We start from the raw sequence: 72,089 nt of genomic DNA on the forward strand, positions 1-72,089 counted from the left end.
GTAGGCAAAGATACATGCATGTTTGACAGCGTGTGGCTTTCAGAACAACCATACAGAAGCAACTCTTTATGTCCGAAAGAGTGCTGCAAAATTTTTAATTCTGATTCTTCATGTGGATGGCATGCTTGTCACTGGGCCAGATATGGACAAAATTGTAGATTTCAAAGCTGATTTGCAGAAATCATTTGCAATGACATACATGGGCCAGTTGCACTATTACTTGAGCATCCAGTTTGCATATGTTGAGCGGGGTATAATGATGAGTCAGTCCAAGTACATTGGACAGCTCTTAGACCGCTTCTAGTTTGAAGATTGCAAGCCAGTTTCTACACCATTGGAGCCTGGCTTTTGTTTCTCCTCCGAGGATGGGAGTGCACCCTTCGACGCCATCCTTTATCAGTAGGCTGTGGGCTACCTTATTTATTTATGTCATACCCGGCTTGATCTTCAGTATGACATCTTCCAGTTGAGCAGGTTCATGCACATGCCTAGTACACAGCATTGGCAAGTAGTGAAGCAGGTCTTTTGCTACTTGAAGGCCACATAAAATTTCGGACTATTCTATGGTGATGAATCTCCATTGGTCTTGAATGCTTTCGCGGACAGTGACTGGGCAGGTGGTTATGACATGAGAGTGTCTCACAGTGGCAACTGTTTCATGCTTGGATCTTCGTGCATTTCATGGTTCAGCAAGAAGCAGCCTACAGTTGCCACTTCCAGTTGTGATGTAGAATATAGAGCAGCCTTTACAGCTATAGTAGAGTGTGTCTGGCTTCGTAAGCTACTTGCAGATCTTAACATTAGCCAGCCAGCTTCTACTACCATCTACACTGACAGCCAAAGTGCCTTGGCTATTGCGAGAAACCCCTAATGTTTCATGCGTGCACAAAGCACATTGAGGTTCATTATCATTATGTTTGAGAGCGACAGTGAGTTGGAGACATACAATTGTCCTATGTTCCCACAGAGGACAACTTAGCATATCTATTCACGAAGGATCTACCACAGCCCAAGTTAGAGACTTTTTGACATGCCTTATACTTGGCACCATTTTTTATGTGATGTTGATCTCTTTGTATTGTCATAAGTTGCTATATCCATCATGGACGAATATGTGCAACCATGATATAGTTTCTAGGTATACCTCAGATGTATCTAGGATACTTCAGCCATACCATGGAGGGGGGTTTTAAAGCAATTAGCCCTGGTATGGCCTTGTAGGGTAGTCTTAGGACTCAGTCAACCCTTAGGTTGACTTCATTGGTCAACTATATGGTTATTCCTTGTCTTAAATTTTCTCTTCTTTTCTTGAGCTTATTCCTTCTCTTAAATTTTCTCTTCTCAGGGACGTCAAACCACCATCTTTAAGCTTCAACCTTCACTTTGAACAACACACTTGAGAACACCAAAAATCCTCCCATTCATGGCTCTGATATCATGTGGAGTGCATAGTTGTCTGAGAGCTATGAGCTTGTGTGTGAGTGAGTAGCCATTGATGTGTTGTGTGTGTGTGTGTGTGTGTGAGAGAGAGAGAGAGAGAGATGCCTCTCTACAAAACTGCTTTTGGAACCACACGAGAAAGTTGACGTTGTAAGAAAGGATCACATAATAATCAAAAGATCTCGGTCTATTCACTTTTGGTCACTTTACAATGTGTCTCTCAAATGGTGTCCAAAGTTCATTTTGAACTTACAGAGCATTACTCTGTGGGTACACAGTTGTTGTGAGTGCAAGGTGCATTGGCTCAATCTCTAGCTCAGATTGAGATGCAAGCATGAGAGCACTACTTTGGCAAAACAATCTGTGTAGCAATTTGTCACAAAAATCCTAATTCGGGGCCGTTTTGGGGTTCGTTTTTGAGTTGCAAACTTCGACTAGCACTTACTAGAATTGACCAATTTTTTGGCTATGCATGCAAGTTTCACCGTGTTGTGTGAAGTTCATGCAACCAATTGCGTATATGCCTTTGATGGAGAGGTATTGTGAATTACAGACCATTGTTGGTCTCTTGTTTATGCAATTGTGTGGTTGAAATAGGGTTTTGAGCCACAAAGGGAGGATAGGAGGGGAAAATTCCTCCACTTGGGTGCTCTTAAAGTTCTAATCTGATTGACATTTCTAAGTAGCAACTGAGCCCAGTCTTTGTCAGGGTTTTATGATCCAGGATGTTTCAAGTTTTTTGGCTGCTTGATCAATATTCACAACATCTAGCCCTCCCTTTGCTTTTGGAGTTGTACAGAAAGACCACAAATTACATTGGAAATCTTGTTTTCACCACCCCATAAAAAGGATCTACAAATCCTAATGAACTTGTCCAGTCCAGCTTGGGAAGGGGACCAGTAGGAAAGGTAGAAAATACTGATAGGGTTAATTGCAGTGATCGAGGACCGTTTTTCTCCCTTCAAGATTGGCTTGAAATCCTCTCCATTTATCCAAATTTTTCCTGAATCTTCGAAGGAACCACTCCCACCTCTGTTTCACTGTGATATCAAAGCGCAAGGGAATACATAGGAGCCTAAACATTGTGCCTTGGCTGATCTTGTGACATCCCTTATTATCAAGTAAAGGCCGGTTTGACCTTGTCAAAGTGGAGCCGCCAGTCTTAGTAAGGTTAATAACAGATCTAGAGGCCTTGCAAATAATATCTAGGCTATCCATGACTCCTTGGATGTCCTAGGCAATGTTCCTGGGTGTGAGATTGGTATCTTCTGCAAACTGTTGGTTAAGAAGATGTCTTGTGGGGAGCTCAATACCCTTAATTATACCTTCCTGTGCTTGTCTATGAAGAAAACAACCAAGAGCATCAACTGTAATAGCATAAAGCGATGGGGCTAAAGAACACCCTTGTCTAATGGATCTTTTTGGTTGGAAGGGTTGAGTCATTTCTCTATTAACACAAACCTTAGCTGAGGCATTAGTGAGCATACGACTGACCTGAGAAACAAAGATTGGTCATAGCCCCATGTCTTGTAATGATTGAATGAGAAAGTCCATCCAACCCTTTATAGGCTTTGTCAAAGTCCACGTTGAGGATGCAAATGTCTTGTCTAGTGTCCTTTGCATACTCACTGTTAACGGTCTTTTCCTCTCTCCCGAGTTGACTGGTTAGGTGCTTCAATCGAGTTCTTGGCACACAAACTCACAACGAAGATGCTTGCTCTTGCAATTTACGGGATTTTTTGTAGGGCTGAGGTTGTCACAGAAGCAAGCGAATCAGATGTCAAAGCTAGCAAGGGGCAACACACCGGTTAGGCAAACTGTATGATGACAGGCAACAACCACTCAAGTGGAAAGAGGCAAGAGTCTATAGAAGTCCAATATCGATTGTATTATAAAAGAGTATTCTATTACAACAGCTCGTAGCTGCTCAATCACACTTCCTACTTGGTAGCTCACCTGGACTCACCCTCTCCATGCCTCGACTAGCCGAGAGGCTCTATGAATCCCTACCACAATGGTCTAACTCTCACACCAATTGCTCACTACAACAACCAATTGCTCACTACAACAACCTCTGCGACTACTTTGGTATAATTGAATTACATATCTAAAAGAAATCCTGCCGACTTTCTAAGGCAAGTTCACCACCACCTAAAATTACTCTAGCCACTATGGTGGACCGCGTTCTACCATTGGATGGTTTTGCTGGATTTTGGCCTTGGTCCTCAATCTTTGGAGCTTGACTACTGCCTCAGTCTTTTCCGCTTCACAGTCACCACCCAAATCAGGTCCAGCGTCCGAGTTCTTCATTGTGGTCTCCTAACCCGAGTCGCTTGTTAACTAAATATTAACACTTGCCTCGACTACCCTTCGAGTTATATCCTCACTGCTCGTCTTCATCTTTTCATTCTAGCCGCTGCTCAAAGGACAAGCTGCCCCCAACCAGACGTTTCCGGCTAGACGAGTGTCTTCGTCGCTTGGAGCTTAGTATTCTCTCTGTGGCTCGGGTGAGGGTGTTCTTCTCATTCGGATGGGGAGGATGGCTCATCGTGGTGGAGGTGATCTATGACACATTAACTCTGCAGTAGATACCAAGATGGTTTGCCCCTCCGCTTGCTACTCGAGTGGCTCCCTTGGAGGTGACTGTCGGGGTGGACTCGGCCATGGGGAGATGCCAGGGATGCGCCACTCGTATTCTTCTTGGTACGTTGGAGCTTCTGTGGCCACGAGTAGATCCCTGTTGTGTCCACTAGAGAAACTGCTGGGGCATGCTGCCATGTATCAATCCAGATTCGATCTCAAAGGTTAGGGTGAATCCAGTCGCGATTTGCGAACATACTATTGTACTAACAATACACACTGCTGTCTGGATGGAGCCACTTTAGATAGGACGGTTGGCATTGCTGCTTAATGTGTATGAAGTATGTTTCAGCCTCGGTAATTGCATTGCCGAACAGTTGTTCCACTAGATGCAAAACTTGGGCAAAAAATGAAGGCAGCTGGGACATACTCAGGGGCAGATTGTTAATCAGGTGATGCACGATTTCTCCCCTTTGAGCCACAAAAACCTCCTCTTGCTTTGTCACCAAGGCCAAAGCTGTGTCATCAAAGGCACTGGTGGCCCATTCATAATGCGAGATCTCCTTTATCGGATCACAACTGTAGGAAACAAAGGCCGAGGATGAGTTATATCTACCATGGCTCGGATCTGCTCGAAGAGTACTCGGTTGTACTCTTCATAAGCGTCGACCTCTTCAAATTTGGGTTCCTCCCTATAAAATCAAAATCTGCTGGTGGTATTATTTCCTACTCAATGAACCGAGGAGGGGATGTTTGGGTACCAACATCCACAAAATTTGGAGTGTCTCTGACCTGTGGCTCGGGATCGAGCAGCAAAATAGTCTAAGCCTCCAATGGCAAGGTCGGCCCCTCCAAAGTGTGGGGTTCGCTGCAACTGCCACTAGGATAGTAGTGGCTGCGTTGCTATGCCTCCTGCCCTGCATTCTTGAGCTATTAATGTTGCTACACTTGCTGGCCAAGTGTGCCATTCCAGTAGTCCCGTGCCATCCCCCTCGTCGTCTGGCTCCTGTCTTCTTGGTGGGACTCCAGGGTGCTCCATGGCTTATCTAGTGTTTGTAATAGTGCCTAAATTTGTCGGAGGGTTGGCTACTTTCAGTTTAAGAGCGGAGTTCTATTCCTGAGACTGCTCTGCAGCTTGGCCTCTTATCTTTTATACAGTAGCAATTTGCTCCTCTTGCTGGACGAACAGCTTCTTTTGTAAGGCAATGGTATCTTGTGCCTCCTTGAGCGCACTCATTGCCCCATTGCATCGCTGAAGCATCTGGCTGTGGTAAGCTCGGAGCTATTTGTGAGCAGTCTGGAGCCGAGTGAACTTTTCATCTATTCTCTTCTCCCACTCCGACATGCATTCCACCAGCTCATGGTACCACCCCTTCAATTCCGCACTTGATAATTGTGCTCTTGACGTTCGAAGAACAAGGCTTGTGGGGGTACCCAGTTGTGAACCACATAGTGCACTGTCCGAGCAGCTTTTGTCACTGACTTGCATAATAGCTGTCAGTTTTGTGGAGATTGTGCGCCAGACATATCTTCTGAAAGAATAGAGGGTTGATACCCTCACCTGGTACATGGTTGTAAGACACGTTAAGACACTACACGTTACACACGCTTTAGACACGAGTGTTTAAAGTGTCTTAAAGGTAAGACACGTAAGATATGTTTTCTAATAATATTAAATAAATATTAAATTTAAAAATATAAGTATGTATAAGTACAACTTGGTAGCATGACTAGCTGCTAGTTTTAACATTTTAGAAGTACAATGTAGTTAAGAGTGAAGACTTCTCACTTGTCAATTAAGACTTAAAAGTTAAATGCCAAGACTCCGGACTCGGAACGTCTTGCAAGTTAAAAGTCAAGACTCGAGACTTAAAAATTAAAAGTTAAGACTCAAGACTCATGGGCTTGCAAGTCATGACTCATAACTTTAAGGTTTGAAGTGCAAACCAACAATTTGATATTCAAAATTCCAAATTACAACTTAAAAAGAGCCTAGAGGGCTACATAGATGATAGTCAATCATCATAGATCAATAAAGTTTAAACATATGTCATTAATAATTCGGCCAATGCCAACAATCTAGTAGTCACATGTGACATGAATGAAATTTGAATCCTCATACACATAACTGAATGGGAAACTTTTGAATCTCAAGAGTCAAGTCTCTCAAGACTCATCCTAGTCTGAATCTGCTAGGTCATTGCCACTGTTGGATCCAAAGTCACCATCAGTGATAGTGTTACCCTCACTATCATACTGTGGCTCCTCACGCACCTCATCCTCCTCCTCCTCCTCCTCCTCCTCCTCCTCCTCCTCATCCTCCCCCTTCTCCTCGTCCAAGGCAGACCGCATAGGTGTATCTAACGAGGTACTGGCCATAGCCATGGCTCTCCCATGGCTAAGTCGGATGGCACAACCATGACCTTGTGCTCCTCTTCCACCACTCCTGCCTCTGACTCTGCCTCTGCCTCTGCCCCTGCCCTCACCTGTGTCCCTCTGTGCTAGAATAGCAATGGCTGATCTACGACGTGAACGAGTGACTCGTCTATCTATGGTCTCTAGCTCTCTATGTAGCTGTGCATATATCTCCTCCTCATCAGCTTCAACTCTAGCATAAGTAGGCAACTTGGTTATGTCAATGCTTGTAGGATCCACCTGCAACAACATTTACAAGCGTATGTTCAATGTTCATTGTTATGATTTCAATTTCCTAGATATATTTAGAATCGAAATCATAGATGATGGAACATGTTACAATAGACTCAAGCTACCAATGTTACCTGCATTGGACCTGCCAAGTTTTTAAGCTTTCTTATAAGCCTCAAGTTTGCACGGCAGTATACTAAGCGCTCGAGTTGCCTTGTGCTTAACTTGTTCCTTATTTTCGTATGGATCAAAGAGTAGGAGCTCGAGTTCCTCTCGCATGCGCCTGCTGCACATTCCTTTTGGTTCCAAATCCTTATTGGCATTTACAAATCGAGATTGAAGGAGTGAGAATCAAGATCAATCATCATCTACATTTACAGTTTACCAAACTAGGAATAGCAAATGCCAAAGATATATGTCTCAGCCCTCACCTGAGATAAAATCCGGAGAGCCAACTTCCGCACTCGAGGAGTGGAGTAGCCATATGTCTCCCACCACTCAATTGGCTTCACACAAATCTCTTTCCTTCTAGACGTGGGTCTAGAGAAGGAAACACCCACACTATTCTGATACTGAGAAAGCTCCAAGTCCAGCTCCAATTGCTCATCCTCTGAAAAAACCCTCCCTGTGTAGGCATCTCTATCCGCCAGTAACTTTGGCGTATTGAATAAATCAGCTGACTTAAACAGTGGATGCAAAAGGGTAACAAGCCCATGGATGGGCCTACGCATGAACTGCCATCTCGTATCCACTAGAGACCTTATTTCTTCCAATCTACATATCAACATAATTTGTAAATTATAATAAACACTGATAATGGATTTATGATAAGTGATGATTCATTACTTATTAATATAATGGACATAGACCAACCTTACCTCTCAGGTTCGAGGGAGTTACATGTACTCAGCGAAACACGCAACTGCTCCATGAAATGATGGACCAAGCCAAGAGTACTTCCCTCCATATCAGTCACTCGCAAGACAGCAAATAAAGGATGGAGAGCTTTCACTATGGACTCCATGTCAGTCCAAAGTGAGTGATCCAAGCACATCCTCTGTACTGTCATGCTCTCTGACCTGGTAGAGTTAGGCCACTCTAACCACATCCGAGACACCACTGTCTATCGAAGAGCTGCATGCACTGCAAAAAGGCGCTCCAAAACAATGTGCATGTATGCAAAGCGTGTCTTTGATGGCCGGACAATTTCCAAGTTGCTATGCTCCCTGAATATGGCCAAGGCCTTGGGCTTCTTCTTAAAGAAGGCTGCAATGGTACTAGTAGTTTGCATCACACTAGCAATCCAAGGGAGCCGACCGATGTCGTCCATGAGAAGGTCTAGGCAATGTGAAGCACAAGGAGTCCATACAGTGGAAGGAAACTCTGCCTCCACAAGCTCTCCCATCGTCACACAATTACTTGCATTGTCTGTATAAACTTGGACCACATTCTCAGGCCTTATCTCGATGATAGCTGCTTGGATATGCTAAAAAATGACTTCACTTGTAGTGCTAGCACCTCCTCGACCTGTATCAACACATTTCAAAAAATAGGTACCAAGGCATGAGGATACCAATATATTAATGATGCCCCTCCTCCTAACATCACTCCATCCATCCGACAAAATGATGCAACCAAATTTCTTCCATCCCTCCTTGATAGGATCAAGAGCTTTGTTAATTCTGCCTATCTCCTCCTCCAACACAGATGTCCTCATCGCACCATATGTCACACCTGCCCATGTATCTGTAGCTCCCACAGCTGCCACTGCCTTGATCATCCTCTTCCACTGTGGTGTTTGTAGGACATTGAAAGCATAAGGCATAAGCAATGCTAGTATGGTGCTATCCAGCCCCAAGGAGGCCAAATTAATTAGGGCTTTCAGCCCATACTTTGCCCCCTTTAAATTTACTGTTATACTAGTAGGCTCTTATTTGAAACAAGCCCAGAAGGGGGCCAACTTTCTTAGGGCTTTCAGCCCATAATTGCCCCAATTTTTTGGGAAAAGAGAAAGCAAGATGCAGAGTGGAACCTTCAAGGCCTTCAAAAACAGCACTGTATAACGAGATAAAAGAAGCAAATGATGCACAACGTGAACCTGAAGGCAGGCTGAGCTCCAACGTTGATGCTCGTCACCCAAACCAGCAGCAGGATTGAATGTATGGTAAATCCGTACAGGGTATGGCAGGTCCGTACAGGGTACGACGAATTTGTACGGTAGGTCCATACAATGTACGGCGAATCTTCAGCAACCGTACGCGAGAGGCAAAAAAGCGTACGGGGTAGTATGGACGGGGCACCATGGTACAGACGGCATGTACGGAGTCCAGACGATGAGTCACGAAACGAAAATGCTATTTGCAAAGTCTAAGGTTCCAAAACGTTGAAATTTTAGGGCTTTTAAATTTTATAAAAAATTTAGAGCGTGTCTAAACGTGTCTTAAGGTAAGACACGTGTCTTAAGTGTCTTACCATAAGATACGAGTGTCTTAACAACCCTGACCTGGTAGCACTGTTCTTGGAGGAGGAGCTGAGGTACTCATTGAGCTGGCTGAGGAGACAGTCCAGGGAACCTGCAAGGTGGCTGCTGATTTTGCTCTTCCTCATCATCTTCAATAAGCTACATCTCCTTCCCTTTGTTGGTCTTGGACTGCTCTGTTCCCTTGAGGGGTGCCATCAAGGTGTCTGCCGTTGCTGTTCCCACAACTTGAGGCACAATTGTTGGCTCGAGTTTAGTGGCTCCATGATCTATTCATGCCACCATTGTCTCTATGCCTAAGGGTGCCACCCAAAAGTGAGGTATTTGAACCAGGTTGATCTCCAGTGGGATTTCCTTGCACTTTTGTGGTTGCCAATATGTCGGACCTCTGCGTAAAACCACTTATGAAGGTGAATTCTGCCCCCCATATGTGGTATAACAGCACAAGCATACCTTTCTTCAAATTCTTGGGCGTATCTGTCATGCCAAACTTTCCTCCTCCTTTGAATTACCTACTATGTCCATGCAGCTTGTAAGTGCAATTCGTCGAGCTTAGCAAGTTCTAACCTGCGCTGTATTGATTGAGGTTCACCCAATTCATGTCAAGCAACAATGTAAACTTAGAACCCGAAATTCAACCGAGACAACAACCTCCCATCCAAAGGCCATGTGGATAAGGTTGGTGGCAACCTTGTAAGCTATTCTATAAGCCCATAATGTTGCATGCAATTTAGTATCCTAATCAGTACGATTAGAATGGATTGTTTTTATGAGTATCACTTTCAAAGTCTTATTAGTAGACTCGGCTTATCCATTTTATCTAGGGTAGTAAGTAGTAGCAACTTGGTGAATGACCTTGAATTCTTATGTATGAATCTCAAAGACTTCATTCATGAAATGAGTGCCTTGATCACTTACAAACTCAATTGGACAACCATATTTGCAAATGATCCTGCAATAACAAAAGTATCCATCTTATCAATACACCTTGAATGATAGTTTTATTAATAAGATATAATAAAGCGTGATGGCCCATAGAAAAAATGAACTGATTGCCCAACAAATAATGACATATTTTTTGAATACTAAAAACCATTCCCAAAGCTTCTCGTTTAGTTTGCACTCGGGCTTGGCCATCAGTCTGCTAGCATAGTAAATAGGATAATCCATCCGACCATCTGATTGAGCTAGGCATCCACATGCACATGAAATATGACCTCCCACCTTGGTTGTCTCAGAATTGGTGTTTTAGAAGCCTTTTGCTTCAATTAATAGAAAACTTTGGACAATTTGGGAGTCCACAAACTTGACATCCTACTTAGTAAGCTCATATAATAGATCAACTATTTTAGCAAAATCCAAGACACAAGGATCCTCTAATCCCATATTTCCAATTAAATAGATTCTCTCTTTGCATGCACGCGCGTGCATGTGTGATTAAATAAGGCATTGGTTAAGATGCTCCCCATCCTGTTGGTTTTGTGTTTTCCCAATCCTTTGTGGGATGGTCGATTTCTAGTAGTAGATCTTGTTGTAAAAGGCAATTCATGGAAACACCTATTGGAATGGTGAGATTGGAACTAGACTAGACTATAATGAGTTCTTGTGACCATTTAGAGAAGGAAAGAAAAATAAAAAGAAAAATTTTAGAGATAGTAAGAGGTTGTAAATGGGGGTCGATGAGAAGTTTGAGTGTGTTAGTGTAAACGGCATAAGTGCTCGAGTATTATTTCAATTCCTCCTCTCTTCATAAGTGAAGATGATATGCTATGTAATAGATCTTTAGGCATTTCTTTCTCTATGCCACTTTCTTTATGCCAAGACATTATTCCTATCTTTCTTCTTTTTGTGTGGTGGTTTCCTCACCCACCTTCTTGATTACTTTTCATCTAGCCTTTTGTCTTGGAGTTTCTTTTCAATCCACTAATGTGATGGTAGTGTTATAATTTTCACACATCTATCAAAGACATTGGAGTCTCAATAATGCATGGTTTAAACTCCTAGTTTTGAGGATTATGGTTAAAACGATATAACATGCATTTTTAGAATAGTCCTCTAAGCACAATTGGGTGTGTAGATACTAGTGAAAGTTAGTAAAATTAAGAATGGGAAGTTGGCAAATCAATGGTGGTGTTAGTAATTGAAGGTGAACTCTAAAAGTCACAAGAAGATCTTCTAGACTTGGTCCTTATTACGCCTCTTTCCTTGTGTTTGTAATTGTTAATAAGCACTACATCATGTTTCGTGTGATTATAATTCACATCTTGCACACATCCCAATGACATTACTATTCACATCTTGCACACATCCCAATGACATTATTCAATTTTATATGCAGTTCAACTTGCAACAATTTTGGACAGTGGTCCAAAATATGTTCATGTATTCTTCTTGCATACAGACCTATGTTCTATTCTTGCATGTAGTTTCTCTTTTAATTGGTTCCCGATCTATGTCTAAACCTATTATGGTTTTGATTTTCCCTTAACACTTTGGTGATCCTATTGTTCAATCACCCATTGATTTTGTTTCAAGGGATGCTTTGGCATCGAGGCACATGGATAAATTCCTTTTGGTAAGTGGGTGTAACCCATGAAGCAAAAAGGTCAACCCACAAATGAATACGATGAAAAATGCAACCATGGAAGGAGATGGCCTACAAAGGAGAAAAGGAGGGGAGCTTGAACCCATAACGTGGAGCAAAACCCTAGAATACCCCTTAATATAGACACTTGAAGGAAAGAGAGTTCAACTTTCTCATTCACAATTCAAGCAACCAAAAAGCCTCTAAAGTCCTACGTAAAATCTCTAGCTCTCACCCCACATACGAATGGCAGCAAACCAACCCCCAAACTAAAAGCGATGAAGACCAAAGGGCCTATACCTAAGAAGATAGAGCCATAGAAATTAAAGGGCCCAAAACACAAAACTCTCAATGGCCAATGGATTCTCTTGACGCCATTTGACCAACCTCTTTGACAATTTCCACCAATTTCCATGGAATAAGGCATTTGATTAGATCATCACATGCAAAGGGGTAGACCATCACAATAAAGAGGAGGTAACCAAAGTGTTCCAACTACCTCAAACCAATGATGGGATCTACCAACCCTATTGTATTTGATTATGATGTGCCATTCAATGATAACATGTGGTTGCAAGGGAAAGGGTATGTAACTAGCAAAGTGAAGGACGTGGAAGTGAAGACATTTTTCTAGTTTCTATCACAACGAATTCAGCTCAAGAAATTGGATACACGTGTAATGTGAATGTTGGTTCAGAAGGTGCTAAAGGTGGCATTAGGTGCACAAGTAACTTCGAAAAATCTCATGACTTTGTAGATCAAAGAGCAAGTGGTGAAGATTTAAGCGTGGTAGTAGAGGTGTAGATGCATAGACACACACCTTTGTCTACTTGCAAGAATCACGAGAGTTAGGCACCACCCCCACCAACAAATGTTTTGGATGACCTATTACAAGAAATGCTAAAGAGGAAGTCACCCCACCACCTAAACAAAGGGAGAAAGAACTCTAATGCAAAGAGGCACTACTGACCAAAGATCAACCTAAGATGACAAGGTGGGAAGAAAAGGGGAAGGTACTCGAAAGACAAAGCCACATCAAAATGTAGGCCAATCGGAGTAGCGACCAAAGCCAAATCATCGCCAACAAATCTATACCCCATCAACAAATAGATGCCCTATAAAGTTTCCATGATCCCCTTCCAAGAGTTAATGTAATGATGTATACACACAAGTGGATCGCTCCTAATACTATGACATGTATGCTCTAAAGGTTCAATTGCAAATGAACATGATGTTCTATGTCATAGAAAAATTTCTACCACCGAGAGTCATTGAATATAGGGGGCAAAGACTTGAGGAAGAGAATGAGTCCCTCAAAGCTACATGTATATTTTGAGGAGGATCCAAATCTATGGCATATTGAGTCAATGAAGGCCATTGAGCAACGACTAGCAGCCATTGATGAGGACAATGAAGAAAAGCAAGAAAAGCAAGTTGAGTCTATGAAGTCCATCGAGCAATGACTAGTGGCCATTCATGAGGACAATGAAGAAAAGCAAGAAGTGATAGCACTGCACAAATTATGAACCAGTGTTAGCATCCTGAAAGCATAATGTGAGCAAAAGGTACTAGTGTGAAAGATGAAGCTCATTAAAGTCTAGACCCAGCTCACCAATGAATTCTCCAGAGTGCTAGAGGGAATTCGATGGCAAAGGGAAGAGTTGTAGAGTACTCACTTCTTTAACCTGGCATCACCACAAAGATTAGCCACTATCTCCATAGGAGGAGCACAAGGTTGGCATGTTGACTCCTTTGCCATCCCTTAGGATTGCCCTATGATTAGGGATCATATTCAATGATAGATTCCAAATCAAGTCCAACCCAAAGCAAATCAATCCTATTATTACTAGCATCATGCTCTAAACATGCACTTGAGGTGACAAGGATGGAGGATGCCTAAAGTTAGCCATATCTAGTTTCTTGAATTCATCAAATTCTTTTAGTGCATAGGGGGCACAACCACCAAATAAGCATGTAAGATTGAGTCCCAAGCCTAGAGAGTGAGTTGAATCTTTGACCCAACTCAAGGAGTACTTTAACTGACCACATGCCAACCCAACGTAGGCTAACATTGAAGGGGAAACTCATGGAGCTCGTCCTCATTTGGTCTCACGGCTCGGTTAATTCTAGTATCATATCTAGCCCAACAACTAGGCACGTAGAGAACCTTAGATGTTGGCTTGGGTGGCTCATGCAAATGTCCACAAAGTGATCCAAGAAGGATCATTCTCTATTACCAATGTGGTAGCTAATTTTCTATCAAATGGTAGCTCTATTGTTGAACCCTAAGGATTCAATTAAGTCTAAAAGTGAATGCCTTGATGAAGAGTTAATGCCTTGACCAAAGAGCAAAGGGGACAAACTAAGTTGTCGACAACTAAAGAGAGGTTGGGCAAAGCTAGCGTAGAGTGGGGAGCAACACTTACCCTCCTATCAACATTGTGTACTATATGCCCAGTCTACCATAGATGGTCCTACATGACAAGGCATAGATAGACCATGGCTATAGAATTGAGCCTTAGGAAGAGTTAGACAAAAATGACTGCAATCGTCCGAGATCTAAACTTGAGGAAGAGTTAGATGGTAATGGGCCTGATAAGAGTTAGATGACAAATAACATAGGATCCGCAAATGAGCAAGGTGTCAAAGGTCTGATACAATGTAGTGGAACCTACTTTGATGGGTAGGTGTGAACAATTGTAAATTTGGACCATGGTGGGCAGTACCCCCCATGAATGTCACTCAAATGTCAAAAGAGTAACATGTATCAATTACTAGATTTCTATAGTTTAGGTGGTTGTTGCTACCAAACTAATGTGGGTGTGAAGAGTGCATCCCCTAAGCTACTTGTATATGAATGCCACTTTTAGCTAAGAGGTAGAAGAAATTTTTTTCCAAATTGTGTGCATACATCTCCTCTCTCTCTCTCTCTCTCTCTCTCTCTCTCTCTCTCTCTCTCTCTCTCTCTCTCTCTCTCTCTCTCTCTCTCTCTCTCTCTCTCTCTACATCCTCTATACCACCATTCGCTTTCTAATTTTTGCATTTCTCCCTTGCTCCCATGCTATGTATTCACATTGCTTCACTTTGCACACCTTTGCTGAGGAGAAAACACCCCTTTGGTTATGTAGAAAAGGCAGTTACTCCATACACTCAAAACAAAGAGAAGGGTCAAGGGATTAATTGAATCACCAACACACAATATGATGAATTGGGCATAGCCTTATGATGATCCTAGAATTAAGTTGTTTGCATGTAGAAAAGCCAGTGGTGAGAGCACAATGTGCTAACTTGTAGTGAATTTCAAAAAAATGGATGCAAGGACATGACTCTAAAAGAATTACCAACAACAAAGAGAAGAGTGGATCACCAAAATTGAAGCTTAGATGAGAGGACTCTATATGATCATTGAGGAAGAAGAAGCATTACATGAAGGAAGTGAGCAAGCCAAATAGTTTGCCACAACCAACGCCAAACAAAGAGAGGAAGGAAGGAACAACCAAGAGAGTCAAAGTACCCCACCTCTAGCAAATTCAGAGGAGTTTTGAATAGAATAAGGAAGTGCATCCTCACCATCATTGCAATGGCAAAGATCAAATCACGTGGTATAAGACACAATGGACATGTTTGGAGCCAATTTGCACCAAGGCAAGATGACCAAAAGTACTAATGAAATTCCTAAAATGTATGCAACACACGTGTAGAGGATCCCCAATCTCATTGGCATATTCGTTTTGAATGGTAGCAAGTCAACATGGAGGAAGAGTACTACTTTCCCACTACATTCAAGGTCAAAGTCATTTTGTGGTATGACTAATACCCCCAGAGCACTTTGCCATGCATGACAAATTGAGAGCTACGGAGGTTCTTAGCAAGGAATACGTATTTCTAAAGCTCAATACACTTGACCAATAGAAAGGTGAATTGTTGTACAACTTTGTACCATGAATGAGGATGTTGACTAATCAACTCCACAATGTGCAAGACAAAATGTTATTGCACTTCTAGTTGATGAGTGCCTCACCCAAGGCATAGAGTTGCACAACATGGAGATCCTACCTAACAACATACGATAAATTTCTTAATAGGGCAATTTTGGTCAAAAAGAGGAACATGGAATACTAAAAGAGAAGTAAAACCTATCCTAGAGTTGGACACTAATGAAGAAGATGAAGATGAAGTGGTGATAACAAAAGACACTAACTTTAAAAAGGTGAGCTAAAATATCTTTTGAATCTCATAATAGGCATCCTTGAAGAGTGAAATTGCTACGAGTGTAAACTTCATGGCCACATAGTAGATGAGCATTAGTTGAGTAAGTATTGCAGTGTTTACAATCGCTCAAGACAAATGACCAAAGAGTGTTGGTTCAACAAGCACAAACAAATGAAGGACATCCACCAAGTGGAAAAGGAGACATAAAGACCCTATCAAGGGGACACACCAAAGAGTACCAACATGGTATTCTACTTCTATGTCAAGGAGGGCCCCCCGAAGAGTGAATTTTTATTGTGAAAGAAACGTCTCAAAATTAAAAATAATGCGAATAAGATGATCACACACAGACCAGTGAGCATGGCACCTTCAGCACTGAAGGTGGTCAAAAAGTCACATTGAGCAATCTAGAGGAGTGCGAAGAAGTTGATGGAGTGTGGGTTTCGCTGGAAAGAAGAAAAGAAAATGTCTTAAGAAAATAGCCACTTTCAAAGCGTGGTAATAGTTCCAATGACCTGTGGTCACACTCTCATGATTGATAAGGATATAGTAAGTAAAATGGTGATCTAGGATGATGAAGAAATTCCCATGAATGATGTCAAAATTCAAAATCACACTGTGAGAGGATTTCTCATTGATGAAGGCTCAAGTGTAAACATCATCTTTGAAGATAATGAATTTTCTACCTTTGCGATTCAAAATTTGCATGGAGGACCAGAGATTGGTGATGCACATAGGTATGCTCAAGAATGTCTGAATCAAGATCAATGTATTCTACTTCATGGTCACATTCTTTGTGGCTAGACAAAACCAAAGAAGGGTACCCAATGTACTCTTCATGAAGTACAAAGATGTATTGTCTTGGGAATACAGAAACTTGAAGGGGGTCCAACGAGCTTGATTCAACATGAGAAGACTAGACAATGGTAGAACTTTTGTTGACAACAACGCAGGTTACATTGAGAGACGCAGATATGTCGATGTATGATGCACAATGCTCTCATGCAAAAGATTCCACTTCCAGGACATAATAGGAGAAAGGTTCAATTTCTCAAACGGAACAATATACATCACATGGATCCATCAACATTGCAAAAGCAGAAGGAATGGAAGCCGATGAAGCTATAGTGATAAGTTTGAACAGTGTTTTGTGTTTTCATGGTCTTTTGGCATAATTTGTTTTGCTACTCTTCTAATGTTTGTTGAATTGATGCAGGAGGAATTTGAGGTCGATCAGCTCTCATCTCAATGGGAATTGTTTGTAGTGCGTGACGAGATCATTATTTATCTCATTACCTTGGCGAAGTGGCACACACCTCGTGGTCTTCCACATCAAATTTTCTTCTTAAGGGCCTATGGAGCTACTGAAATGCAAAGCATTGCTGCATGCTATCAAGTATTACAAAATCACTCGAAATTCCAACAAGGCCATTTTGGTCCACCTCCTGGCTGTTGTCAATGCATTTGGATCGAATATTCATGGCAGGTCATTGATGGCCACAACTATGTCATTGGAAGAACGAGAGGATGATCTTAGTGCTATTACAACCAGGTTTACATTTAAGAGTCCACTCAAGGATTCGAAGACACATATTCTTGATGTATGAGAACTAGCTAAGAAGAAAGATAGCTTATGAGCCCTCTTGTAATACATTTTGGAATACAAACATCTATTCCAAAGGATACATGTCTTTAATGGATATATGTGTTTCTTATTTTGTTTTAAGTCATCACTCTTGATGAATTTAACATATTTATTCCATCCAATTAATTGTGGTTGTATTTTTGAAAGTCATCGATGTTGTTGACATAGTTTAACATATTTATTCCATCCTTTAAATTGTGTAACAGTGCTACATTTCTAGCCAATTTTATATACTCTTCGCCAATTTTGGAAAATTTGATGATCATTTTTGTCAAATCTAGGTGGAATTTCCCCATGCCACATAAGGCAAAAGTGTCTGTGACGTTGTAAGGAGCTCAAAATGCCCAAAACCTGCCATAGCATGAATTTGGGCATTCTGGCCTCCTAAAATGCCAAAATTTGGGCATTCTTTCCATCATGAAATCACATATTTGACCTCTCAGAATGTAATAAAATTATATATAATCCCAAAATCTTTCATGTCAAAGACTATGGATTAATTTTGATTTCATTTCTTTTTTATCACTTTCTAAAGTACAATTGAAAGTACATTAAAGCCAATTTTATGCTGTTGGATAGTTTTGGGCACTCTAGTCATTAGATTTGTCAAATGCAGGAGGAATTTCACCATGCCGCAGAAGGAAAATTTCTTCGAGATGTCACAAGGATCCCAGAAATCCCAAAACCCTCAATGGCACAAATTTGGGCATTCTGGGAGGCCCAAAATGCCCAAATTCTCACCGTGGAGGGGTTTGGGCTTTATGGGCTCCTTGCAACATCCTAGACACTTTTGCCTTCTATGCTACAATGAAATTCCACTTGGATTTGATAGAAATGAAAGTGCCAAATAAATAATTACATTATTTACTTTTTAGACATTGAAAATGAAAAGCACCATATAACATAAATATGGAGAAGTTATTCAATGATGTGATAATGCACAAAATCAAAATATATTTTATTAAAAGAGTTCGGCCTTTGGGAAGCAGATACGATGTTGTGCCTTCAAGTACAGGGGGATAGTCTAAGTCCTAAGGCTAGGCTCCATGATATTCTATGGCCTAAGGCTGGGATCCATTTCTAGCCACTTCACCAGAGCCATGTCTTTGTTCATAATGGTGGCACACTTTTGCACATAAGTTTGTGTCCTCGAACAAAGTATTGGTAACTTGCTCTATAACCTCCTAGAGCACCCCAACAGGTCCTGTGCTAAAGTGCACTTTGTCCTTGTATCCTTGTGCTATCTCTTGTACAACGCATTGGAAAGGAGCATGCTAGATGAGGTTCTATTGTGGCAACATGGGAGGGCTCATTGTGCTGCTACTCATACGAGTTCGAGGAGGGATCACAGAAGTTGGGGGAGGTATCACGAGAGTTGGGGGAGGCTCACAGGAGTTTGCAGAGGGCTGGCAAGATTTGGGGGAGGGCTCATGGGAGTTGGGGTAGGGCTCATGCTCCTAGAAGTTGGGGGAGGGCTCACAGGAGTCACGGGGAGGGCTCACACTCTTGGGAGTTGGGGAAGGGCTCACATGAGTTGTGCATGGAGGCCATGGAAGTCGTAAAGCTAGAGGAAGAAGGTTGGAGGTGACGTCTTGTTGGCCTGGTAGTTCCTCCACTCGTGCCATCGAGTAATGAGAGTTAGGGTTTTAAAAAACGTTTTATGTAGGCCTATCGTCTTTTTAGACCCCTTTCAACTACATTTAGGTTCCACCCCCCCATTCCTATCCCCTTCCCTGCCCCCACATCCTCCCTCGCCCTAGCCCCTAGCCCTCCCAACCTCCCCCCATTGTCATCTCTCTCCCCTACCCCCACCCCCCTCCCCCTCCCCCTCCCCCTCCCCCTCCCCCAACCTCCCTACTCCCCACACTACCATGAACCAATAGTCTTTCTTGAACTCTTTAGTTCGACTCTACTCTTTGTCAACACATAACTCATCATCCTAAAGGTAATCCCTCTCTAATTTGATTCTATACCTCTAAGCGGGAGCTTATTAACTTCATCAAAGGCAAGCTAACTAAAAAGATGGACCCTCACCGCCTTGTATTTCTACTTCCAACTAACAAGGTGGACCGTTAATGAGAGAAACTAGAGGACTATGAGTGACCATTATAATAGCTCTTCATCTCAAAAACATAATGACAACATCGCAGATGAACCCATAACACGTATATTTCATCAACCTTTAAATCACTTGCAACATCCCATGCTCTCTGGACTGCCCTATGCTAGAAACTTTATCTTGAACACAAACATAATATATGCAATCCTTCAAGTTTATCTCCCATAAAAACAAGCATACATAACATCTAACAAAAGGACCAATGCTGAAGCTAGGGAGCGCTTCTCCCATAGGTCCAATCTTTGCCTGCAAGATAGGAGTAGCTTGTCAACACAAAACTGATTACCTATCGTATTCTCTCTTTTCAACCCTATTTTCTATAGACTTAGGCCATGATTTTTTCTAGAGAATCATAGAGATTTATTTCATCTTTGCAACCAAAAAAAAGGGCTCCTAAATTTGAGTAACGTATCAAAAGTGATGGCAAAAGTAGTGACTGCTTCTTTTTTTGCGGAGGTGTGACTGCTTTTTTTATTTGCATGGTCTCTACCCATTCCTCCACTAGCCTATCTACCATTAGTTCCACAATCAACACTCACTTTCTATCATCATAAAAACAAAAAGTTGGTCTTAGCATGCAAAACATGACTTAAGATGTACAATATATCAGTTCTGCCTATAGCATCGAGGTCCACAAAATTTGCCTATCATCATGTTCCACCATTGGTCACTTCTGGCTATCTCTTGCATCTCTCCTTAACTGTGGAGATGCACTGCTCTACAACTCAGTACCATTCTTCACCGCTTCCAGCTTGGTCTCTACGCAAACTCACCTGTGTTGATTTATTTATTTTACTGAGTTAGCCAATCCCAAGCCTCCTATTAACTAGTGGTTAATACTTGCCTTTACTTGGCTTATGTCTTCACAGCTCATCTCTAGTGACCCACTCTATCCATTTTTCAAAGCATAGTGATCCACTAATTACGCATCTTTCAGTGGAGCTATGTCGTCAGCATTTTCTAGGAAGGGCTCTGTGCTATTAATGCCATTCTAGGGGTTTCTCAAGAGGAAGGGTCTTCCTCTTAAGAGTTAGTGCTTGGGGTCACTTGCATTGCATTAGCACCTCCGTGGTGGCTAGAATTGTCTATTCTCTGGCAAGTTCTTTTGTAGGTCCGAAGGGTGGTGTAACCTATGGTGGAGTAGCCCATGGGGACAATCCCAATTGATTTCACATTGGTAGGTCGGGATTCCAAGGACCATGTGTATATACCACGGATATCAACCATGGACCTATTGGGGTTCCTTCCCAGGCATCAATCCATATATGGACTAAGCTGCCTAGCTTTGGGTGCATCTAGGCTCAAGACTCAAACATGGTATTGTATTGTCATACCACCCTGAGCCACTTCTCATATGAAGACTAAATGACCACCCTGGCTTAGCACCCTGCTGTTGGGTCTAAGCCACTTCTCATATGAAGGCTGGCAAAGCAACTTAATGTAGTTGAAGTAGATATCTGCCTCTATGAGAGCATTCCCAAGAAATTGTTCCACCAATCAGAGAAGTTGGGCAAAGTACAAGGGTGGCTAAGACATGCTAAGGGGCATATTATTGTCCAATGGGTGTATAATAATAGCACCTCATTGCACTACAAAATCCCATTGCTGTTTGTTTGCCATAATCACGACCTCATCATAAAAGGTGGACAACTCATCTCCCAAATCAAGGTTAACCTTTACTGAGCTCATTGTACTCATGATAGGAATTGTGGTAGCAGCACTTGCACTATCTCCCACATCTGCACCTAAACAGTGATGCTAGTGCTTAAGATTCGAGTTTGGCCATCAAGACCCGCCTCATCCCCTTTGTTGTCTAGGTCTTTCTGCCTAGGGGTACACTTGGGTGCTCCTTAAGTTGATCCATCTCTTGCAAGAAGTCCTAAATTTGCTTTATTTTGGTCACCCTTTGTCACAGCACTTCATTCTCCACTTGGCTCTACTAGAACTCGTACTTTACTCCCCATAGTGCCTTGAATTACTCCTCCTAGTCACCTCATAAGTTTTCTTTGTGAGGCAATGGCTTCTTGAGCTGACTTGAGGGTGACCATCACCTCATTATACTAGTGCATTATTAGGCCATGATCAACCTAGAGCTACTCATGCATGGTTTGTAGGTGGGCCATCTTATCATCTGTCTTCTTCTCTCTATTCGTCAAGAGCTTGAAAATTTCATTGTACACCAGTTTATTAGCTCTGTAATGTACCATGCATTTCTTTGGAGTTCGTTAAATAGAGCCTATGGTGGCACCCATGTGCAAGCCACATGGGTAGTGGTCCAAGATGCCTCCATCACTTACTCCATGATTTGCTACCAGTTCCCTAAAACTTCTTGTGAGCTCAATAAATATTCTTAATAGAAAAGGGGACTAATACCATCACCTGGTAAAATAGTTTGAGGAGGAGGCAAGCGAGGTACATGCCTAACAATTTCTAGGGAAGGAACTTGAAATCATTGAGTTTGCAATTACTACTGATCGTCTTTTTCTTCCAAGTCCTTCTTGCTTCTCTAGAGCCTTTGATTCCAAAGATTACTATCCCCCTGTGTTTGGATGTCTAAGCTCGGGGCTTAAAAGTCCATGACCTCATCTCGAGGTTTTAGTGGGGTTGTATGGCCGACTTGGGCTACCAGTGTCTCTACCTTGGTTGGAGGCACATTTCTTGTATCTGAGCCTAGAATGCCAAAAGTGTGGATGGTATTTTGGACCTCACTTTCCACTTTATCTAGTATCCCCTTTATTTCCACCCCCACTAAGATTTTAGGTGCCTTGGCCTGAGTGGACTCCGTGTTTATCTTGGTGGCAGATCTCTCCTCTTCCATTCTCTTGGCTGTGTGGGTCAGTTTGCTAGTTGCTGGGGCCACTTCTATTGTGCCTTGGATAAACTCTTAGGATTGGTTCTCCATTGTATCTACTTGATGGTGGGTTACTTCTCCGCAGTACCCAAAGGAGACTCTTCTATGACTTCTTTGTTTGTTTCCCCTGTGGTGTTAGTTGCTAGCTCCTCGCTTGATAAGGGTTAGAAAGCCCATATTTCTCTCCTGATATTGTCTTCTGGAAACCTGGCAGGGCTTGGATATGGGGTGGAGAAGGATGAGTGTTGGGGCTATTTGGGGAAGTCGACGTAGTATGAGGGACTTGTTTGCAGTTGGGATTGCAGTTGGGATCTAGAGAAGAGGCTATTAGAATAGTAGACATGGAAGGAAGTTCATTCTTTGGGATAAGATTGAAGGTCTATCTAGGAAGGCGGGTAGTGATGGAATGAGTTTCTCAAATGAAACTCGGGATTGGGGAAGGTGGAGGCCCTGAATGGGATTCAATAATTATCACCTCTAACTCCACCATCATAGATCCTACTCCTACTGTTGCACTTGAACCACTTGCTTTGCAAATGGCCACTTCTATCTCCATCCCTATTGAAGACTCACTTGATCCACTTGCTAAGGTGGTGAGCAACAACCTTGGTGTTAGATGTTTGAGTTGAGGGGTGCCCGTCCATCCTGTTGCTCTTGATTCTAGCCCATGATGAATCATGCATAAGTGTGGCCCAATATTGCAATGAGCTTGATGTGCCACAAAAATGCCTTTAAGTTGTTTGTTGAAGGCATCAAAGAATATTTCCAACCAATCGATGTGACAAGGTCTTCGTATGCTGCTAGAGCTTTTGCCACAACTTCCTTGGGATACACCCAAGACTCTTCTTTAGCCCAATATACTCCATCAAGAACCTAAAGAAGGGCTATGAACCTACATCCTTTTCCTTGCTAATGAGGTACCCCTATGATTGGTGGACAATACGGTCTTCAAACTACCTATAACAATGGGTAGCGGTTGCTTGCTGCTCCTTCTTAGAATGGCTGAGCGGCATCGATGCTAACATGAAAATTTTAGCATGTAACCACTTATTCAAGTCCTTTAGCCTTGAATGCTGATACTATCCATGTCATCTTCATAGGAGCTCTTGCACCAGCTGGGGACCCACATATTGATCCATGGTAGGTTCGCCATGTCTAGCAACTTGTTGTGCTTAAGCATCTTTATTGTCATTGCAGGGAGCTCAATCTAGTATGGCCCTTGCAGCTACAAATCCACTCTCTATCATTTTTTGGCACTCTCCCATTTGTTGGACGCAGAAGAATCCATAGTTGTGACAAGAGTCGGAAAGGTGGAGAACAAAGATAGTGTGGTAGCTGAGTTTACTTGTGGGCATAGGGGCGAGGAACCAATCCCTTGGCCAAGCACTAGGTGGGGTTTGAGAGGAGGGATAGAGATCTATCTTCACTACTACCATGTGGCACATTTGAACCTCATGTGAATTATTAACTTCATTTTTAGCTTTTATTTCAACATAATGCGTATGAGGGGGGTTGTGACTATGTGAATAGAGTCAACTTTAAATCAAACAGGCATGTTTCTTATGTAGGAATGAAAAAGGCCATTACCTCTCTCTTCGAAAGAGTCCAAGAACCTGACCTTAGAAGTGGGCCCATCTAGTCCCATTGCCTTGTGGGTGTAGGGGCCAGGAACCAATCCCTTGGCCAAACACTGGGTGGGGCTTAAGAGAAGGGATAGAGATGATTCTTCACTACTACCAAGCTACACAGGAATTTTAAAGTAAATTAGCATATGCAACCTTAAATCAAACTCAATCTAGTTTTTAGATTCCTTTTTATAACTACAAAAATTTCTTTAGATACACTCGAATACCAAAGTCTTTGCAGGGAAACTATCCAAAGGGGATTTTACACAAAACATTACAAAACAACCAAACATTGCAACTGAAGCTAGAGATGTGTATATGGTTTGAAAAGTTATGTTTTGAACTAAAGAATTGTCATTTATCATAAGGTGCCTATATGTGGAATTATCTAACTATGAAAAGCCAAGATATAATTAGATTTATGAGTAGGATAATAGAGTTAGAGGGGATTACGCTATGCCAAGAGGGACTAGAATAGCCTATGAGGACAAAGGTGAGGAGCAAGTAGCATAGAGTGTGAAGTGCTGCATGAGGTAACAATTCATTGCTGATGATTCATTGTTGCCAGTTCCAGCATCCCATTTGACTCCTTGGCCAAAACACACTCACTGTAGTTCTCATGATTAGTGCTAGTAATTGTGACTTTAAGAGACTCAATGGCACATGGCACTCTATCGAGCCATCGTGAACTGTCCAGTATGGTGAGACTTTAGCACTTTTGTATGTCTTGACTCAGCTCCTATTGATTAGCTTAAGAATCACGTTGCCTTTTATATTAGCCAGTTTAATAGCACCATTAACATAAACCTTCGCCAATTTGTATGGACCATCCCAGCCAAATTTGAAACTAGGCTTCATCTTTCATCCCTTGCATTGTAGAAAAACACAAGCATTCCCATTTTCAAATTTTTGGGTACAATATATCTACCATTCTGAGCCTTCCTCCTCCTTTGAATTACCTGTTGTGTCCACCCAGCTCGCAAACATAATTCATCCAAGTTACTAAGCTATTCCAACCATCTATGAACTAATTTGGTTCACCAGCCCTGATGTTCTAGAACGATGCGCAAACTCGAAACAAGAAATTCTAATGGGACAATAGATTCCAATCCAAAGGCCATTCAAAATGGAGTGAGATTTGTAGTGACCTTATAAGTGGTTCTATAAGCCCATAATGTTGCATGTAGCTTGGTATCCCACTCAATATGGTGAGAACAAAGGGTTTTATTGGCGGGGACCCGGCCTATTTATTAGACCTAGTAGGTAGTAGCAACCCGATCGACAATCATGAATTCTTCCATCAAGATTTCAAAAGACTTCATTCATAAAATGGGTGCCTTCATCACTTACAAAATGTATGAGAGAGCCAATCTATAGATAACACTTTCAAAAAGAAATTTTGTTGTATTCGAGCAGAGTCATAGCTTTTGCTTTTAGCCCATTTAGTAGCATAATTAGTAGCTACAATGACATAATTATTTTGATGTCTAGTTGTTTTGAAAGGACCAATGAAATCATAGCCCCAATGCTGAAAAGCTTCCCATGGCTCACTCCATTGTATAGGCATATGATCAGGGGGAAGCATCCTCCCGGTGCATTGACAAGCATCACACTAAAAAATAAAGGCATGTGCATCCCAAAATAGAGTGCTCCACCATAACCCTCCTTGCAACACTGTCTTAGGTCACTTGCAAAATGACCCTAACAAGACCTTTATGAGCCTCCACACACACCATGGTGTGCTCGTGTGGTAACACCCACCTCTACAACACACCATTAGCACATTGGTGATATAATTGACCCACAAATTAGGCTATACTTCTAGCCTTAACATCAAGTTGTCATTGCTTGTCTTTAGATATATGCTCAAGGAATGTACCCTGAGAGAGATATTGCAACAAGTCATTACATTTAGTCTCAGTGAAGTCAATAGCAAAAGATTGGCATCAAGAAGCTTGATGGGTACTTTTGACTTCGTTGTATGATGCGGTAGTGAGACAAATAATCATCTCTTGCATGTGATTTGCCAGGTTTATGAACAATCCAAAAATTTACTTCCTACCAACAAGAGCATCCATCGAACCAATTTGCCCTAAATTACCATTTGGTTGATAAGATATAATAATGTGTGATGATCCACATAAAATATGAGCTGATTTTACAACAAATAATGTGTGAAATTTTGGACACTATACAAGCTTCTCGCTCAATTGTACTACAGTTGCACTTGGGCTTAGTCATCAATTACTAGCATAATGAATAGGATAATCAAATTTACCATTCCGTTGAGCTAGAATAATCCCAATGGCATATCTAGAAGCATCCACACGAACATGAAAAATGATATCCCATCTTGGTTTCTTGAGAGTAAGTGTCTTAGAAGAGTACCTCTTGAGTTCATGAAATGCAACTTGGGTGTCCACTAGAACTTCACTTCTTTCTTTGTGGGCTCACACAAGGGGGTTGCTATTGTAGCAAAATACCAAATAAAACACTTGTAGAAGCTAATAAACCCAAAAAAAGACCATAATTAAGTTAAACTCATGGGCTAGGCATGCACTCTATCACTTTGATATTTCCTGGTTCAGTCCTTATTCCATCCTTGGATATTACATGGCCAAGTAGGACACTAACTTTGACATAAAAAACACTCTTTGATGGGTTTAATGGAATACCAACTTGTTTGCACCTATCAAAGACTTTACCTATCAGATGATAAGAGACAAATGAGTAAACACAAACGTCATCCAAATAATTTCCAATGAGCTCAATTAGATAAACTTTTAATGTTTCAGCCATAAATTACTGAAAAGTAGATGGTGCATTCCTAAGTCCAAAAGGAATGACTTCGCTGCTTTGTTAGCCAATCCCAATTCTCCTATTAACCAAAGGTTAACAATATTAAAAGCTAAAGGGCAATGGTCCTTAGTTTTAGGAGCTAACGGCTACTATCACTTCAGGAGTGCATGCAATTGCATCTTACAAACTACAAAGAATAGAGTATTGTGGATATGCTTCAAAGGAGATCCTCTAGTCTGGGGGAGAGGAGACTCAATACATCCTAAACTTCTCTAGGAGTTTGTTTTCCAAATTGGTGGTCCATGGTGATAGGGAGGCACAAACCTAGATTGAACTTACCAGGAAAAGCATAATGAATATCATCCGAACATACTATTATGCATTCACAAGGATCCAGCATCATGAAAAAGATTTGGGAGCTTTATATAGTATGGTAATGTTATTGCCACATTTACAAACTTTGGTATCTCTCTTATTTTGTCATTGGGGTAGAAAGATTTAGTTGCCTGCAAAGCTATGTGGAGTTGAATGTCTATCTAGTATTATGCATGTCGGCAATCACATTTTCATGGAAATCAAAACAGTGATCTTGATACAAGCAGAGAGTGTGATATTATTGTGTTAACATTAGAAATGCATCACATGTTGATGAAATTAAGGTGCATGCATGGTGATCAGTATGAAATTATTTACATGGACTCATCTCGCATGAGTAACATTTCATGCATATTTTTGTGTATCAAATGTCTTATATAAGTCAATAGTCTAGATGGTAATGCAATATATCTAACTCTATGTAACAAAGGCTATTTGATGTGCTCAGATAATGGACTAATTTGCTATGATTTATGAAGAATATCTTTGAATGCTTGATGGAAAGGACTCTCATGTGAGATATGTTGGTTAGTACAAATAGAAGCATTATGGGCTAAGTAAATTGCTTGAGTTTATTATTATTAAATTGTTGTGACAATAAAGACTAATACTACAGAAAACAAACAAGAGGATGAATGGAAACCAATCTCTGAAGTGATGCCTATTAAGAAAATGTAATGAAGCACATGAAATAAGGAAACTAGAGAGGACATTTTGGATTTGTCTTTGAATGGAATGAACTTGGTGAAGCATACTATTTATAAGGAGTGAATAGTGTCTAAGGAATTCCCAAATGAATAAATTCAAATAGTCATTTTTCCATACATATAGAAAATGAACAAGATATACTAGCCAAGTTTTCCTTATTGCCCATTGGAGTTGATAACGGATGTTTCTTTGTTCTATTGGAAACAAAGGCAAGAGTTAAATTTGGAGAGGATGTTGAAACTTGGATTGAGCACCTCTAAGGCTACTTTCGGTTGGCTTAAACTAATGTGCATGAAGGTCAAAGAAGAAAAAATACATTTAATTAGTGATGCAAAGATTTGATCAAGGAATTTGTACCTCACCTGGAGAGTTGTCACAGAAGAATTAACTTGGGAAGAAATGCAAGAATTATTTTTAGAACAATTTATTCCTACTTCCCCTAGGTGTGGATGAGTACTGCACTATGTTCATGACGTATGCCCTCAAGTTAATAGGAGAATATAGAATGGCAAGTTTCATGGAGTGATTGATAAATTAGATCAAACTTATTGAAATGAAACAATCCCAAGCTAATTTAGGATGCCTTAAACTTATGCAAAGAATCATTAGCAAATGAGAGGGGTAAGAGACTTGGATACCCTTGCCAAGAGGAAAGACAAGGACAAAGTATTCATAGGAAGTTCAATTCGCAAGAGGCGAGAAGTCATGGTAACAATAGTTGCATGGGATCCAAAGTGAAACCATTATGGAGAATAAGAATAGGTGGCTTTTGAGTACCAAGACAATGACAAAGGGTTGCATTTCTAATGCTTGGAGCCCAGGGATAGAAGTTTTGATTTTTTGGATACTCCTCTATAGTAAAACAAAGGGTGGAAAGGTAAATAGAGAAGGAGAATCCAAGGCTAAATCAATTGCATTAGTCATTGAAGCGAAGTAAAAAGACCAAATCTACTTGATTATAGAGCAAGACAAAGTACACCACCAAGCATCAGTCATAAAGCTAATAGGTATAATTTCTAATACACCTTTGGAATTTTTTATAGATACTCATAGTATCCAATCATTAATCTCTTCACGAACATTGAAAGTACTAAAATTGGAAAGTTAGAGAAGTTTACTTTGAGATTTGAGTTGGCCCATGGTTGGGTAATTGTGTCCATAGGATTTGTGAAGGGATTGGAATTGACTCTAGAAAATCAAATCTTTGAAGCTTATTATTCAAGTCTTTCCACTAGGGAATTATGACATTATTTTGGGAATGGAATAGCTTGTTGCAAATATTTCCCAAATATTTTCTACGATAAAATAAAGTGAAGATTTCCAGAAAGGGGATAAAGAAAGAATTTGTAAGTTCAAATCAAGAGATAAACCTAGTGAAAGACTTGAAAATGTTGAACAAGCTGTTTTTAATTCAATTGGATCCTTTGGATAAAGAAGAGAATAGCAAAATACCAAATTGGCTTCAAGAATATGATGATTTACTTCCAAATGGCTTAACTAAGCTACCACCTAAAAGAGAAATTGACATGTAATGAATTTAATTCCTAGAGCTCAACAAATTCCCCAAGTCCATGTAAGATGTCTATACTTGAAGCTATAGAGCTCAACAAACCAATTTACTTTTGAAACCATGATTCATTAGGCTAAGTGTTTCCCCTAAGGGGTGCACTATAACGTTAAGAAAAAGGACAGTACTTATAGATTGTGTGTTGATTATAGGCAATTCAATTATATGACTATAAAAAATAAATACCCCATACCCTAACTTGATTAGTTTCTTGAAATACTTAATGGAGCCCAACTATTTTCCAAGATTGACCTTAATGTGACTGTGTGGTTATGTCATTTCGATTGACAAATGCACCTACCACATCTAACTATTTAACACTTGATATGGACATTATGAGTGTGTGATTATGGCGTTTGGATCGACAAATCCATCTACCACATTAGAATATTTAATGCTAGATTTACTCGAAGTATTTGGATGTTTTCTTTGATCATATTCAGGTGTATTCCAAGAATGAGAAGGACAATGAAGAACATTTGAGGAAATTTCTTGATGTTGTAAGAAATGATAAGATTTATGATTAAAAAAAAGAAAGTCCTCTTTTTACACCAAACATATAGAATATTTGGGGCATATTGTGACCAAATAGGGGGTTAGGATGGACCTACAAAAAACTAATGCAATGAAAATTGGCCCACATATAGAAATACCAAAGATATCATGGGGTTTCTAGGGTTATTAGGGTTTTATAGAAAGTTCATTGAGGATATTTTAAAATTTTACAAGCCTTATGATGGACCAACTAAAGAAGGGCACCCCCATTCAATGGACTAGTGAGTGTGAAGGGAGTTTTCATCAACTCAAGGATGTCCTCATGAGTGCACCCATACTTAAGCTACCCAAGTCTGATTAGGAAAGTTTTTGTAACCAAATATGCAAGTGGGGTAGCTATTGGAACAGTGCCAAGGCATTGGTAGAGTTGTCAGTTGATGAATCCCTAGGTACACTATAAATTTTCTAAAGACAAGCCTAGTAGCCACTTGAATGCCCTGATATTGCTATCTAGAACATAAACAGTTCATGGGTTGCATGCTTGAAGTAGAGTTGCTAACAAAGACATCCATATGTATCTTGCAGATGCATGTTACTTTCAATGCTCATGCATGGATTAGATTGCCATGCATGTGAAAGTAGAGATCTACTTTCAGTTTGCATGTAAGTTTCTTAAGTTACGTGTATCACTTTGAGTTTACACGAAAGCATACTCGAATGCATAACATTTTTAATAGTTCACCTTAGTTTGGTTGGTTTCCATTCCACAAGTCTACATCATCACACTTTATATAGTAGTGCATGTGATCATAGGTGGCCTGCATACATGTGATTTGTGTGTATAAAATCTTATAAGTGGTTATGAGTATGTTGTGATTAAGGAAGATTTTGATGGGCTGGGTTTCAGTGTAAAGTTTGTCAGCATCTTCCCTACCTTTTGACCACTCTCATGGCCTTGCATCTCTCTTGATTTAATATGTTGTGATCTAGGGAGATTTTGATGGGCTGGGTTTCAGTGTAAAGTTTGTGAGCATCTTCCCTACCTTTTGATCACTCTCATGGCCTTGCATCTCCCTTGATTTAGTCGTAGCCTTTTTGCTAATCCATCGGGAATCCATCGACCCTTCCATAAGCTAGTTTATCACGTATATGAGCCTATTTTCAAATGTTTCCTATACTCCAATAAATGGAGTGCAGCTTAGTGAAGCTTCTTCTCTGTCTCTCCACCACTACCTAAGCCAACCATGGCCCATGGTTATCTAAAATTGCATACCCATGAATCAGATGGTGGCCTATTTGCTATTGCTGTAGTAGCAGAGTAGCAACTTGCTATGCCTATTGTACCTCATGGAAATCCACTCTTTTCTCTCAAACCTTATTCAAGGGAGAAACAAGAAAAGAATCCCAAGTGTGTGTAGTCGAGGCTTAATCATTGGGATGAAGAAGTATACAAAGGTTCATCAAGTTCTTGTAGTGGAGCAACAACATAAGTATATGGTTCCAAAAGCTAAAGAGGACTTTGAAGTTTCTTCTCCTCCAACATGTTTTTTTAATCAAGTTTAGCATGTTCTTAATAATAGTGACACCACAGCCTCTCAAGGTGATAAGTTGCACTAGGAGGGTCCGCAAGGTAACTACACGAGCCATCGAAAGAAGTAGCAACAAGAGGATGTAACTAAAGTTGTCAAAGAGGAGTCTTTCGCTTCAAGGGCTATTAGAGCACATGATTAAGAACTGTAGCTTTGTGGCTCTAAAGAAACAAAAGATAAGGCCAATGATATATCAATGCATATAGTAGAGGTCACCATGCCAAGCATGTTTAGTGAAATTCACAAAATTGATTTGTATACTACTAGCATGTTTTGTGACAATTGTAATTGGCCCAGATGATCTTTTGTTGATGCATTGGACCAACTATGGGAAATAATCACTCTTATGTAGTGAAGGTTTCCCACGGATATTCTGAATTTGTTGACAGCAATAAGTTTTCTTCACACATGGCTCATTGCATGAAGTTGCAACATTGTTTTGCTAGCTTCTGGACATACTAGAAGGATTGTGGATTCGATCTAGGGGTTAATACCCTATGTTAGAGCCTCATGTGGCCATTAGGTCATGCTATAATTTTAGATTCAGGAGCCGCTTTGGATGATCCTACTGTGTCTTCTATGGACTTTGAAGAGTCACAACTCCAAAGCTTTTGTTGACTCCTCCAGGTTTCAGATGTGTTTTCATCTGAGTTGTCTTCTGGTTTTGAGTAGGATTCTCCTTTGCACATGGGCATTTGATAACATAGACTCGACACCTTCCTATTGTCTTCTGGTTTTGAGTAACATTCTCCTTTGCACATGGGCATTTGATAACATAGACTCGACACCTTCCTATTGCCTCCACATTGATGGCAAGATTATCTCCCACCCAGTGCATGAAATCTAATCCCTACAACATGAGGGTGAGGATGAAGAGGGACAGTTGCAGTGAGGGTAAAGGGTGAGTCTAGATGAGATGAGGGTGAGCATGAATGGTGTCTCTATCACCGAACTCCATGGTAAGTAAACAACCAAAAACACTGACAGAAAATTGTCCTGGCCTTAACACCCCTAGAAAATTACAACCTCTGCGACCAAGCAATATTTGCTCAAAGGCCATCTAAGCTAAATTTTTGGCATCCTGGCATGAGCTTGAGACCATTGTCCCTCATGCTATTTATGATGCCTGTGGCATCTTCTGCCCTGCCTGCTGCAAAATAAATATTTGAGAGCAGTACATATGGTGCCGCCTCCTTTGGATTTAACTTGAACAGCTGCTTTGCAATGCGTACTCCTCTTTCCACATCAACCTGGTTTCTGCAAACTCCAAGCAAGGTCATCAACGATACAAGTGTAGGTCGAAAAGGCATTTTGTTCATCAAGTATTCTGCCTCATCCAAAAGTCCAGCCCTACAGAGAAGGTCAATCACACAGTTATAATGATCCCTTGCAGGGATAATGCCATGCTCTCGATCCATGAAAATGAAGGAATCACAACCTTCATCAACCAGGCCAGCACGACCACATGCAGAAAGGATGCTGACAAAGGTGACCTTGTTGGGCATCAATCCATCATTCTGCATTTGCTTAAACAGTTGAATTGCATCCTTCTCATGCCCAGCCTGGGAATATATTGCAATCATGGCATTCCATAATATTATGTCTCGATCAGGACTTTCGTAAAAAATACTCCGTGCATCCGTCAGGCTGCCACATTTGCCATACATGTTGATAAGGGCAGTGCTGACTATAGTGTTAGATTTGTACTCACAGCCAATCATGCGTGCATGCATCTGCTTTCCTTTGGCCAGGGCTGCCTGACAGGCACAGGCATGAATAATACTGACAAAGGTCACCTTATTTGGCATTACACCTTCGTCCTGCATGCGTTCAAAAGAGTGTATAGCATCCTCAGCCTTCCCATGCTGGGCATATGTTGCAACTATAACAGTCCAAGAGACCACATTCCGTTCAAGTAAACGTCCAAACACCATTTCGGCATCCTTCAGGGTGCCACACTTCCCATACATGTTAACAAGGGCATTGCACACAGAAGCATCTGAGAGCAAGCAACTGTGGGCAATGCAAGCATGCACTTGCCTACCTTCAGTCAGGGATCCTTGACTGCCAAGTGCAGTAAGGATGCTAATAAAGGTCACACAGTCTGGTAAAACCCCTTCAAACTGCATTCGACTAAAAAGTTGAAAAGCCTTCTTCCCTTGCCCATTTTGAGAGTAAGATGATATCATGGTAGTCCATGAAATTTTGTCTCGTTCACATAGTTCATCAAATATCCTCTGTGCATCTTTAACGTTGCCACACTGACCGTACATGAGAATGAGGGCATTCCCGATGAAAACGTTCATCTCAGACCCAATACACGCAATACGAACGTGCATTTTCTTGCCTTCAAGTAGGCCTGCCTGTCTGTTACATGCCTCGAGAATGCTTACGAAGGTGAACTTGTTTGGAATGACACCTTCCGAAAGCATTTGATAAAAAAGACGGAGGGCATTCGTCCCCTGATCGTGTCGTACATAAGCTGAAATCATTGCAGTCCAGCAGACAACATCCCTTTCATGCATTTCGTCAAACACCCTCCTTGCATTCTGCAGTATGCCGCACCTGCTATACATGTTGACAAGGGCGGTCCCAACAACGACATCAGCCATAAATTTATTGCCCCAGATGCGGGCATGCATATGCTTGCCGTGGACAAGGTCTTCATGGCTTGCACATGCAGACAGCAAACTTACGAAGATGAATACATCAGGCATTACCCCTTCTAAGTGCATTTGTTCAAATAGTTGGAAAGCCTCCGTGCACTGCCCATGCCGGCCACATGACCTTATCATAGTGTTCCAGAGATACACACTGCTTCTGTAAATTTTTGCAAACAACGTACATGCATCCTCCACAGCTCCACAGTTGCTGTACATCTGAAGAAGGAGGTCTTGAAGGCGCACGTTTTGATCCGACCCAGTCTTGGCAATGTGATCATGGACGCGCATGCCATCCAACAGAAATTTTGCATCCCCACAACATCGCAATAAAGAGGCATAGATAGCAAAATCAGCTGGACTGCGAGGAGGTCTAAGTCGATCCAAGGGGTCTTTCGACTCCTCGTGGACCGCCCAACAAAAGCTCCCGTAGGGATTCCTTCCATGCTTGCGAGCAAGGCGAAAACCTTTCGCTAAATCGCGCGAAAGGCCTTCGATGGGCGTGTTGGGGCGATAACAGTCAAGAAAAGTGACTTTCCGCTGGATGGTCCAAGGGAAACGCAGCATCAACTCGTGAGAAGCAACCCAAGCATCCCCAACCTACAATTGCGACAAGAGGGCAAATTTCAAATACGCGCTTTAGTCGACGTGGCAGTTGAGCTGGCATGGCCATCTCTTTGTCAGGCTTTGGGGGCGTGTCGAGCATGATGGTTGCTTCCACACGCATAGGCGGTTTCCAAGCTGTTTTTCGCCACACGTCCCGACTCTGCAGCTCCTCTCTCATAGGCGAGCATCGGTGTGTAAAATACCCTTACTGTGCAATTTTGTTCATACCGTGTGCATTTTTCTTGATTGCTTGAACTTGATTGGCTACTTTTAAAACATTGAGAGTTTCCTTCAACTTCGTTTTAACACTTTGAGAGCTTTCGAAGCAGAGATAAGAACTCTAGTCTCTTCTTTAAAGTGAGGATAAGAGACACAAGAGAATATCATTACGAGTTTTGAACTTCGTGTATTAGTACAAATCTTGGGATGAGATTTTTGTAAGTTCGTCAAGACAGGGCTCCAATACCCCTTGAGATTATATTTGAGAGAGGAATTGAATTCCTACATGCCTTGAGGGTAAATTTGAGAGGGGAATCGAGCTGCTAAGTGTCATAGTTAAGTAGTGGAGTAAGGACTGTTAGATAGGACCAAAATTTTATGTAGCAACTGCTTGAGAGAGCACACATGGGAATCGTTGTTGCTGAAGCGTGAGTTGTTGCCTTGATAGCAAAATAAAGAAAGTACAACTAGTGATAGCACGAAAACTGCTTCATTGTTGTAAAGCAACTTTTCTTAAATAGGACATGCCTTTAGTATAGGCCTTTGGAATGGGTTAATAGGTCTTTGGCATGGTTTCCCTGAAATGAGCAAGCTCTCAAGTGAACTCCATACTAACTTTCCTTTCGTAAACAATGTAAGATTATTTGCATGTGAGTGTGAAAATAATCCTACAAGGATCAGTGTAAGAAAAATAGAGGTAGCTTAATATCACAACAGCAAGCGGTGGGCTTAGGGAGTTCACCTCACAAAATTTTAGTGTACCACATGCATTCAAAAGGAGGGGTATGTTTAATTCAAGTTTTGGAAAAATGTAACAAAATTACAATAACATAAAATTCAAATTTACAAAGAATTTCGTTAGTCCATAACTAAAGAGGGGTGGTTTTACTGGGGGGAAATAATCTAGTTGAGGGGTCTTTTAAATACCCCTTGAATGCACGTGATACATAGGGTTTCTTAGCAATGAAACCCTCGAGGTCACGGGAGGTAGCTATTTTGCAAACCCCCCCTTTCTAGCTGAACGATTGGATTAGCTAAACTTCTTGCAAGTTTTCGAGTCTCTTCTATAATACTTGAAACACTCCTCTATGTTTAAGAAATAATGAATTGCTGTAACTTTGACATCCGCACTCTACCATCATCTTGAACCTTGCTGGTAGTGTGTTGCGCAAAATCAATGTGATTCTCCTACGATAGTATAAAAGCACACATAGTTTGGCCTAGGAAAAGAAACTCCATGGATGCAGACTCCATATGGTTCTCTATCTTTTTCAAATTAGAGCAATTGTACAATGTTTGTGAGGCCTCAACTCATTGCACTATATTTTGTTTCTATGGTTAGTTGTTATCACATTTTTGGTATTTTTGTCATCAGAATATTGATACTGGCTCTTTTTGAAAGGATAAAATGTATGGGAAAACAACTCATTTTATCATAAATGGTATGCTTTTGAGAACCATTCTGCGCTTCTGGTCTCTTGCAAAGTTTTTAGGGAACACGCCATCTGTCAGGAATTGCAACATTGTGTCATACCAATTTGTTCCATGAAGAGCTTCCACCTGGAACAAAGATGCATCTGGTAGATCATCCAAAATTCCTTGTCTTGGGTGTTCACCAGACTCCAATCTGCTCAGGTAATCCACAATAAGGTGTTGTCTTCTCGGAGTGCACTATTCTCTGTAATTGAATTCTTGTAAGAGTAAATTCCACCTTGATGCCTTTCTGGATGGTTGTGGTTTGTTGACCAAATACAGTAGTGCCCAGTGGTCGACATGAAAGACCACTACGTTAGCCAACAGATAGTGCCATAATTTTTGTAAGGCATATATCCTCCCTTTCAGTAACTAAATAGTTTCGTTATGCTGGTGACAAGGTACGACTAGCATAGTGAACTGGCTAGAACCACCCTTTTCTCAAGGTTTGCATTAATACCGCCCCTATGGCAATGTCTGATGCATCCACAAACACATTAAATTCTTGCGTTTAGTCTGGTGGAATAAGAATAGGTGCACCTCTGAGGAGACAGGACAAGAACAAACCTCAGGGGGAACAATGGAAAGGGCACCTACAAGGGGTAGTTGGCTCAATAATCTGCAAAGGGGGCATAGGAAAGTGAAACACCCAGGGAGCAAAAGGAAGAGGAAGCTCTTGAGGGAATAGACAAAGACAACACTGAGTAGCCCTTGCACACACCCGTCGAGCAATAACCTGAGAAATAGTGTGGCACTAGAGAGACTCGAGCCACCACTATTGTACTACCTCTGCCTCCCTCTCCTCTATAAAATTTGCAAAGTATAGAGAGATGTTTCCTTGATCCCTTGCCGATGCAGAACCACCATCAAGATAGAAATGTCAAGTCCCAATGGTAGATCCTAAGGGAAAACATGGTGCATGCGGCACAGGCCCTTGGCTACTTAGCCAATCACTAGCTCCCTCCCTAGGTTCTGGAATAGAATCTCTTTCTGTAGACACAGTACTAGGAGGAGTTGGCTAAGTTTCTCAAAGATCAAACAGCTAGCTTGAGACGGGCCGAGGCAGATCTAATAGTAGAATGCAAGAGTCTCCAAGAGCAATTGGACAGCATAAGAGCTATGCATGATGAGCTACTCCAAAGGTACTTCCAGCCAAGACAAAACCATAGTGAGCTGCAAATGGACTTCAGCTATCTTTAATGTGAAGTAGGCAGACTCAAAACGGTCGCTTCCAAGTCTTCAATGTGAAGTAGACTTCGGCAATCTTCAATGAAAAGTAGACAAAACGGTCACTGCCACATCTCAAAGCGAGCTCGTGGGTGTTGCGGGGACCAACATCTAGGCGCAACATCTATTGGAAAAGATGCAACAAAGGGTCAACCCAAAGCTTGACCAAGTGGATTGAGCTAAAATTGAGATGCTGGATAAGGAGAATGCCCGGCTACGATAAGCAAATTCAAACATTGAAGAACTAAGGGAGGAGAACACCTAGTTACAAGAAAACTTGGAGCAATACGCCCAACTTCAATCACATATTTGACTCCTCCAAGCTCCAGATGAACACACCCATAAGTTGCCCCAAATACAACCACCAGACCAGGACGATTCAGTAGGCAGGCTCCTGTGTGTGAGTTCTCATAGGCAAGGTGCCTCGAGACCAAATCTTGAGTAAGGTGGAGGTACATCAGGATCTAAGGTAGTAGAGGAAGAAATGGCCCAAGGACTCCTACTACTTGATCTAGTGGGCCGAGTGAACTATAGGAGTATGGCCACGTAGACTTGCTGCAATTTTGCAACCACCACAATTCAAGTCACAATTTTGACCAGCACTTGCGATGTGGGAGTTTAGACAATCAAGAAATTTTGGATGTCGAGCCGATTTTATCTTCCTAAGGCTATGCCAATTCCCAAAGTTTGCACCAAGTACCAATAGCCGAGAGGAGATACTTGTTAGATATCATGCATGGCCACAGCAAATTGAAGCAGATGAGTTCGTTGTTCCCCTATAGTGGATGCATCAAGGTCTACTTGGGCTAATACCGCCTATTATAACACTTATTTCATTAATTTTGGACTTTTTCTGTTGTTTTTGGACGAAGACCAAAAATCCTTCCCAAATGAAAAGTTTACTTTGTGAAAATATCCTTCCCACATCAAAATTTTACTTTATGAAAATATCCTTCCCAAATCAAAAGTTCATTTTGTGGCACTATCATATTCATATAGAAATCTTATTTTTTCAATGTACCTCCAATGTACACTTTTGCACTAACATGCAAGAATTTTGTTTGAAAGAATCCTATTTTGGAAATTCTAGCTATTCCTAAGTTAGTTATTAATTTAATTATTTTAAACATTTTCCCTTAAGGTGATAAATCTATAAATCCATGAAAGGAGACTTAAATATTTCATGTAAAGATCATTGTCACTCACAATATGCACAAATTCATCTACATTAACTCCCTGTTGTCTTGCCAAGCCTTGCCCCTTGGGTGACATCTGCATTGACTCTCATTTGTCATAGGAGGTGATGACTTAGTACTACACCTAGTCTAATATACAATTATAATTGATTGGCTTCTTGCCTAGTACCCAAATTGAATTCTTCAATGGACTTCAATACAAAGCTTTTATCATGGACATTCTTCATTTGCACAGTCTCCTTCTACTTCCTTCATGGCGAGCATCCTTAAAAATTTGTGTATATGCGAAATACTTTGCGACGGTATTTTTATTTTTCCTTCTACCTCATATCCCATGCGCTTCTTTGATTTCTTTGCCCTTGAATGCCAAGACACTATGATTGTCTCCATCGAAACTTGTGAGACCGGTTCATCATTTGGGACCCAATCCTTGGTTATACAATTAGTATACAATGTGTTGTTATCCATATTCACCTTCCTGCCCTTTGGCTCATACCATACCATTGTAAATGTTGTAGCTCTCCCTTGATCATCTCTTTGCACGTCAACTACTTTTGCAACACAAAACTTCACATTTCATATTCATCATCCGTAGATCTACTTGTGGCATGAACTCTCTCTACTTCGGTCCACAATATGGGCATGGGAGTACTTATACAAATTCATTTTCAAAGACTAGAGCTTGGGCCCAAATCATTATGAACATTTGGCCAAAATAAATTGCATTCTTCCTCGACATCCTTTGAGCCTCACATTCTCTCAAGGTCATTTATTAATTTGTGTGTCTTGTTAATTATAGTGGGAGTGTGTCCTCTCCAAGTAGGCTTCGAATCAGGATATCTCTGAAGGATTTCCTCTTTGTATGTAATAAATGCATTTAATCCTTCTATTTCATAGTTAGACCTCTCATTGAATTCTTGTATAAGAGCCCATGTTGGATACATTTTCTTGCTGGGAATTAAAGTTAAGAGACTGTAAGGTTCTTCAAGTTCCCATTTTATATCATAAGAATATTGTTGCCATTGCATTATTAGTTTTTCATCTTAAAAAAAAAAACGAATTGGTATGACTTGTCAATGCGTCACCACCCATTTATATGAAAGGTAGAATGAAGCTCTTCCAATCATACATTCTTTCAAGCCTCTCACATACCATACTTTCCTTATGACCACCAACTTGCCTCCCACGTCTTCTTACCAAGTCATCTTTTGTCTCCACATCCTTGCATTTAAGCTCTCTTGAGATTGTGCTAAAAACCTGATCAATATCCTCATGTGTATGCCCAACATACAAAAATCCACATTCGACCTCATTGAAGATTCGATGAGCAACTAGCATTGACAGAATGCAAACATGAGTACATTCTTATTTTCTCGCCAGCAATTATCAACTTAGGTGACCTTTTTCTGCATGTACATTGCGAATTGCCTTCATAATCGAGTTATAACTTGATTGCTATCATGTAGATTCAAGGAATCAATCCACATATCTGCAAAAAACTTAATTCCATGAACCAACACTCCACATAAATGTGCCTTTAGAAAGTGCTTTCCTTGTAATTTAGGTGGAGTGGCAACAAAATGAGGCAATGTTGTTGTATTCTGATCTATGCCATCTACAATAAGGCACATGTAGTCATTGGGATGCGAAATAGCTTGCTCCTTCCAAAATGCGTATTTTTGTCTGGAATGTTGAATAAGGTCATGATGAGATTTTCAGGTTTTTTTGTATAATTCCCTTTAATGTGGACATGTTGCACTCTCAATCGCTCACTTTAAATCATCACCGGCATTGCACTTTGACATTTTCTACCTCTTTAGGATTTTAACATATCCAAAGTTCTTCTTCCAAAGAGTATACAAAGTATGAGAAGAAGCCACGGCATCCCCTCTTTGCCTTTTGTTTTTCTACAATAGAGTCAAATACTTCGAGTTTTGTCAAGCCCATTGCAAGGTGCATTTTAGTGATTGCATCACCGTTAGGGAGTTTGGTAGATATATGGGGTTGAGGTAAAGCATTTTGCTATATGAAGGCTTGCAAAATTGATGCTGCCTTGACAATTGAGATTCTTGATTTGGACCTTCCTTTATTACCATGAATGCTAAATTTTTTGCCGCCCTTTGCCTTACTGACTAAATCCCAATATGTACCATGGGATAATCCAGTAATATTGCGATATGTCTTATTGCAAATCTTTTGTCCACTTATGAGAGGTTTGACCTTTTGTCTTGAACTTAGCCTTTTATTGCCATCTTGAAGAAAGAAAGAGAGACTTGTGAGAATTTCTTTCGCTTCCTCTTCTTTGCCACACGTGTCCTCTACATTCCCTGATGTCTGCAAGATCAATGAAGTGCATATATCTTCGTTTGCAACATAGATATCCCAATGCATTTAACATATTCTCCTCTTTCATTACTCTCTTCCTCTTTGGTTGCTTTTGTGGATCTGCCTGGATTGGCTTTCTCTTCATGCATTTGTATGACTATTTTCGTTCCTTGTGCACGTTGTTATCTATATTTATGCACTTCCCCTTCTCACGTTTGTTTGTCACCAAGCATCCATTGGTCGTTGCATCCTTGGCCATATCACAATAAAAGTTAAAAACTGAATAATCCTCTGTTGATCTCATGCTCGCTTTTAACATACTCTTAGGGCGATTCAATGCATTAAATATTCTACGAGAGTATTGAGAACCTTGAAACTCTTCCACTCCTGAAAGGACATTGCTCATTGAGAGATCTTGCATGGCGTTCACAAATCCACAAGTTTGATCGACACCAGGTTTGCTAATATGCATGAACTCATCCACACCTAAAAAGACATCGCTATTGAACCCTTTGCCCTTCTCACTGTGCAAGAATTCATCCACTCCAGATAAGGCATCACTTCTAAAATCTTTTTGCTTATCGGAACCAATGAACTCATCCACTCAAATAAGATGTCACTTCTATAATTGAGTACATTGAAATCATCCACATTTAAAGTGATAGAGCTTGGCATGTGGGCACACTTTTTACGTCCTGTGATATTGTGTTATACCTTATCTTTATCATTGAAAACCACGTGCCTCTTTCTCATGTCTAAAAATTGCATGTTGAGCCATCTCATATTCTTGCCTACCTCATGGTAGGGATCACATAAGGATGTTAGGTTATCAACCATACCATCATCAGTGACTTTTAAAATCCTCATATGATCTCATTTGTTACATTCTTGTTTGCTACATATCATCAATGACTTTTAGAATCCTCATACCTTCACCTTCCGCTACATTCTTATTTGCAAATGATCTCATTTGTAAAATGTCCCCTATAGTAAAATCCAAAGTGGTGCACTTTGTATTCTTGATTATGTATGTTGCATAACTCTCATCTCTGTCCCATGCTATAAATGATTTGTTGGATTGATTGTAGGGCATAACATCTCCAAGTGTTTCCATATCTCCACATTTATACTTTAGCTCAACATGTGTGCTAAGAATCTTTGACACACTAACTGCCACCTTATCTTCGCCAAGTCTTCGAAAGTGGCAAACTGAATTGGGATCACTATTATGGATTCTAGAAAATGCAACTACTTCTCTTTTGCTACATAAAATCACATCCATCTCTGGAACAAAATCTATAGTCGTCTCCTTTGTGAGAGTCCTTTGTAAGCAAGCCCCGCAGCAACAATAATTACATAAAGATTAGCCTCTTTTTAATAATCTACTCATTAATTATAATTTTTAATTAGTACTTTATTTGTTGGGGGGAGGGGGGAGTGGTGTATGATAGAAAAACAGGGGTGGGGGAGGGCTTCAATTAAACAAAATATTTAAGGATAAAGGGATGGAGGACGTCAATTAAATAAAAGGGGGGAGTCTAGTTGTATATGATGGCAATACATTTATTAAGGATAAAGGAGGGAGGGGAGAGGGCTTCAATTAAATAAAGGGGAAAGTGGTATAAATTTTTAGGGATAAAGGAGGGAGGGGAGAGGTCCTCAATTAAACCACCATTAAAAAATCGATTCTTAGGTGTGTTTCTTGAACAAGTACTCATCGGATGGGTGCGCCACTTTGCACGGACCTCAATCCCACCTACCTTGAAGCACATGCAAAGTATCATTCCCATTAGATATGCTTTGCTTAGTTAATCATGCATTAAACATAGTTTTTTCCCCAGCGTTATGCACAACCGTTTAAAAAAACAATCCTAAGTGTGTTATCCGAACAAGTACTTATTAGATGTGCATGCCACTTTGCACAAGTCTCAATACCACCTAGTTTAAGATGCATGTAAATTATCATGTCCATCAAATATGATTTGCATGGTCGATCACACATTAAACATCATTTTTCCTAGAGTGCTGTGTACAACTGTCCAAAAACACGCTCCTAGGTGTTTAATCTGTACATGTACATATCGGATGGATGCACCACTTTGCATCTAACTCAATACAACATAGATTGAGTCATTTGCAAAGTATTATTCCCATCAAATATGTCATGCATGTCGATCAAGCATTAAATACCATTTTTGCCTGTGTCATGCATAACCATAAAAAAATACGGTCCCAGGTGTGTTATTCGAACAAGTACTTATCGCATGGGGCTGCCACTTTGCACACAAGTCAATACCACCTAGGTTGAGGTGCCTGAAACGTATTGTGCCCATCGAATATGCTTTTCATGGTCGATCATGCATTATACACCATTTTTTCCCTAGTGTTATGCACAACCATCAAAATTCACGCTCCCAAGTGTGTTATCTGAACAAGTACTTATGGGATTGGCACGCCAATTTACATGCAAGTCAATACAACCTAGGTTGAGTTGTCTGCAAAGTATTATCCCCATCGAATATGCTTTGCATGGTCGATCAAGCATTAAACACCGTTTTTGCCTTAGCCTCATGCACAACCGTCAAAATACATGATCCCAGGTGTGTGATTTGAACAAGTACTTATCGGATGGGGTTGCCACTTTGTACGCAAGTCAATACCACCTAGGTTGAGATGCGTGCAAAGCATTTTTCCCATCGAATATTATTTTCATGGTCAATCATGCTCTATACACCATTTTCCCCCCACTGTTATGCACCATTGTTAAAAAACGCACTCCCAGGTGTGTTATCCGAACAAATACTTATGGCATGGGTGCACCACTTTGCATGCAAATTAATCCCACCTAGGTTGAGGCGTGTGCAAAGTATTGTGCCCATCGAATATGCTTTTTATTGTCAATCACGCATTATACACCGTTGACCCCCTAGTGTTATGCACAACCGTCAAGAAACGTGCTCCTAGGTGTGTTATCTAAACAAGTACTTATGGGATGGGCACAACCATTAAGAAGCGCACTCCCAGGTGTATTATTTGAACAAGTACTTATGGGATGGGCACGCCACTTTGCATGCAAGTCAATGCCACATAGGTTGGGCCGTGCAAAGTATTATGCCCATCGGTTATGCTTTGCATTGTTGATCAAGCATTAAACACCATTTTTGCCTCAATGTGATGCACATTCGTCAAAAAACACGCTCCTAGGTGTGTTATCCGAAGACATACTTATCAGATGGGTGAGCCACTTTGCATACCACCTAGGTTGAGGCACATAAAAAGTATTATGCCCATCGGATATCGTTTTCATGGTTGATGAAGCATTAAACACCGTTTTTACCTTGGTGCCATGCACAACCATCTCAAAAAACACGGTCCTAGGTATGTTATTTGAACAAGCACTTATCAGACTTATCGGATAGGGGTGCCACTTTGAACACAAGTTAATAGCACCTATTCTGAGGTTTGTGCAAAGTATTGTGCCCATCAGATATGCTTTGCATGGTAGATCATGCATTATACACCGTTTTTTCCCTAGTATTGTGCACGATCGTCAAAAAACATGCTCCCAAGTGTTATCCAAACAAATACTTTTGGGATGGGCTCGCCACTTTGCATGCAACTCAACACCACTTGGTTGAGATGCGTACAAAGTATTGTGCCCATCCGATATGCTTTGCATGGTCGATGAAGCATCAAACACCGTTTTTGCCTCAACGTGATGTACATTTGTCAAAAAACATGCTCCTAGGTGTGTTATCTGAACAAGTACTTATTGGATGGGCTTTGCATGCAACTCAATACCATATAGTTTAAGGCATGTGCAAAGTATTGTGCTGATCGGATATGCTTTGCATGGTTGATCAAGCATCAAACACCGTTTTTGGCTTAGTATCATCCAGAACCATAAAAAAACACGGTCCTAGGTGTGTTATGCGAACAAGTACTTATCGGATGGGAGCACCACTTTGCACGTAAGTCAAAACCACCTAGTTTGAGGCACGTGCAAAGTATTGTGCCGACTGAATATGCTTTGCATGGTCAATCATGTATTATATACCGTTTCCCCCCTAGTATTATGCACAACCATAAAAAAACACGCTCCTAGGTATGCTATCTGAACAAGTACTTATTGGATGGGTGTGCCACTTTGCATGCAACTCAATACCACCTAGGTTGAAGTTTGTGAAAAGTATTATGCCCATCCAATATGCTTTGGATTGTCAATCAAGCATTAACCACTGTTTTTGCCTGAGTGTGATGCACATCCGTGCAAAGTATTGTACCCATCAGATATTCTTTGCATGGCCGATCACGCATTATACAATGTTTTCCCTTAGTATCATGCACAAACATAAAAAAACATGATCCTAGGTGTGTTATTCGAACAAGTACTTATGGGATGGGTGCGCCACTTTGCATGCAATTCAATACCACCTAGGTTGAGGCAAGTGCAAATTATTGTGTCCATCAGATATGCTTTGCATTGTCTATCAAGCATTAAACACCATTTTTGCCTTAGTGTCATGCACAACCATCAAAAAACACGGTCTTAGGTATGTTATTCGGCCAATTACTTATCGAATAGGGGCGCCACTTTGCACGCAAGTAAATTTCACCTAAGTTAAGGAGTTTACAAAGTATTGTGCCCATCGGATATGCTTTGCATGATTGATCATGCATTATACACTATTTTTCCCCAGGTGTTATGCACAACCATCAAAAAATGTGCTCCCAGGTGTGTTATCCAAACAAGTACTTATGGGATGGGTGCTCCACTTTGCATGCAATTCAATAAAACCTAGTTTGAGGCTCATAAAAAGTATTGTGCCCATCGGATATGCTTTACATGGTCGATCAAGTATTAAACACCGGTTTTGCCTTAGTGTGATGCATATCCGTAAAAAAACATGCTCTTAGGTGTGTTATCCAAACAAGTACTTATTGTATGGGCATGCCACTTTGCATGCAACTCAATATCACCTAGGTTAAGGTACGTGCACATTATTGTGCCCATCGAATATGGTTTGCATGGTCTGTCAAGCATTAAACACCATGTTTGCGTTAGTGTCATGCACAATCATAAAAAAACACAGTCCTAGGTGTGTTATTTAAACAAGTGCTTATCAGATGAAGGTGCCACTTTGCAAGCAAGTCAATACCACCTAGGTTGAGGTCCATACAAATTATTGTGCCCATCAGATATGCTTTTCATGGTCGATCATGCAGTATACACTGTTTTCCTCCTAGTGTTATGCACAACCGTCAAAAAACGCACTCCTTGGTGTGCTATCCAAAGAAGTAATTATGGGATGGGCATGCCACTTTTCAAGCAACTCAATACCATATATTTTGAGGCATGTGCAAAGTATTGTTCCCATCTGATATGCTTTGCATTATCGCTCAAGCATTAAACACCGTTTTTGCCTCAATGTGATGCACATCCATCAAAAAACATGCTCCTAGGTGTGTTATCCAAACAAGTACATTTGGATGGGGGCACCACTTTGCACGGAAGTAAATTTCAGCTAGGTTGAGACACATGAAAAGTATTGTGCCCAGTGAATATGATTTGCATAGTTGATCACACATTATACATTGTTTTTCCCTTAGTGTTATGGACAACCATAAAAAAACGTGCTCCCAAGTGTGTTATCCGAACAAGTATTTATAAGATGGGCGTGCCACTTTTCATACAACTCAATACCACCTAGTTTGAGGTGTGTGCAAGTATTGTGCCCATCGGATATGCTTTGCATGCTTGATCAAGCATTAAACACTGTTTTTGCCTCAGTGTCATGCACAAACATCAAAAACCACTATTGTAGGTGTGTTATTCGAACAAGTACTTATCGGATGGGGGCTCTAATTTTTAGGCAAGTCAATACCACCTAGGTTTATGTGCATGCAAAGTATTGTTAATAGGATATTGTTTGCATTATCCATACTCGTCAAAAAATGCGCTCCCAATTGTGTTATCGAACAAGTACTTATGGGATGGGCGTGCCACTTTGCATGCAACTCAATACCACCTAGTTTGAAGTGTGTGTAAATTATTGTGCCCATCTAATACTCTTTGCTTGGTCGATCAAGAATTAAACACCTTTTTTGCCTCAAGGTGATGCACATCCATCAAAAAACACGCTCCTAAATGTGTTATCTGAACAAGTACTTATCGGATGGGCACTCCACTTTGCATGTAACTCAATACCACCTATTTTGAGGCACGTGAAAAGTAGAGTGTACATCAGATATGCTTTGCATGGTCGATAAAAAATAACACAATTTTTGCCTTAGTGTCATGCACAACCATAAAAAAACAGGGTCCTAGGTGTGTTATTCGAACAAGTACTTATCGGATAGGGGCTTCACTTTGCATGTAGCTCAATATCACCTAGGTTGATGTGCATGCAAATTATTGTGCCCCTCGGATATGCTTTGCATGGTCGATCAAGCATTAAACACCGTTTTTACCTTAGTGTCATGCACAACCATAAAAAAACACGGTCTTAGGCCTGTTATTCGAACAAGTACATATCGGATGGGGGCACCACTTTCCATGCAAGTGAATACCTCCTAGGTTGAGGCACGTGCAAAGTATTATGCCCATAGGATATGCTCTGCATGGTCGATCACACATTATACACCATTTTCCCCCTAGTATTATGTACAACCATCAAAATTCACGCTCCCATGTGTGTTATCCGAACAAGTACTTATGGGATGGGCACATCACGTTGTATGCAAGTAAATGCCACCTAAGTTAAGGTGTGTGCAAAGTATTGTGCCCATCCAATATGCTTTGCATTCTCGATCAAGCATTAAAACATCGTTCTTGTCTCATAGTGATGCACATCTACAAAAAAACACACTCTTAGGTGTGTTATCCAAACAAGTACTTATCGGATGGGCGGGCCACTTTGCATGCAACTAAATACCACCTAGTTGTAGGCACATGCAAAGTATTTTGTCCATTGGATATGCTCTGCATGGTCGGTCACGTATTATATACCTTTCCTCCCCTAGTATAATGCACAACCATCAAAATTCACGCTCCCAGGTGTGTTATCCAAACAAGTACTTATGGGATGGGTGCACCACTTTTCATGCAAGTCAATACCACATATATTGAGGTGCATGCAAATTATTGCATCCATCGAATATGATTTGCATTGTTGATCAAGCATTAAAAACCGTTTTTGCCTCAGTGTGATGCTCATCTGTTAAAAAACACGCTCTTAGGTGTGTTATCTGAACAAGTACTTATCGAATGGGTACGCCACTTTGCATGAAACTTAATGCCACCTCTTTTGAGGCACTTGCAAAGTGTTGTGCTGATAGGATATTCTTTGCATGGTCGATCAAGAATTAAACACCGTTTTTGCCTTGGTGTCATGCACAATCATCAAAAACACGGTCCTAGGTGCGTTAGTCAAAGAAGCACTTATTAGATGGGGGCACCACTTTGCATGCAAGTAAATGCCACCTATTTTGAGGTGTGTCCAAAGTATTATGTCCATTAGATATTCTTTGCATATGGTCGATCATGCATTATACTCCGTTTTCCCCCTAGTGTTATGCACAACTGTCTCCCAGGTGTGTTATCCAAACAAGACTTATGGGATGGGCGTGTCACTTTGTATGCAAGTCAAAACCACCTAGTTTGAAAAGCGTGAAAAGTATTGTGCCCATCAGATATACTTTGCATTATCGATCAAGCATTAAACACTGTTTTTTCCTCAGTGTGATACACATCCATCGAAAAACACGCTCTTAGGTGTGTTACCCAAACAAGTACTTATTGGATGGGCATCCCCGTGTTATGCACAACCGTCAAAAAACATGGTCCTAGGCGTGTGATGCGAACAAGTACTTATTAGATGGGGGTGCCACTTTGTATGCAAGTCAATACCACATAGGTTGATATGAGTAAAAAGCATTTTGCCCATCGAATATGATTTTCAAGGTCGATCATGCTCTATACACTGTTTTCCCCCTAATGTTATGCACCACTGTCAAAAAATGCGCTCAGGTGTGTTATTTGAACAAGTACTTATGGCATGGGTGCACCACTTTGCATGAAAGTTAATACCACCTAGATTGAGGTGTGTACAAAGTATTGTGCCCATCGAATATGCTTTTCATTGTCGATCATGCATTATACACCGTTTTTCCCCTAGTGTTATGCACAATCGTCAAGAAACGTGCTCCCATGTGTGTTATCTGAACAAGTACTTATGGGAAAGGACACCACTTTTCAGGAAAATAAATACCACCTAGGTTTAGGCACGTGCAAAGTATTGTGCCCATTGGTTATGCTTTGCATTGTCGATCAAGCATTAAACACCGTTTTTGCCTCAGTGTGATACACGTCCATCAAAAAATACGCTCTTAGGTGTGCTATTAAAAAAAGTACTTATCGGATGGGTACACCACTTTGCATGCAACTCAATACCAACTAGATTTAGGTGTGTGCAAAGTATTGTGCCCATCCGATATGCTTTGCATGGTCGATCAAGCATTAAATACCATTTTTACCTTGGTGTCATGCACAATCCTCAAAAAACACGGTCCTAGGTGCGTTATTCAAAAAACACGATCCTAGGCCACAATTCCAAGCATTAGAAAAAGCCATATTCCCTCTATAAAGAAATATCATATAGATGGGAAACGGTTGAAAGAAGACAAAGATGAAGAAGACTCAGAATTTAAAGCTGAAGATGATCAAGATGAACTCACATTAATCAAAAATCTCAATCTAGGTGTGGGCTAATTGGTATGCTCTAATAGCAGCCTCTCTCCCAAGACTAGGGATGGAGGAGCTGCTCAATGAGCTCCCGCCTCTTGTCACGACGGTTTGTAGGTTGCCCGCAGCGGCCTTTTGCTCCGCTCACTACTCGCCCTACTTCCTCGCTTTGCCTTGCCCCTCCCCCCTCTTCGCTCTGCCTTGCCTTCCCTGCTCCACCTCTGCCCCCCGCCCTACCTTCTCCCCCGCCTCCCCTTGCTGCCTTCTCTCTCGCTCCACCTCTACCCCCTGCCTGCTACCTTCCCCGCTCTGCCTCCCCTTGCTGCTCCCCCACCCCACTCCCCTCCCTCCTCCCGCCTCCCTATCTCCCCTTCTTGCCACCTCATACCTCCTCCTGCCAATCTGCCCTCCCACCAGTGCGCCCTCCCGCCATTCCACCTCCCCCCACCTTCTTCTTCTCCTCTTCCCCTGCCTCTCCCGCCTCCTTCCATTTCTTCATTCCTTCCTCCTTTTCCTCCCCTTGCTCCCTCCTTCCCCCCTGCCCTCTCCTTCTCTCTCCTCCACCGCTCCGCTTCGTCCTTTTTCATTTGCCTCTCTACAGCGGGAGCATTCGTGGTGTATTTCCAAGCCTTTAAGGCTAGTTTCCTATGTTTGTCTCAAGGCATTGTTTCAAGAAATGTACCCTTAGATAAATAATCCATCAACTCGGCACATTCACTTTCACAATAGCTATTGCAAATAGTTCAGCATCTGGCAATTCCATATTAACTCCTTGTGTATCCTTGGGTAGTGGTAACCTGGATAAATGGTTAGCTCCCACATGGCTATCTCTCTTCCTTCACATTCGAATGTCAAAATTCCTTTATCTCCCCCTCTCTATTCTTGTGGCTTTTCTACTCTTGATGTGGGTGGTCCTAGTGATGGCTACTTACTACTAGTAGCTCTGCTGAAAATAAAGTGGATCTATTTCAGTGCATAGATGGGATGATTGGTGGATTTTCTTATGCATGAAGAACTTTTTGCTATAAATCAAATCATCTACAAGGGTTCCTTCAGTCTCATTTGTTTAGGACCATATTTCCACATTTCATTTGTTGTGTGCTCTTTTTCATAAAGTTAGAGTTTGAAGGGATGTAGTGTATGCAATGTTATGCTGAAATCATAATTTCATATACATTGCAATCCTCTATTAATCTATAGGTTTGGTTGTAAAATTTTAATATTTTCAGTATTATTTAAATCAAGGAGCATCATTGACACCTTTTAAGTACCAGTACTTTTTGGTGAACTATAACATTTAAAATTTGAATTTTTTTTGTTATACCTTCTAACTGTGAATACGTGCATTTAAATTGTATTTTGAGTCACTGGATAGGTGAATATTGGCGAAATTGGTACATTTCAATAAGTATGTAAGAACATAGTGGATAGTTCAATACTAGGAGTACTAGCATATTTTGTTGAGTTAACCTATATTTGAATTTTTTGTTTTCACTACACAGTTGAGAAACTGGCAGTACTAACATCCAAGTTGTGTAATGATAAATAATCCAAATACAGTGTAATAGTTCCTGATATTTCATAATTTTTAGTAGTGGTTTTCAATGCCATTTGTATTTTGAATATTTGCTCACTTTAGTAGTGGGATATGTAAACTAGTAGTACACATACGAATTTTTCTACTTTGTGGTACTATTATATGATATGGTATGACTTTGAAAATTTGTGATGTTACAATGACTTGTTTTAAAGAATTTGCTTGGAAGCCTTAGCATGTGCTTCTTTTTGCTATATGGAAAGTCTTAGTTTAAGACATAGTAACTGCATGCAGAGAGATTGTAAATGTAGTGTGTGAATGTAGATGCTAGTGTTTATTCATATAGATATGCATTTTTTGAAATAGTTTCTTATTTTGGCTACCAGATCAATACATTATAAAAAAGAAAGACAATATCCTTGTGGCTAGTGAGTCTTCGCCTATAGGAAACCACCCAAAATACCAGCCCTTCCTTGATTCATGGTGTAGCTTCACTATTGGCTATGTCGCCTCCTCCTACTTTGAAAGGGTCTCCTAACCATAGGTTGTCTACTATACCATCATTGTATGAATCTGGATCCCTTGCCTTTAACCCCACCATGGTCACTAAAGAATTGGAATGGAGTGGAAAAGCCAGTTGCTAGTGTGCCTTTAATTGCTAGGACTCTATGTGTTCAAGACATAGACCTCTTAATATTGAAGTGTAGCCATTGAAAGGTTGTGTTTAAAATGGATGATTTGACTTCAAACGTAGTAGATTATGATGTGGATGTCATCCCATTAACTTAGCCATGTAACATAGTTTTGCTAAGTGAAGGTGAATCTTGCTCATCTATACTAAAGTTATCCAATTAGAGCATGCGGCATATGACCTTGGCAATCGTGCGACATTTCAAACAAGTGACTAGAAAACTTGACTTGAGTGCAAAGGCAGACATTTTGACCATGATTATATGACGGAGGTCTAGACATGAAAGAGGTTGTGACTGAGACAGAATTTCCAAAGGAGTCAATATCAACGGGCGATTGCTCATAACTTGAAGACATCATCGAGTGTTGTTAAAGGAGTGCAAAGTGCAAAGTGCTGATAGGTTAGCTGTGCAAAGAGAGATGTGCCCCACATGATTTCCAAAAAATTAGCAGCAAAATAATTTTGTGATATCAAATTAACTGAAGCCCTTGGTATTCAACTATGCAATTTAAAGATGGATCGTGTTGACATAGAAGGATCAAATTTCAAATGGGCCGATGGAAGTCAGAGGCGCAGGCAAGATGATTGTGTGAGTTCTGAGGTGGGTAATTTTGTCATCACCCTCTGGAGAGAAAACAAATGGGTGCTCCAAACAAAAAGGACATTTGCAAGCTAAGTCTTAGCCAAAATTACTGATGCACCACTACTTGGAGCTTACAGAGGTATATCACCCTTATTTTGTAGAGGTGCATCAGTATGCACAACATCCCAATGACTACTTGGAGCTTGTAGAGGTACATCACCCTTATTTTGCTGAGGGGTATCATCCTTATTGGATGAGTAGTAGCGCTATGAGTACTATTTAGTGCTATTTAAACTACTTAGTTTTATTGAATACCATTTAGTACTAAACAATGTTAAACTATCACTATAATATATGCTAGTGCCACTACTTACTACTATTTGCTACATCTTGTGAGGACTAGTACTATTTAGTATTGTTTAGTATACAATTGATATATGCTAGTTACCACTCTTACTATTTAACACTATTGAGGTTCTACTGACCACTATCATATGGTATTTAGTACTAATATCTTACTATTAGATGCTATGTACCACTATTAGATGCTAGTGATGAATACTATAATTTAGTACCATTCTTAAACTCTGAGATGCTATATACCACTATCATATGCTACTCAGTACTGTTTTAGTACTCTCTAGGAACTATTCTCATACTCTCAGATGCTATGTTCCACTGTCATATGCTACTCAATACTATTTAGTACTATTTTGGTACTTCTCTCATATGTTATTTAGTATTATCATATTCTCTAAGATCCTAAGTATTACTGTCATATGCTATTAAGTTCTATTTACATTCTACTATCATATTCTCTCACCACATTCATGTGTTACTCACTAATATTTAGTACTATTTATATACTTCTGTCATACACTATTTTGTTCCATTTAGTACGATTATATTCTTCACTTGATGCCAAGTATTACTGGCATATGCTCTTTAGTATTATTTAGGTTCTTCTATCATATTCTCTCACCACCACTGTCATATGCTACTCAGTAGTATTTAGTACTATCTAGATACTTCTTTCATATGCTAATTTGTACCATTTGGTACTATCATATTCTCTGAGATGCTAGGTATTACTGTCATATGCTAATTAGTATTATTGAGGTTCTATTGTCATATTCTCTTACCACTATCATGTGCTACTCACTACTATATAGTACTTTTTAGGTACTTCTATCATACTCTCAACTGCTAAGTACCATTGTCATATGCTATTTAGTACTATTGGGTAGTATTTACGATCTATTGTCATTCTCTCATGACTTTCATGTGCTATTCATTACTATACCCCAAGGATAGGTAGTAGATGTCTGAGTCCTTTCTCAAGTGGTTCAGACATGAAATCAATGAAGAAGGTGCCCATTGAAAGTATAACGAGATGAAACAAAAGGAATGAGTCTATTCAATATTTTTTCTTGAGAATACAAGCTCTTAGCAATCAACTCAGTGCACCACCACATGAAAAGTTGCTATGTGCATGGTTGATTACAGGATGCACTTAGATTGATTAGAGACCTCCAAAAATTATCAACCTGACAAAATGGTCACAAATGCTCGTGGTAGGGGAAACTGAATAGGGGTAAAAATTAACCTCATGTAATTGTGCTAGTTCTTCTTGAGGTTTGACTTTGAAATTGATGGGTTGCAGGGACTACATCTATATGCTCCAACAATGATAGATAATTGTCCTCATGTGCAACTTGCATTAGATCGAAAGGAGAATCTGCAGAGTGTCTCTCTAGAATGTCAACAATAGCTTCTGAGGAAACGACACTAATTTTAAGTTTTGGATGGGGTCTTTCATACATTGACAAGTATTTTTTAAGGATAGGATTTGATGTTGAGTTGAAAGCTAGTATTTGTTCAGTTTGTTGACAATAGTCTGGTCGGATTTTTGCAAATCCGTTGTTGTCAATCCCAACATATTAAAGGATTGTCTAGTATTGATCTTCTTTGCAATGTTCCTCTTGCCAATGATAAAATTGCTTTAGAAATATTGAAAGATACATCAATGACTGATAACAGTTACATTTGAAATATGTCTACAATGAGCATATTTCGTATGTAGTCAAGATCATATGAATTGAGTATAGTTTTCTAAATTTGTTATGGTGAAAAAAAATCTTGGTGGTGACCTTTGGTCTGGCCAGAGAGGCTCTATGGCAGCACCCTCAACTCGCACAGCAGTAGTTAAGGTTCTTCTTTTCCCAGCTGACAAGCAACAGGTACAGCAGGTAGTTCAATCCCTCCAGGACAAGGCGCTTGTGGGCAGAATTGTGGGCCTCACACCTACATGGAGATAGGTGCAAGAGTGGATCCAGGCGAGCTTGACATTAGAGGGCGACCACATCCATGAGGTCACCATCTATTTAACGCTATGTTGTTAATTCGACAACAACCTCATACTTTTGAATTTGGTAAAGAGAAGATTTTAATCCTCTTGAATCCTAAGAAAGAGGTTAATGTCCAAGTCATTACATCCATCCTCAGGTTTGATGCAACCTTTTCCTTGGCTTTATACTTTCATATTTTGATTAAACCCAACAAGCTAATACTCGTATTTTGTTGTTGTAGTAATGTTATAGCAGATTTTCCTCAAAATATAGAAAGAGTTTCATATATGCTCAATCCTCTTATTTCTGAAGTGCTTAGCAACGAAAAAAATACCATAGAGGATGTTTGCAAGTGGTTGAAGCATGTTCCTATGAATGAGGCACGAATTATCTTTACATCATATTATGAGAAGTTAGGAGCAAACCCTCCTTGTTTTTTCTCTTGCATTGCTAGAATTGTCTCAAACACGATAATTATTCTTTATTGATAATGCAGCTCACATTGGATTTTGGTGGTCATGGACATCTTTGCCAAGAAGTGCTTCTTTGCAAACTCAATGGCATCTATCTATGGCACTGTGTCAGAGTAAGTATAGATTACACATGTTGTCACTTCCATGAAACTGCCTCCCTATTTCCTTGGCATATGTTAGGTGGTTGCACAGGCTCCCTAGTGGACGATGACCTTCTCCATCAACGAACTAGTCTTTTTCTTTGAAAAAAAAATTCCTAGTCATGAAGTCTTCTCTTTCTTCCTACCCTCCACCACACCCTCTAGCTCCCGCATCGTTTAAGTTTCCCTCTGCTCTCAGATGGAGCCATCATAATCTTGAGCCTGAGTAGTCCGTTCAATACTCAAACTCTCACTCCATGAACAAAAGCTGCCTCATAGATGCACAAACCATTACAAGTCACATAGAGCATAGGTTGCAGATCACTTGCTTCTCGCCCTTGGGTGTGGATTGGTTGTAAAGTTTTGGAGGCATGGTGGTGCACATACAATACCACTATGGCACAAAGGACTTCAAGTTATATTATCATAACGCCACCAGCTACTAGGCCCTTTACGATCTAGAGGTCGCACCATATATTCAAGCCATGGGTCTCCAATCAATAGATGGTCACCTCTCGTGTTACCTCAGTCTCAAAAGTTTCATAGAGTTCGTGGACAAGTTCAATGATACCACCAAAATGATAGGGTGGGAACATGCATATGGCACTCTCAAGCACTATATTTCACACCTAGCACTATGCGCGCAACATTCATCCTCCCAGTCATTCCCAAAATCCATATGCACTACTATGCATAATGGATAAGTGCATCTTGGGGTTGGTCGATTACAACACCAAGATCCATAAGGGTGGGGTGCCTATTGATTTGATTCAAAACCCGAGGATTGCCAAGGCTGCTAGGGCAGTCAACCTCCTTGCATCATTTTCATACATAGAGAATCATAATGTGATCTACCCAAACTTGCTGGCATGACTGTACATGCTCGAGGCCACCAACTAGGTAGTTTGAGGGTAGAATACTTCTATGTGGATCTCTTAAACGTGTGCGGACATGCCCAATACAAGATCAATAATCCCATGATATTCATGTTGATCATCGCTCATCAGTCCATGGACCCAATGCCCATTGATAGTAATAGTGATGCCTCAAAGGATAGTTCCTTGGTGTCAGCTCTGGCACCCACAAGGCTAACTCCTACAAATCCTGCACCATGGCCACTAGCTTCCAAAGTCACATGCAAATGTGGAGCCCAAGTTAAAAGCCAAGAAGAAAGCCCTATAGAAGCTAGAAGAAGAAGCTCACTAGAAGAAAGCAGAGGAAGCTAAACCACTACAATAAAAAAAGCATGCACTTCAAAAAATTGGTAGTTGAGGAGACCCCTAGTAGACCTCTCCTGAGGAATAGGCACTGAGGGCTCTGACATTAATATCACAACTGAGAAGCTCCGTGCTACTATGAACAAGCTAAGGTAACAGAAACAACTGGTAGAATCCTAATAGGAGGAACAAGAATAGTAACCTTAAGGGGATAGGTGGAAAGTGCAAATGGAGGCCCTAGATCAGTGTACTTCCATTGATTTTCTCTTCCATGGATAACTATGCTTGGCTAATGAAGGCCAATAGGGAGGCCCCCAATAAAGAGAAAGGTTTTATGAAAGCTCTGGTAGTAATGACTCAAATAGCCTAGACCATCCTGTGGCTCAAACGCAGCAGTATGCCAACCAATAGGCATTTGAGGCACATGCGGCATGCCTCCCAACATTGTTTACAACTTTCCATGGCTAGATTCTCCACTAGTGGGTACCTCCTATGCTCTCACAACATAGATGGAGGAAGCCAACAACACTTTTGCAATAGTCCTTAAACCAATGGTAGCGGGAAAATGCATTTTTTTTGCATGATCATCATTTCATTACCGGACATCCCTACACAAAGCCCAGAATAGAATAAAATCTTCACACGTGCTACCCAAAAATCACCATTGACTTCAACACTAGCCCTCAATTTCCATGCCTCTACTTACAGACCTTCAAAAATATGTTCAACACACATTTTTGGAGCCTCTTCATCCATTTACTACATCTCCCAAAGGCTCATCAATTGCCACCACATCATGACAATGCCCTCAAGTCCAACATCATGCATAGAGTCTGATCCATGGATGGATTGTAAGTAGGAAGGAGGGCATGTTAACCACCACCACGGTTAATTGTCTATGTAAAGCGGTTGGATATTTTGCAAGATAGCATGAAGAAGAGGGAGAGGATGAGAGGAAGACAATATAAATCTACCTTTGAGCCGTATGGGTCTAAGTGCCTTGTAAGAGAGAGAGAGAGAGAGAGAGAGAGAGAGGGAGAGGGAGAGAGAGAGAGAGAGAGAGAGAGAGAGAGAGAGAATGAGAGAGAGAGAATGAGAGTGAGAGAGAGAGAGAGAGAGAGAGAGAGAGAGTGTGTGTGTGTGAGAGAGAGAGAGAGAGAGAGAGAGAGAGAGAGAGAAAGAGAGAGAGAGAGGTAAGAAAGAATACGGTTGGTCCCCCCTTCAAAAGGTGGAATGTATAAATACCCAAAGGTTTGACTTTGGTCTTCAATATTGCATGCACATATTTGGAATATAAGCTCTCTTCCTCTCTTTCATGTGTTGTTTTGAGTTTTCTTGTGCTATTTAATATTGCCCTTATGATTGCCAATCCCTCTCTCCCCTCTCCCCTCCTTCATTCCCCTCTTACCCTCCCCTCCTCCTCTCTTCTCCCTTCTCCCCTCCCACTCTTCTTCTCATGGAGTCACACTGCAATAATTTGGAAGCTACTTGAGTGATAAGCGGACACTAAGCCACGCATTGCTCCTCATCATGGGAGTCGAGGAGGGAGTGCCCTTGGCAAGAACCTCCCCATGACATGTGAGTCATAGCCAAGATTACACATTCAATGTTGAAAGTAAAGTAGTAAATGAAACCATTAATGCTGCAGGTTCGTGCATACCCCCAAACATATGTATGTATCAAATCAAGAGTACCTCTTAATCTAGAGATGCTTCTTCCAAAGATAGCTCTTCATTGTTTACCAAAGCAAAATGATTTGCAAAATTTTCCAAGGAATTGAAGTTGTCACGAGGCTCCCTAGAAATATATTCATGTACCACATGAGTTCAATAGGATGGGTTTCTTCACTTGAAAATTTAATAGGCAGTCTTACATTAATAAGATAGATTTTTAAAATCATTTTTGGAAAGAACCATAGTTTGTGAAGTTATCAGGTCACTACAAAACCATTAAAAAAGGGTTTTTAAAACCTTGATGACATGTGCTACATATGCTTTCTTAATAATGTACCCCCAAGTTAAAGTTTTGGAATGCCAATGACATCTTGATTTCTCAATTGTGTTAAACTTTTGAAGTCAACGTGACCATATCTTTTGTGCCATATTGCAAAAAGTGGATTTTATGTTCAACGGACATGGCATGCATATCTAGTATTGAAGCTACAAGTTTGGATAAGAGTTACCACTTTTCCAACTAGCTTCCTCTATCTTTGTCTTGAATTGTACATTGATCTCCATCAAAGATGATTGTATAGTTACCAACATGGATGTTATTATCGAAGCTATATTGTTATATTAATATAAAATCTTGGCAAAAGTTTATCAAGCTAATTTTTAGTTTCACAATATTGACAAAACATAGTATGATTTTATATATTTTATATATTTTAGTTTGAATTTCAAAGTGAAATATGTAAATCTTGGCAAAACTTTTGAGATTTTTATATAAAAGTTTCAAAACTTGGCAAATGTTTCAAAATTCTACTTTTATTTATGGTATATAAACTTTCAATGTCAATATAAAAGTTTCACTTCTTACCGAAACTAACATGAAAAAACCATCCATGGGTCTATCATTTGTCCAATTAACAAAAGGTTCTTGTTGAGTTTAGGAACATAAAGTAAGTCTTTTTGACCATTTCGCTCTAGTGAAATCTCTATCATCCTTCTGCATACCCTTGATTACAAGATACTCATGCTAGGTACATTAGCATAATGACTACATCATGATGTCTGTCACGACGATTTTCTCTTCCACGAAAAATTTCCTCTATTACGGTTGGATTGACCTCCACGGTCATACTTCTTTTTGTGGTAATCTCCTTCGTAATGTCCAAACTCATGGTAGTAGTTGCACTCTATGTTTGACATGTTGATGGAAGCATTTCATCTTTCTTAAAATTTCCTCTACTAGAATGATTTCCTCCTAAGTGTTGCTTGTTATTGAGAGTGCTCTCAATGGAAGCAAGAACGGAAGAGGGAGAGAGAGAAACAGAGAGCCACACAAGTTTTGGTGGGTGCAGAACACCCTAATCTTCTTTTTCATTCATTTATATATGAGTTTGAGTATTGTACATAAGCGGGGTAAAGGCACAGTGACCTTTAACCCCCACAACCTCCCACTTAAAGGACAATGTGCCTTTAAGGGAGAATAACCAATGAGCATACTATCCAATGCCCATCAATACACGACAATACTCAAACCGTTGACTAGGTAGACTCTTCATCAGCATATCTGTAGGGTTATCATTTGTATGAACCTTGACAAGCTCTATGCGCTTGTCCTCAAGTACCTCCCTGATGAAATGGTACCTGACCTCAATGTGTTTGGTCTTTGCATGAAAGACCAGATTTCGTGCTAGCTGAATAGCACTCATGGAATCACTATGCAATGTCGGTACACTTGTATGAATCCCCAAATCTCCCACTAGTTGATCAAGCCATATAGCCTCCTTGCAACCCTCTCTGGCTGCAACATACTCAGCCTCTGTGGTAGACAAAGCAACGCACTTCTGTGCACGAGACATCCACGACACTGCACCACGTGCAAAGGTGAACACATAACTAGAAGTGGATCTCCTACTATCCACATGCCTTGCATAGTTTGAATCTGTGTACCCAAGTACATGCATGTCTCCTCTACCAAAGCAGATGCACATCTCCTTGGTACCCTTCATGTACCTCATGATGCACTTAACTGCCTCCCAATGCCTCTTTCCTGGTGGATTAGCCATATACCAGCTAACAACTCCCACTGCAAATGCAATGTCTGGTCTAGTAGCTATCATAGCATACATAAGACTCCCAACTGCTGATGCATAAGGAACCTTGGCCATCATGGCCCTTTCCTCATCTGATTTGGGACTATCTGTATGACTCAGTTTCACATATGGATGCAATGGAGTACTCACTGCCTTCCCCCCCTCCATATTGAAACGCTGCAATACTTTTGTAACATACTCTTTTTGTGAAAGCCAAAGGAGTTTCCTACTCCGATCATGTGTGATGCGCATACCAAGAATATGACCTGCAAGTCCCAAATCCTTCATATCAAAGGCCTCATGCAACTTGGCCTTTAATGCATCTAGCTCATAAGTATTCTTGCTACCCAATAGCATATCATCCACATATAGTGCCAAGATTATCAGGCTATTATCCTTAGCCCTTTTAGTGTAGAGGCAATGATCAATTTCACTCCTTCTAAAACCTTGGGACCGAATGAAAGCATCAAACTTCTGATACCATTCTCTAGGCACTTGCTTAAGACCATAGAGAATCTTCTTCAGCTTGCAAACTAGATGTTCTTTGCCCTTTTCTTCAAAGCCTTCCAGCTGCACCATGTAAAATTCCTCATGCAAATCCCCGTGCAAGAAAGCTATCTTGCATCCATCTGCATAAGCTCCATATCCTCTGATGCCACTAGTCCAAGCATGCATCTAAGTGTGGTCATCTTCACAACCGAAGAGAATATTTCATCAAAGTACACACCCTTCTCTTGCTTGAACCCTTTAGTGACCAAACGGGCCTTGTACCTAGGCACATCATCACCTGTGACCTTCATTTTGTAGACCCATTTACATGGCAATGCTTTCTTTCCATGTGGCAAAGAAACCAAGTCCCAAGTCTTATTCTTCATAAGTGAACTCATCTCTGATTGCATAGCATACTCCCACTTGCATTGATCCTTGCGCATCATAGCCTCTTTGTAGCAAGAAGGCTCCCTGCAATCAGTAAGCATCACATAGTCTACTCCTGGAACAAACCTATCAGGCGGTCTAGACACTCTAGATGAATTTCTCAAGAGCATTTCAGCTTACTGTCCCACCTGCATATCAACCACATTTGGCTCATCATTTCCACCAATAGATGATCCATCATCTACCCTTGATTGTATACCTGTGGGAGTACTTGGTGTACCATTTCTTGCACATTTGGTGCATGGACAGCTTGCTGTCTATCAACATATGCAGGTGGGTTCACATCCTAGAAAGTGATTCTCGTAGGTTGTACGGTAAAGGTTAGGAAGAACTATGTCGAGACATACCTTATTTCTCTTTCATAGGCTGGGTCCTGAATCCTTGGCACCTCTAAGTAAATCTCAGGGGTGAAATTTGTGGGAGCTTTAAACTTGGCAAACTTCAAAGGATTTTGAGTGACGCGACTGGATAAAAAGATGTTTGCTACCAGAGGTAACTGCATTTTCAGCTGTATGGAATTTTTTGTGTGTGCTATTTGCAAGACTCATTATTTCTCTAAATTTATGTGGGGATCACACAGCTCAGTATTGAGTTTTTATGTGATACAAATGATGTGCTTTCAATCAACTGGAATGACATATTTCGGCAGTTGTCATAATGACACGGATTTATATGCAAGCAAAGGGCAAAGAGAAACACGGGAAGTTTTTTGCTCAATAGCTGGACCAATATGTCGGCGCAGTATTGATTTTAAGTGAAGACAATTGACTTGCTCTTAGCCAACAGGAAAGAAAGTATCATTTTTACATAGTTCAGCAGGAGTGGTGTGGAGCATATGGGCTGTGACATGCCTAGGGTTGCGAATGATTTTATATTTTGGGTTGGTGTTTTGGAATGTGTGATTCTCTCTTGGATTTGCTATGCTTGATGATGTGGATGTATTAGCTGGCTCTGTGGTAGGAGGATGTCATGAATGATGTCAGGTGCTCTTATGTTATTTCGCAAGAGGTGACATTGGATAGATTCTGTTAACTGATGTAATTATGGCTATTGCAGTTTTAAATTTAGATAGAGGGGTCAAATCATAAGGTAAGGGAAGATAACCTTCAATTTGTTGGTTGTGTTGTGACCTTGAACTAGGTGAAACAAAAGAGGAGAAAGGTCTAGAAAGGCCTAGAGTAGGGAAAGCTTTTTTTTTGGGGGCGGGGAGGGGGCTAGAGAGAGAGAGAGAGAGAGAGAGAGAGAGAGAGAGAGAGAGAGAGAGAGAGGGAGAGGGCTATATAATCCCACGTCAGTGGGATTAACATGGGATTATATAGCCCTTCTACCCAAACAACCCCTAGTCCAATTAGTCCTAAACCTGAATAACTTGGCCTAGTTATGGCCTTCATCACAAGCTATCCCCACCAAAAATAACTTGGCCTAGTTATGTCCTTCATTACAAGCCATCCCCACCAAAAACAAAGTATGTCCGACATAATGGCTGCCCATTGCTGCAAAAACGAGCTATGCATGCTACTAGGGTCAAAAGGAAAAGTGAGATATTCGTCCTAGATGTTGTCACCTCTTGGGTTAATGGTGGGTGGTGATCCACCTTGGTAGGCTTAGCATCACCAAGCTCCAAATCGCATAGACCTTGGGGATTTGTCCTACATGTTGTGTGACGTGTGACCACTTCGGTCAATTGTCGGTGGTGACCCACGTTAGTAGGCTTAGCAAATCGCATAGACCTTGGTTGTCCCCATGATTTTCATCTTTGTCAATGCTTTGTTGTACTACTAGGCATTTTGCGAGTGAATTCATTGTAGTATTGACCTTTCTCAATGACTACTCAATTGAGAAAGACAATTCCATGACGTGTTTGAGTCAGTGCATGACTCTACATGTCATCAGATTTCTTCATAATCCATGTCATTAGGCAGGTAAGCATTGTAATGAGCCACGTGTCAAGTGATTTTAAATTCAAATGTAAGATTTTGTTCTTTTGTGAAGGACAACCGATGCTACATTTCCTAACTTCCATCGTTTCTAGGAACAGCTCCTCTCTCGTTTCATTTCCTTTCCCCATTATGTATTTGGCAGATGCATCAATTTTTGCTATATGCTATACAACCACTGTCCTGGCGACAACACTAGGATTTCTCTCAAATTTCTAGCAGGTTTCTTGATTTTCTTGCGGCCTCTTCCTCCTTTTTCTGGCCTCTTTCGCCTCTTGCTCACGATGTGGTACTCCTAATTCTTTGCATTTCTTTTCTGTGTGAAGCGTGCAATTTCTAAGAGCAACGATGTTCAGGCTAGGACGCTATTTTGGCAGCCCACAAATCCTTTCAAAGGTCAGCTAAATTCCCAAACCTCAATAACTACGGTCCATCGTGATGCCAAGGTAGCTCAAGACCATATCGATGGGTTTGACGTAGTGCTGAGCCCATGTTTATCAATGCGACTTGATGGCTCCGATTTAAGTTTATATGCCCCTTCACTAGGCTCGACTATTGTGATGCAATGTCGTTTGACAACGCAGGTAAAGAAGACTCTATTTGTGAATAAATTTTTGAACGTGGTTATTCTATTTATCAGATGCAAAAGAATGGCACATCAGCGATTCCGCTACATGAAAAACCTTTTCAAGAGCAGAAGGGGAGATGCACAAAGTCTTCCCAGATGTTGGAATCAAGACAGAGTGCGAGGCAACTCCCCAACGCTACTGGTTCTTCTATGGATCCGCTTACTGCTGCCAGTGTTAAATGCTCTTCTTTAGTTGTTGCAGATGTGCCTTAGAACGATAGGCTTCAACACCATAGCATTTTCTGTGATTCACACAAGAAGGCTGCCCTTACTGACAATGAGAGAAGGCTTGGGAATCGAATGGCAAGTCGAATGTCATGAGAATGTCATACACAGTGCTAGAGATGCTCACTTCAGACTCTTTGTTCCATGAAACAATTAGTCTTGCAAGGGCATTCCTAAGTAGGCGAGGCCATAACATTAATGAATACCTGGAGTGCCCACACAATCAAATTATTACGGCACAGGTTGTACGTATTGCATGTCTACCTAATGCTCAGTTCACTCACCAATAGCACAAGTAGTTTGGAGTTCAGGCCTTCATCAACCAGCTAGTATATGAAAATTTTGAGCACTGCTCATATGGTTTGCATGTTGATGAGTTCTTTCCTCACAAAAAAATTTGCTTGTACGTTTACTATAATTATTTTCAATGCTTGGCCAATGTTGATGGAACAGATACAATTGATAGGAGGAGTGAATGTTATGATAAAAAATTTCAACGTTTATGTTCTGCAAAACTCCAGGTCTTGCAGGAAAATATCTCCTAGTTAGGAAATTGGTTGGAGCTTCTGCTATAATATTTATTGGATTCTATGGAATATGTGTGATAGATGCATCTCCTTGCCATGGCAATATCGCGAGAAACTGGAGTGCAAAGACAAGTTGATTCACTCAAGGTGAAAGAGAAAGAGAAACAGACCAAGACATACCAGATTCAAAGGAAAATTGCACAACAAGCAGGCCATAAACTCATCAGACTCTGTTGTATTCCTTTGAATTTTGGCATCCGAACAAGACAAGAGAACAATCTGATTGTGCTGTAAGGCCAATGAAAGCATGGAAAGATAGTTAGATAAAACAAAGGCAATAGTGGAAGGGTCTGCCAACAAAAGAGGGCTCAAGGTGGACGAGCAGGACAACCTCACAATGGCTCCACATGCCTTGCTAAAAGATGACAGTAAAAATGTTCATGAGGATGCAAGAGGAATGAATAAGCAACGATGCAAGTGCACAATGGAAAGTGATCTTACCAAAGTAATTGAGGTCATTAGTGAGCAGATTTGATGCACTGATTCTAGAGAAACAACTACAGCATCAGGTGGATGGCCATTTGATTGACTACTTGCAAACAACTGTGTCAGAAGAAGATGTTTGACTATGCCCACTTTGCTTTTTTTCTTGAGGTCTCTGTTGAGGGCTCTTGTGAATCAAGAATTCGAGCCAACTCCAAAGTGCTAATAACACACCTCTCAAGATTTTCAATGGAAGAATTCCCTTTGGCCGCACACCTTTTGCCAAATTCTATTTTGAAATTTGTACATGGAGACAATGGCTTCTCGATCCTTTTCGCCAATTTTGGGGCTTTTCGGCTCCATGGAGCAAGGCGGAGATTAGGCGTGCTTGGTTGTGCAGTATGCTGCCTTTTAGGTTTAGGTGGAGCAAAGAGCATTACTTGTTTTGGTCCTAGCAATTGGTTTACAAACTCACCTAAGTATAATGGCTTGGACGGGCACCATAAATCAAGAGGGTTTTAGGCCTCCGCAGTAACCTTTTGAGTTGCACTCGATGAAATTAGAAGCTTCAGCTTATGATGGGGCGGCAAGTGATGTGTCTATTGTAGAGATTAGTAGTAGCAGCAGTGGTGACAAGAGCTTCAATAATTAGAGTTGCAAGAATGTTTTGCAGTTGCTTTAGAGATCAAAATGTACCTCTAGGATGCAGAGTCCGATGCAATCAGCCAATTGATGCAGACAATTGAAGATGATGATTATGTTGCAAGCATTGCTTGGGCTTGGGGGGGTCACTATATATAAACCCTCTATATCAAGTGCGTTAAAATCCCTTATCTATAAATTTTTCATTAATAAAATGTACCCCTTTTCTATACAAATTTGTAAAATTTATCCAAAACTATTTTAAATACTCCCTTATGTATATTTATTTCTATAAATTTTAGAAATAAAAAATATCCTTTTATTGAACTCACGTGATAGGGTTACATATTGATGGGTGACCCCCCCCCCCCCCCCCCTTGAGTGCTTGGGTTACATATATGGAAAACAAATTGCAATGGGCATCAATGCATCCGAAGTTCAAATATGGGATGCTTGTAAGGGAACCAGGTGCCATTTTCGTTTTCCATTGTTCTCAATATATAAGGTGGTCTTCTGCTTCAAAATATGACTAACAATTTATGTATCGTTATTATCTTGTCTCAAATTAACAATAAAAATGCAATTGTCTAACAAATGTAGGTGAGACAGTTGGAAGCCTTTCATAGAATGGCCCTATCCTTCCATCTGGAGGACGAGATAGTTGGATTTTCAATCATGATGGTATGTCTCCAAATGTTAAGCGTGATGTCTATGCAACACACCCACACATGGATGCATGCACACATGTGGAATTCAAGTTGCACTCGTATAAGTTACATTATGCACCAGGTGTTGATGGTGGTAAGAAGCATTAGTTATATAAAACAATTCACTTTTATTTGTATTCTTTAATTTTAAAATCACCATGGATTATTCTGCTCAAAATCTTCATTGATTAAGCGAATGCTGCATATTTCCTCCACTTTGGGTACTCGATTCTCAGGAGAAGAGGTGATAAATCGTCTCTTCCGATTGAATCTTCTTAGGAGAAGAAGTGATAAATCGTTTCTTGGGTGAGAATCGTCCCATTGAATCTTCCTTTGTTCCGGGTTGCAACAAAATTAGACCAAACCAAGGTTTTAAAGGTAATTTTGCTCTCCTTACTCCAATGTTTAGGTAGGCAAAAACATTCATTTGCATTCCTTTTATGATTCAAGGATTGTGATGCTCCAGATCATTCTATGAATCTCGTAAAGAAGTACTAAACAAGTATACAGGTGATGGAAGCCATGAAACTAGCCTGTTTAAGCTTGCAATGCATAAAGATATGCGCGTCGATTCTCGTCCCACACTAACAAGTGGTTACATCTTAAATGTAAAGCGCCATGTACAAAATTTAGTCCTAGGTACCAAATTTAAAGTGCTATATGCTGAATGCAAAATATTATGTGAGCAATTTAAAGTGCTATGGTCCCAAGAAAGGGCACTTTCCTTGGTTGTATAATTTTTGGAGAGGAAGTTCCCCACACAGGTATGGTGATGTGCTAAATGCAAAGTACTATAAGCCAAATGGCAAGTGCTATGTGCCAAACCAAACTACAAGGTGCAAAATTCAAATTGCTTTATGCCAAATGTAACTTGAAATGAACCCAAGAAAGGCACATTCCCTGGTCTTATAATTTCTACAGAGGAAGTTAGGCAACTCTCCCCCCAACAAATCTATGGTTATGTGCTAAATGACTCAAATTGCTATGTTCAAGATACAAATTGATATGAGTCCAAGGAAGGCACATTCCTAGGGCTTATAATTTTTGGAGAGGAAATGTGCCAACTCTTTCCTAGCACAAATGTGTGGTTATGTGCTAAATGCAAAGTACTATAAGCTAAATACAAAGTGCTATATGCCACATTCAAAATGCTATGTATAAAACTAAAAGTGATTTATGGGAAAGAATTGAATAAGAAATAAAATTCTAGAGAAGTATCTAATAAGTGCAAAGTGCAATGTACCAAATGCAAAGTGCTATGTGCTAAACTCAAATCGCTATGTGCTAGATACAAATCAATATGGACCCAAGGAAGGGCATGTTCCTTGGTCTTATAATTTTTGGAGAGGAAGTGTGCCCACTCTCCCCACACACAAATGTGTGGTTATGTGCTAAATGCAAAGTATGATAAGCCAAATGCAAAGTGCTATATGCTAGATTCAAAATGCTATGTGCAAAATTAAAAGTCCTTTATGGAAAATGCAAATTCAAATGAATAAGAAGATGAATTTTGCAAAAGTATCCGACAAGTGCAAAGTGCCATGTACCAAATGCAAAGTGCTATGTGCTAAACTCAAAGTGCTACGTTGATGGTTTGTGTATCTGCCTTCTTGTCCACAACACTTTGTCCACATTGACTGGTCTTGAGTTGACACTTAGGGCTTGAATTCATTCCTCACTTTGGATGAATTCTACTTCTAGTGATGTTGGGGTCTCCGCAAATTGCACCTTGTGTACCAGAACCACATTCTGCTTTGGCACTGCCTTTCACCATGGAGCTTCCTCCTTTATGTACTTGACCACTTGCTGATGTATAGTTTCCTAAAACATCCATTGAAGTAGGGTGCTCTGCCTTGTTGACAGATCCCACACCTTTGTGCTAGCTCTTGTAACCACATGAATGCTAGCTCTTGTAACCACATGAATGTTCGAAGAGACTGTGAGATCATCACCTACTATTTGCACCATTGACACGCTCAGCATTTTTCCCACTCGTTTCTATCGCTCCGCTTGATCTTTTGGGCATTCGTTGCACCAATGCCCCATTACTAGGTAGAATAGGCAATTCTTTGTGCAACTCACCCCTTAACCTTTGTTACCATGCTCACAACCATGGCCCGTGTTATTACCGCCTCCCAGCAAAGATGGTTTATGTGATTATGCATTCCCTTGTGTTTGCGCAAAGGACACCCCTAGGTCATCCTCTGTGGCAGCTACCATGCTCACAACCATGGCCCGTGTTGTTACCGCCTCCCGGTAAAGATGGTTTATGTGATTATGCATTCCCTTGTGTTTGCGCAAAGGACACCCCTAGATCATCCTCTGTGGCAGCTGGCCACTAAGTTTTCTCATGAGCTCTTTGACCCCATCCATTGTGGTGACAATGTATGTGGCATGTGGTCATGCAAATCGCATACCACTTTTTGTTCAGAGCACACTTCATAGAGGGGAGTGGCCCGGATTGCGATAGTTAATGCGCCAAAGTTCCATCCGCTCCTTGCCAAGCAAGGTATCCCCAGATGCAGTTGAGATTACCTTTCCTTTGAGTATTTCTTGGTCTTCTTCTTCTCTCTCGCATCCAACTCCTTAGTGCTATCCTCGTCGGAACTCACATCAACCTGTCACCCTCCAACTCCACATCATTGTCGATGTGCTTCTTACTCTTTAAGGACTGCTTCTTTCCATTTCCTTTGGGTGATTTGTGGTTCTTAGCCACCCAGACCTATAAGACTTGTGCCCACAAGTTGCTTGTTTGATCACATCCGTCAGTGCCATTGTCACCTGATCCACCGGTTGCCAAGGCTGTCCATAAGTCTCATGAAAGACCCTTAAACAAAATACTCATTAAGCACTTCAATTGTAGGCTGCTGAGTGGCTAAAATTTGTTACAAGAGTACACAAAACTAGGATGCATAATCCTCCACATCCTGATACCCTACTTCAAGAACCACAACCCCTTTCGAGTTTGCAGAATCGTCATTTCTTTGCCAAACTGCCTCAAGAATGCAGCCTTGATGAGATCAATGTTCAAAAATGGCCCACTGTAAACTCCGCCAGCCATCTTGCCACTTTGCCACCCAGAGTCGACTCAAACATAGCCTCCTAAATTTGGGCTAGATCCAACCACACTAGGGACATTTAATGTATACACCTTGTCAAACTATCAGTATTCCTCGGACTTCCCTATGAATGCTGTGTATTTCACATGAACTGGAGCCACCGCCATTGGATTGGGCCCCCCAATCAATAACATTGGATTCCCCAGAAGTGGAAATAGGCCTCGCACTAGAGTAGTAGTCGTAGCACCTAGTGATGATCGGGCACTTACCACCCGATGACTCACAAGAACCCACACTAGAGGGCAAGAACTCGGTTGACAATGGAAACTTGGAGGTGTGGGCTCGCTCTGCATATCGGAGTCCAACATTGCATTGGAACCCAAATCTTCTGACATAGCAGTTGCCATGTTGTGGGCACTAATGGTTGAGGGGGTCCTTGCAAAGTGTGCGCATGCATTACAATGGCTTGCTTAGGGCTAGAATTGAAAAGAACACAGATTTTCGCTGGAGATTCCAAATCAAGTGAATGAGAGTGCTTAAAAATCGGAGATCACCATATGCCTCATTCTACTAATCTATCCTCACCAAACGAATGTCATCCTGAGCCTGACAGATCTCTTGCTACAAGGGCAAGATATTCTCATTAATATCCATAGGCATAGGTACAGTTGCACTGGATTTGCATGGCCCATTTCAAAACAATAAGAATAAATCCTCAGAAACACCCCACATGTGAAGGTAAAATGAACTATGGTTGCCAATGTGTAGTGCCTCTACATATCGAATAAAGACACTACGGTGTGATAAAACACAAAATGTCATAATAGTGCAACAAATAACATATTGAATAGGAAATGCTAACACACACAAACAGACTCAGAGATAGAACTGAGAATACATATGAGGAAACCCCATCTCTAACATGACTACTAGAAGACCTGAGCCTGGAGGAATTCAAGGCATCTAGTACAACTGTCATACCCTTTCGCATGAGAACTTGCACAAACACTGCACCCTTTAGGATCCCTGATTGGGTTTCTATGAACAAGATTGTTAATGCTTTAACACTCTCAAAATCCATTGACCCATAAATCTAGCTACACGTTGCTTTATGTTAACTATCCCTAGTCCCCCCACCTCTTTAGGCACAGTGTAGAACTTCCAGTGATTTGTGGCCATCCTCCTTTGACCTAGCTCTCCTCCCCATAAAAAAGTACGAAAGAGGGAGTTTATTTTATCAAACCCCTTCTTTGATGGGAACTAACAAGAAACGAAGTAAATGATGGATAGGTTCAGGAAATGGTTGAACACATGTTTTCTCCTTGCCAATGAGGGTTTCAGACTTTATAAATCATCCAATCCCATCTATCTTTTCGAGAGCACTTGATAGTACTCTGAAAACTTCCCCTTTATCAATTTGGGGAAAGGCTTCTGCTCCAATCAATCCTAGTTTTATTGTGATTGATCTTTGACCCGATGCTATGTGAAAGGCCTTTAAGCATTCCATGGTATTCCGTATGGACAAATCAGCATTTTGGACACTCATATCTGATTGACCTCCCATGAGAGAGGGAGGGGATGTTAGGCCATTTGTCTCTCCACTTGCTAAAGCTTGCCTCAGTGATACCTTAACAAATCTACAGAAAGTATCCCCAAAACCCATGTCCTTGAGAGAGATGAGGATGGAATATGTGGTCATGGATGTTGCATCCTTCATCGTCAAGTTTGTGGTCCTAAATATGGAGGCACCCAATCTAGAGAATAGTTTTCTATTGGATAGGTCGTGGTTATAGCAGGCATGCATCAATAAAAACTTGGAGATGAATACCTGAGTCGTTGCGACATGGCAAGAAGAAAGTTAGAGTTCCATTGGGAGTGCTGTGTCTGTTGAGGAGGCTGTGTGACTAGTGTTGGTGGAGACACTGAACATGGAGGATGGCCTGGATGATGACAAAAAAGAAGAATTTTAAAGGCCAATCCAGATTTTGTTACACTCTATTTTGTGGACATGGATGAAATCAGTAGGTACATGC

General features: G+C 40.8%; 2 protein-coding genes across 2 annotated transcripts; both read right to left on the bottom strand.

The window, feature by feature from the left end:
• Positions 1–5,302: 5,302 nt before the first annotated feature.
• Positions 5,303–7,690, bottom strand: LOC147884964 (uncharacterized). The gene is made up of 5 exons (XM_087397244.1): positions 7,545–7,690; positions 7,098–7,440; positions 6,801–6,962; positions 6,478–6,675; positions 5,303–5,581 (listed from the first exon to the last, which is right to left on the bottom strand). The coding sequence occupies exons 1-5, from the start codon at positions 7,688–7,690 to the stop codon at positions 5,303–5,305; spliced, it is 1,128 nt and encodes a 375-aa protein (XP_087253370.1).
• A 25,073-nt stretch (positions 7,691–32,763) lies between these two features.
• LOC147884965 (pentatricopeptide repeat-containing protein At1g03540-like) lies at positions 32,764–35,158 on the bottom strand. The gene is made up of 2 exons (XM_087397246.1): positions 35,009–35,158; positions 32,764–34,914 (listed from the first exon to the last, which is right to left on the bottom strand). The coding sequence occupies exons 1-2, from the start codon at positions 35,156–35,158 to the stop codon at positions 32,764–32,766; spliced, it is 2,301 nt and encodes a 766-aa protein (XP_087253372.1).
• Positions 35,159–72,089: the final 36,931 nt, after the last annotated feature.

This window comes from Dipteris shenzhenensis, chromosome 26 (genome assembly GCF_047967505.1).
Source record: "Dipteris shenzhenensis isolate YYH24624 ecotype China chromosome 26, Dip_SZ_1.0, whole genome shotgun sequence".
NCBI classification, from domain to species: Eukaryota; Viridiplantae; Streptophyta; class Polypodiopsida; order Gleicheniales; family Dipteridaceae; genus Dipteris; species Dipteris shenzhenensis.

Coding starts and splice junctions, on each gene's coding strand:
- LOC147884964 (XM_087397244.1), bottom strand. CDS start 7,690: ATGGAGTCCATAGTGAAAGCTCTCCATCCTTTATTTGCTGTCTTGCGA. Junction 6,676..6,800: donor ACTTGGCAGGTCCAATGCAG/GTAACATTGGTA, acceptor ATGTTGTTGCAG/GTGGATCCTACAAGCATTGA. Junction 5,582..6,477: donor GGGGCAGAGGCAGAGGCAGA/GTCAGAGGCAGG, acceptor ACCATGTACCAG/GTGAGGGTATCAACCCTCTA.
- LOC147884965 (XM_087397246.1), bottom strand. CDS start 35,158: ATGAGAGAGGAGCTGCAGAGTCGGGACGTGTGGCGAAAAACAGCTTGG. Junction 34,915..35,008: donor TGCCACGTCGACTAAAGCGC/GTATTTGAAATT, acceptor TGGACCATCCAG/CGGAAAGTCACTTTTCTTGA.